Here is a 72,089-nt window from a genome sequence, read left to right on the forward strand (position 1 = left end):
GAGCTGAGCACTGAACAGTTTAGCAATCGAAGTTTATATAAAGTTTATATAACAGTTTCTTATCACTCCGACCTCGTTCAATTAGCTCATTTGCTGTTTTCCTCTGACTCCCTTCTACTCCTGTCCGGCCAATTTCTCATCTCCCTACAGCTGGGCCCCTGGTATTTCACTATCAATTGTTCATTTCTAGTTTCTGTTTTTGCTTATTTCTTTCACTGGCCAAGGCCAGTACAGACATTCATCTTCCTTATATGGGCTTTCTTCTCATCACTTCCTCTTTCTCGGACTTGAGCCAGGTTGTCTGATGCCCAAAGCTAAGCTTTAATTAAAAAGAAATATGATATGTGCTTTTATTTAATCGTTTGCTTGGTATGCTTGATTTGCCTTAATTTCTATGCTAAAGGTAATTTCTAGTATATTCTTCTATATTTATTGCTAATGCCTGAATTTACTAATGTTTTCTTTCATGCATTACATCATTGTGACCTTGCTTACAGCAAAAGCCTTTTGTTGCCTTTTTGCTGATTCACCAATCCAGCTGGTTTCTTATGTGCCTACTAGAGCCATTTTCTCTCTGTGGTATCATTCTTTAGCTTCCCAGCCTTGAACACAGGTGTTCTCCTCTCCTTATCCTGTTCTCAGCTAGTTTCTGCATGTCATGTTTGTTCTTGTTCTGCTGCTTTCCCACACTAGCAATTCTGCTTCAAGCTTAAAAAAAATGCAATATAACTGATTTTTTTAGTTAGCTATTTACTTGACCTATCTTATTTTATTAATATACTGATTTTTGCTTAATCTAATGTTTTAGAAGATTTAATACTTTTTTTGCTCTTTATGTTAATTTGATATTTTATGCTAATATACTGCAGTGGGCTGGCACCCTGTCTGGGGTTTGTTTCCTGCCTTGTGCCCTGTGTTGGCTGGGATTGGCTCCAGCAGACCCCTGTGACCCTCTCGTTAGGATACAACAGGTTGGATAATGGATGGATGGATATGCTAATATAAAAATTTTTCTTTTCTACAGGGGCAGGAGTGAAGGTGTTCTATTCCCCCATTGGTCTGAAGTATGGCTGTTTGGAACTGTCTTGTATAAGAAGCTTATTTATGTACCATGATGCCCTATTGGCTCTAGGGGTTGGACAGAAAACCTATAAATTTGCTTGCTTTACCTTTTTCTCTCTCTCTTACCAAACTGATGAAAGACCATCTCACACCATGAACTGAAAAGGACAACACAATGAAGAGCACAGCTTAGCTGCCATATTGAGACAGGCTGACCGCAAAATGATGCCTTAACTAGAGACAGTAGTGTGTTAAAGAAGTAATGAAAAAGAAAAGGAAACATTTTAATAATAACGTAACATGATTGACAATGTAATTGTTTTGTCATTGTCATGAGTGTTGCTGGCATATATATATATATATATATATATATATATATATATATATATATACACACATACATATCTACATATATACAGACACACATTTACATACACCTATATCTATCTTTCTATCTATCTATATCTATCTTATATATCTATCTATATATACAGTATATATATATCTATCTATTTATCTATCTATTTATCTATATATATATATACATACATATATACATTTTTCTTCACCATAGAAATTGAAAGACTAAATCCAACTTCCATTCCTACCAAAGATATTTCTGCCGACTAAATAGAACCGACTTCTATCCAAATTCGAGCTATTGAGCTGTCGCCTGCCTGCCTGAGTCACCCTCGCTTCCCAGTTACCTTTTTACCGTTCATTTAATCTTGGCTAGTCGCGGAAATATTATAACATGGAAGGAGGATTACACCGAGTATGGCTTTACCAAAACAATTATTGATGTCGAATAAAGTATCAATGATTCCTAAAGCTTAAATTGGTGATCTGCTTTTCTGCGTTAACCTCATATTTTTTCATACTGCGAGGGTAAAATGAATCGTTAAGCGCTGATATAGGCCTATATATATTGAATATATTGAAATAGTTTTACTATCAAATAATGCAAACAGTACGCGGCACATGCTTCGCCCTAATTCTGGGCTCATCAGGCAGTACACACTCACTGCACCCACTCTCTAATCAACCTCAGACGTCAGCGCTAAAGGCAAAGCCTCTCATGTTGCGCTATGGTGTGTGGGTCGTTTATTTGACAGTATGTAGATCGGTGTATATATATATAACTTTTGAGAATGCAACATATAGTTTTGTCCAGGAGGAAAGCAATGTTGCCTCAAATCAATGGTAACCTTTTGTAGGGTGTGTCCCAGAGACTTATTGTCATCGCGAAGCAGAGCCTTACTGGAAATTTGAGGCATTTCAATTGAAATGGGATATCAGAGGGTATAACGGTGATGCCAGCAATACATTCAGAGTGTGGCGCTCTGCTTTTTTTGTGTAGCTGCCTTCACACAGCCTCTTCGCTGCTTTATAAACAAACGCCATATAAAGCCATCACCTTGTCAATTGTGTAATGCATTTTTTGAACAGGTTTGATGTATGGAAGTGATCACTCATACTGCATTCAGTAAGTTCTCTTGAGCTGCTATCTTGTGTGATGTTGCGATGTCTACGGCTTAATTTAATGTTATCTAAGACCCGGCACTTAAAAGTTTCTGGCTGCATTCCGGTTGTAATATGACGAAGCTGTGTGAGCTCACTTTTAAGAATGCAAGTATAGTTGTCCAGGAGAAAAGCAATCTTGCCTGAAATCAATGGCATCGTTTTGTAGGGTCTGTTCCTGAGACTTATTACTTGTCATCGCGCAGCTGAGCCTTACTGGAAATTGGAGGCATCTGAATTGAAATGGGAGATCAGAGGGTATAAAGGGGACGCGAGGAATACATTGAGTGTGGAGAAACTCTAGAGACAGCGTGTGTATTAACTTGTGGATTTTTCTGTGAGTATTTGGTGGCAGTGTGACGAAGTTGCTTCGGAAGACGGCGTTAGCCGCGGAGCTCAGCTCAGAGCGAAATGAGGTAAATGGGAGGGGATATGATGACGTGACTCCCCCACCCGCCTTAACTGTCAATCCCCCACAAACACAGTCTCTCGGAATTTGCATAAGCACACCCTTCACCTGCAATTTTAACTTAGTTTCAAAGTGATCAAAACTCTCGTTTATATCCTGTGTCCTCTCATCAAACTTGTATCCCGCATTACCCGTGAGCATGAGAAACATCAGCGGCAGCCTGTCTATTAACTTAATTTAAAGTTTACGTTTACACCTTGCTTTCTTTACGAAGTAGCAGCACTCATGAATATGGTAGTATATGTCACTCGCTCGCTTCTTATTGTTTCGCTGCCTTCTCAATTATATAATGCATGTTTTCTTCAGCACGTTTTTGAGCTCTTCCTGGTTTTCTACGTAGTGCGTTGACAGTCAGTTCACGTGATTACGTGGGAGGTGTGATGATGTCACACGAAACGCCGCCCCCCACGGCTTTCCAGCTCAACTCCATTACAGTTTATGCAGAAAAATAGCTTCCAGTTCTGACCATTACGCGTAGAATTTCGAAATGAAACCTGCCCAGCTTTTGTAAGGAAGCTGTAAGGAATGAGCCTGTCAAATTTCAGCCTTCTAGCAATATGGGAAGTTGGAGAATTAGTGATGAGTGAGTGAGTGAGTGAGGGCTTTGCCTTTTATTAGTATAGATGTACTGAAGGATAACTAAGAGATGACTAAGAAATCAGCACATGTCATATAAACTAAAATGGACAATTGTTATATGCACAGAAATTTCAAGGGTGGTGGCTCATCTTAAAAGGTATAAGAAGAACCAGAATATAATATAGTAGACTTTTAATTTATTTAAATCATTTGGGTGTAAACCAACGAACCAACCAGAGTAAAATGTATGCATTGATTGACACAGTATGTAAATTCAACAGTTTATAAAATGAACCTCTATCTTTTGTATTTTGGACCATTCTGATCATTTTGGCCATGCTGTAACAGACTGCTTTTAGAGAATGCTCCCTCCAAGGCATTTTGCCAAGGAGTAATTAAAAGATACAATGAACAGCTTTTCTCCTGTCTGATTACTGAATTGTCCTGTTAGAGGATGTTTCTTTCTTTAATATGAAGTTAAATGTCAACCACAGTTTTTTGTGTCCAACGTTAAGACATTATGTACCCCGGAGGGAACTCCCTGCAGAATCTCGAAAGATGCGAAGCGGACGATGCGAAATTGGAACGGACTTGTTCCCATCTGCGCGGGATTCCCTTCCGGTGGACGCAATCGCCAGACCTGAAATGATAGGAGGAGGCATGTTCATTCATTCTTTTGGGGATAAGGGGCTGGGTTAGATGTCATGCTGTTAGGTTAGGAGTGGTTTTTCTTAGAGTTAAGGTAGTTAGTGTAGTTGGGTTAAGAGCCTTTTGACGACTAGAAAGAGCATTAAAGAATATTGCCGAGATCGGTCCTTGTCGCATGGCAGATTATTTTGGGTTGCTGTCCAGAAGAAGTGACTCACTGTTGTCTAGGGCAGTTGCCCAGATCTCTCTCTGGGTTTTGCAAAAGGTCTCAGTAGACAGTAAGGCTGTTAAATGGATAGAGAAGTCCTGGGTTTGAGTCCCAGGCACACAGAAGTCCTGGGTACAAGTCCCAGGCACATAGTAAGGGGGATAGGGTCCCCCACCTCAGTAAAAGGTTAAAGTCCTCCCTGAGGTAATAAGGTTGCAACCAGTGGGAGGTAGTGTCCCACAGGAAGATAGGGCTAAAGATAGAATAAGGTATTTGTATAATAATTGAAGAGTAATCAATTTACGCTACACAGTATATGGAAAATTTTAACTAGTAAGAACTAGGAATATGGAAGGTTTAAGTAGAGTTTGTATGTTCTGTGAAAATAAATGAGTACATATTTTTGTTTTGTTTTGTATAAGTAAATAAGACGTCTGGATGCGCAGCTAATTTATAGAAATGTGTTAATGAGATGATGTGTTAAAAAAAATTGTTTTGTGTATCTGAAAATGTTGTTCTCTGCCAAAGAAATGTGTGAATGGGACATCTTTGTCTGAAATGTACAATGTATTAAATTAAATGTTTAAAGTAAAATATATTGTGCACCCAAATTTAGAAATATCTAATATGTTTAAAGTAAAATATATTGTGCACACAAATTTAGAAATATCTGATAAAGTTCCAGAACTCTGAGTTAATTTGAGTTAAAATGTGAATTTTGAAAATGTGTAATATTTGATAACATGAAAATATAAAACATCTTTCCTTCAGACCATGATCAAGTCTTAGGGAAACATGTTCTTGGATAATTTTAAAATATGGAATAAAATGTTGCTGGTGTATGTGTGTGTGTGTGCGTGTGCATGTGCATGAAGGTGCATATTTGTTATGGACATTGTTTTAAATGCTTTCCATGAGGTGCTAGGTGATTGAAGTAGGGGTGATACAGTGGCGCAGTGATTGGCATTGTTGTCACAGTAAAATAAATTTAAGTAACGAGAAAAGTATGTGTAAATGCTTTAAATAGTAGATGCTAAATAATAATAAAACTTGAGTAAGTATAATGTGTTAAAGACAGTTTAAGGTTGAGTGTGTTAGGTGCATTGGCGATCCTAAAAATTGTCCCTAGTGTGTGCTTGGTATGTGGGTGTGTGTGCCCTGCGGTGGGCTGGCGCCCTGCCCAGGGTTTTGTTCCTGCCTTGCACCCTGTGTTGGCTGGGATTGGCTCCAGCAGACCCCGTGACCCTGTGTTAGGATATAGCGGGTTGGACAATGGATGGATGGATTGATGTTGTGCAGTGTGAAAGATCTGTGGTACTGAAGTGCATTTCAAGGAATTTAAGTGATTTTGGGAATACGGTATGTTTGGTTAAAGACATTGTGTGAAAATATGTGGTGGTGTTTTAAATGATGAGGAAATGGACAAAGGTGTACATAAGTATGTTTTAAATTTAAACTTATAAAGCAACTATGATTAGGTCCAATGAAACGTTTCCAGATTTAGTATAAATGTGTGTGCCTTTTTCTTTTGAGTACTGGCCATACTCGAATGGAAGAAAGTTCTTTTAGTAAAAATAAATAAATAAATAAATAAACCTCTGTTCTCTAGGATAGCAAGAAAGCTGGTGATGAGCACTGGCTTCCAGTCAAGGTAGTGTTCTATATTAAGATATGCTGTACAAAAGGGGGGTCAACTAACAAAAAGTGTAGACTGTGCTTTTTCTACAGATCAAACCTCTAGAGAAGCTGCAAGAAATTTTTCAGGATAATATCAATGAAAACTGTCCATAAACAACTAGCCTTAACAGGAGGTTATGGGTAAAAGAAATCAGTATTATTAAGCATAGCTGAATTTCTATATCAAAATATATTCTTTAAAGTATTGTATGTAATGATGTGATGCACTAACTACATTTCTATTAAAAAAAATATTTTATATTATTTTATTATAAGTTATTTGATACAGTATGAGATGTTCATTTCTTTTCCCATCACTCCTTGTTCACAAGTAATTTGAATATCTCAAATGTGAATTAGAATGTTAATGTTTGAATGACTACATAGCTGATAATAGGATTTAGCTTTATTTTCTATAATTTGAAGGTCTAATGAAACATTCTGGACACTTGTTACTTTCTGAAGCTCTAGGTAGAAATGTGTGTGTCAATTTTAATTAGTTTAATTTATGGGAATGGGAATTTATGGAAATACTACACAATTATTATTTAAATTGTTTAACCTGTATAGCAATTGGGGTAGTATAACTGAACAAGTTTAGAAAATGTGATTAGCATAACATGGTCAGCACTTAGAGTAAAGAGTAAATATTTTAAATAGATGTTTCTAGTACTTCTGAGTCTATTGATACTTTAAAAAGTTTAAAGGAACAATGTTTGTATGTAATTTGGACTGTTAATCAAATTTAACACATGATTATTAGCATTTGCAGCATTACCAGTTAAGTCAGTCCAACTTAAACTTTCTTGGTTATTGGTTTTAATAATTAAACTAATAATAAGAGTTTAACATAAAGAGAAAGTTGTTAACTATGAGGGATGGTATTAAACTTGAGGAATAATGAAGTGTTTGGGAATAGAGACACTCAGAACAAAATTTCTAAGTCTATTGATATAAGGTGAAGATAAAGTTTAAGCTAAAAGTCTCTTGATACATGCAAAACAAACCATTTCCAACTGTTTTTTATGAAGGATGTGAATTTTATTGTATAGTAATTGATACAGAAAGATTTAACAAATATGAATATTCATGTATTAGGAATTTTGCATTAGATTAGATGCAACATTAGGACAGATTGTTATATTGGGTTTTAAGGTTTAAATGTGCTAAATTAGATGCAGGGTATAGTCCAAACCTTTAAAGTTTGTAGAACATGGTATAAGTGAAAAGAAGTTTGTGGGATAGTGCTAGGTTTTTTTAGGAACTGGGGTAATTAGGGCTATATGGACAGAAATAGTTGGTGGCAATACAGGGCACTTAATTATTGGCTTTTTGGGCCTAAGTAATATAAAGGTTAGCAAAATAAAGTACTAATTCAGTACAACAGAAATGGAGTGTCTTATGCATGAAATGGTGAATAAACAGTTTGTGAAATTGGAAAGCCCAGATACAAACCAAGGATCCCAGCTGGTGGCAGAATACTTTAACTAATCGATAAGAAGCTTGAGTACAACCCTTGCAATTTTAATGTGACCTTGACATGAGTCAAGCCGCATTAATGAGAGTAGTGCTGACATCTTCTGAAGGGAGGATTGACACCTACTTTTAGCAAGATGGCTGTTTTTTTGCAGCAATGTGATCATCTCATTTAAGGCCACAGCAGGATTTAAATAGGGGCAACTTTTGTGAATGAGAGCATGAGGATGTGAGCATGGTTGTTTGTATAAGAATTCTCTCTGGTTATTGTTGTACACATCATTGTCACCATAAACTAGGGACTCTGGGCATTTTTCAAGTAAATACTTGGGTTGTCTGTATCACCACCAACAACATTAATGAAAAATATAGGACTAGGTACACTTCCAAGTTAGCTAATGTTTGTTGGATAAGAAGGAAATCAGACAGTTGTTGACAATGTTATCACTCTACATGGAAGTTATGAGGTTATGGGACACAAATCTGAGACTTATAGGGGAAAACATGTAATGTCAGTATACTCTAAAGAAAAAATAACTGATACATGTTGTTATTTGACTTGATTTTCTATGTTCACTATTACTGATTTTATTAGCTTTTATTGATTTATGTGATTTATCTTTAGGTATTAAAAATTTGCACTGATTTCTGTTGTTCCCCAAATGCAGCTAGCCAGGAATCTTTTACTTACTTTTAGCCTCTAAGGGGGGACATATTCAGTATACACACATTTTTACAGATTAGGAATAGAGTTACAATAGGAAATTATTCCTTACAGTTTTAGTGAGACTTTATGAAGTCTCAAAGGGGGGAATGTGGAAGAATAATTTTAGGGTAGCATAACATTCATCTTAAAGAAATAGTATAAAGTATTAAAAAATGTCAAAAATGAGGTAAAGATCAAGTGAACAACAAAATGTACACTGAAATATAAGAATTGGTTTAGGAAAACTACTGAGATGGTAAAGTAAATAAAGAATGTACCAGAGGAAAGGTTAATGTAATATACAAAATGTACTGAAGGATGACTAAGAAATCAACAGATGTCCTATAAACTAGAATGCACAGAAATTTAAAGGGTGGTGGCTCATCTCAAAAGGTATAAGAAGAACCAGAATATAATAGACTTTTATTTTATTTAAATCATTTGGGTGTTAACCAACGAACCAACCAGAGTAAAATGTGTGCATTGATTGACACTGTATATAAATTCAACAGTTTATTAAATGAACCTCAATCCTTTATTTCTCAGACCATTCTGATCATTTTGACCATGCTGTTACAGACTGCTATTGAAGAATGCTCCCTCCAAGGCATTTTGCCGAGGAGTAATTAAAAGATACAATGAACAGCTTTTCTCCCTTCTAATTACTGAATTGTCCTGTTAGAGGATGTTTCTTTCTTTAATAAGATGTTAAATTTTGATCACATTAACAAGTCTGTGTGCCGCCTGAAACTACACATTGCCATTTATCAGGTTGTACGGTTGCCAATATTAAAATGTGCTTTGCATATTGTCATTATTTAAATACATTATTTACAGTGTAACTTAACTCATGCTTGCCTTTTACTACACCTAATTGCCTGAGGTTATAGATGTAGAAGGGAAGGTCGGGAGAAGTTATATGGTACAATACCTTATAAACAGTGGTAAGTCTGTGAGATTTGAGGCATTCTGACAAAGGCTACATATTAATAACACAAAAGGGGAAAGTAGATTAAAATATTACTCTACCTAGACAAAACAGTATCCAACTGTAATTTATTAAAAGCCTTGCCACTTTGATTTCCTGTATAATTCTTGATGTCCAAGAAATGACCCTAGTAACTTTACCTAAGTGCCTTCTGGGCTTTCAGATAGCTGCTAATGAATTTGTGCAAAGTATTTGAAATGCTGACAAATTCTGTTTTTATAAAGTAGTTTCCCATGATGAGCTTCATCAGATATCTTCTGAAAATTAAATTAAGTTTATCATTGGCCATTCTGCAATTATCATTGGCCATTCTGCAATATGTCATTTAGCAGAAGTGACCTTTGCAGTGCATTAATTAATCAGTTTCTGACTTTTCAATAACGCACCTTGGAAAGAAATTGTTTTCAATGTCAACCCCACAAAAGAAAGCAAGAAAAAAAACCTTTACTAAATATTTAGAATTGGCGACACTTAACATTTAAAACTGACAGAAAAGTGCACTGTAAAGGAGAAATATGTTTTGGTCAATGAAAACCTGGTATAAAGAGAAAAAGTAGAAATGAAATCCTAATACAGTGAAACCTCGGCTTGTAAGCCTAATTCGTTCCGGAAACATGCTCGCAGTCCAAAGCACTTGTATATTAAAGTGAATTTCCCCATAAGAAATAATGGAAACTCAGATGATTCGTACCACAACCCAAAACTATTCATATAAAAATGATTAATACAAAATATAAAGTAAAAATACATAAAACAAATTAACCTACACTTTACCTTTGAAAAGAATCATGGCTGGTGTGAGTGAGTTTCTAAATTCTTGTGAGATTTCACCCAACGGAACGACATGCGGAAAAACGTCCCAAAGCAATCCCAGTCTCCGAGCGCTGTAGCAGTTCTTTGTATAAAGCAAATCCAGAAAGATCGCAGACATGCTATAAGCACCTGCCATCAGTGGGAAATGCAAGGAAAAAGGAACATTATAAATGTGCAGGGCACAGTAGTACTTGGCCACGACCCTGCCCGACTGCTTTGTCTGTGTATAGGAGAGTGGCAGATCCTGCTAAAATAAATAACCACGCTGTTGCTATTTCAAGCTGAATAAAGCAGGTGGTGCAAGACGAGGACTTGCACGTCACAGCACACATGCGCATGCGCGCACACACACACACATACACACACAGTCACAATGCTGTAGTAAACAGTATACGCTCATACGGATGTTGACTATATGAGTGAGGCACGCTGACTCAGAGAATAGGAGACGATTGCCCACAATCCCGCAGCGAGAGAGAGAAAGAGAAGAACCATCAGCTCAGCTGTGATTACATAACGCTCAGCAGACAAAGCGTATACATACTACTCGTATTGCAAGACGTCACTCGTTTATCAAATCTAAATTTATTAAAAGTTTTAGCTTGTCTTGCAAAACACTCGTAAACCAAGTTACTTGCAAACCAAGGTTCCACTGTACATGTTTTATGGAAGGAAAGTTGGAACATTAGAACAACTGTGATGAGAAAAGGCTATTCAGCCCAAAAAATCATCCTATTCACCTAGATCGTCCAAAATAACATGAAGTCAACATATGAAAGTCTCTAAAGTCCTACTCTGCACTACACTATGTCTATGACTCATAGCATTAAGAAAAATCTTCTAACATTTGTGCCAAATCTGATCTTAAGTTTCCAACTGTGCACCTTTGTTATTCTTGCAGAATTCATTTTACAGTAACAACTTGGATCCACTGTTTTAATTCCTTTCATAATTTTAAACACTTCAATCATGTTAAATCTTAATCTGCATTTGCTTAAACTCTCACTCTTTCCTTATAGCTCGTACCTCTTATTCATATAATTGGGTTTTCTCTAGCACTGCTTTGTCTTTTTTGTAATATGGAGACCAAAACAGTACACAGTACTCCAGGTGACACCTCACTTTTGCTTTTAATAATTTAGGCAAAAATCCTCTTGACTTGTATGTGATATATGACATAATGTCCTATTAGACTTCTTGATCATTTCTCAACACTGTCTTGATATAGACAGTAATGAGACCACCTCTTATAAGGTGTATTTACAAGTTTAAGACATTCCATTGCCTACCTAGATTTATAGCGTGTGACAGATAGAGGTCGCTATCGCTCCCTTGAACCCCTGTCCACGACTCCAGACACCAGGTAAAAGTCCAAATGCTATTAAATCGCCACAGTGCACAATCAATCAATCAATCAACATTTATTTATATAGCACATATTCATACCAAAAAATGTAGCTCAAAGTGCTTTACAAAATGAATAGAAAAATAGAAGACACAATAAAAAATAAACATAAGTCAACATTAATTAACATAGAATAAGAGTAAGGTCCGATGGCCAGGGTGGACAGAAAAAACAAAAAAATACCTCCAAATGCTGGAGAGAAAAATAAAATCTGTAGGGGTTCCAGACCAAAAGACCGCCCAGTCCCCTCTGGGCAATCTACCTAACATAAGTCAAACAGTCCTCTTTGTATTTAGGGTTTTCATGGAAGGACCTGATGATGATGGTCACGTAGACTTCTGGCTTTCAGTCCATCAATGTTGGTGCATCATGATGCTTTGAGTAGGTGGTGGTGGCGCAGGCCGCCACCACAAAGAAACCGGAAAAAGAAACAGAAGAGAGAGTAGGGGTCAGTATGGATTTTGGAGCCACTGTGAATAGTTATTATGAAGAATTGAACATACATATATATATATATATATATATATATATATATATATATATATATATATATATATATATATATATATATATAATCAGGATTAAGTTAAAGTGAAGTTATAAAAAGGCCATGTTAAAGTAATGTGTTTTAAAGTGCTCTACTGTATTTGCCTGGCGAATTCCTATTGGCAGGCTATTCCAGATTTTAGGTGCATAACAGCAGAAACAAAGCACCCTCTCCTCCACTATACTCATACAATAACCAATCACAATACAATAATACAATCCTCCAACTCCCAGACGCGTTGCCACCCTTCCACCCAGCTCAGCTTGCCGTCTGGGAGCTCCCACAGTCCTTTTAAATACCCTGACCTGGAAGTGTTCCCAATCCCCAGTCCATGTGATCTTGTATCACTTCCGGGTCAGGTAAAAAGTCCTTTTCTTCACCCCGGAAGCACGTCATTCCCCTTGTCCATGTGTGCTTTCGGGGCATAGGGAAAATACCCGTTGTTCCTCCCTGCAGCATCTCCTAGTGGCCCCCACGGTATCCAGCAGGGCTGCGTATAAAAACTACAATATCCATGATGCCCAGCTGGTCTTCAGGGAACCTCCATAGTGCAGGGAGGCCTCCACCTGGCGGCTTGGGGGTATTGGCCATACACCACAAGCTGTAGATTTGTATTTAGGATTTGTACTTACTATGTTTAATACCTTATATTTACTTTACTATATCAAATTTAATACACCACAAATCTGTCTAAGCCTGTATGCTGCACACATCCTTCTGTAACAATCTTTCATTTTATATTATCTGCCCTTCCATCCAGTTTGATATCACTTGCAAGCTTAACCCTCTTATTGATTATATTCTTATCCAGATCATTTATATAACTGAAAAAGAGCAACAACCAGCACTGTTCCCTGAAAGACACCCCTTTTAACATCACCTAATTCTAAAAAAGGTTCCCCTCCACATAACCCTTGGCTTCCTATACCTGTGCCAATTTTATATCAACTTAAAAACACAGTGCCTTGAATTTCCATTTGTTTTTACCTTTCATTTGGTTCCTTTTCAGGGGTTTTTAATAAGATAAATACTCAAAGTATGCACACCTCTCAGAGTGTATGCTTTTTGTTGCTTCCTTATAGAATTACAGCATATTGGTGAAACTCAACCTTTCACATCTAACCCCATGTTGACTATTTGCTAACATTCTTGTTCTAGACATGTGCTGCATGATGAATAGTTGATGACTTAATAATTACTTCATTTACCTATAATGCATGTTAAGTTTACTAGCCTGTAGTTACATGGATCAGCTCAATCACCCTTTTTATACAAAAGGATATTTGCCCGTCTCCAGTCTTTAGAAATTTCTTCAGTGTGCAAAGAGTTTATAAATGTACTCACTAACATTTAAAACACTTAAGGATAAATCTTATCTAGTCCTGAGGCCTTATTTGTAAAACTTGCATATGCACAAAATGAGGCTGGAAATGTGCATACACAGCCTCCCACATAAACATTGGGATTAAATAAAAAAGACTTAACAGGGGTTCATGTGCATATTTACAGCAATTCTGACCCATGTATACACAACATTTCAAAAAAACTGGGAAATAACACTATCTGATCAAGTAGGGAAATGCAGCCAAATCAGATAAATCATGACCTGCACACATAATTCAAATCACTGGGCTGTTATTATAATTTGCATTGACGAGACAAACATATTACAACTCTAAAATGATGAATACGATGCACAAGCTTGCTTTCCTTTTAAGAAGGCCAATCTATATATATATAATTCACTAAGGCAAGACAACCATGAAAAGCACGCCGGAAGGGGCGTGGATTCACTAAGCCGCCGACAAGTGAGACACCTATGGCGCACGAAGGAAGGAGCCACGCCCACCAACTCCATTGGATACGGCGACAACTCGCAGGGCCACGCCCACCAAGTCGGACGCGAGGACACAGAAAAAGTGGCGTCATTTATATTCGTCTGTCGAGGAGGCCACATGCGGTGCAGGGCAGGTTAATGTCATGCACCTCCGAGCTACGTTGACTACGTTGAGGTGAATCGCCATATGCAGCAGGTGAGGGGTATCTCATGGGATCTTTAAAACAATCCTTTACAACTGAGGTTAAAACACAATGAAGTAAGCAGTCTTTAAAAACCGATTTTTCGGTTACAACGCATGACCGCTTGCACCATAGCAAACTGTTTTACACACTACATACAGATTCGCATCCGCGACAAACATGCGTCTTCTTAGATGCTCCTGCAGGAACACGGAAGACGTTTTCTACCCACCAACACTCCTTTTTCACCGGCCCGCGTCCCCTCGCTCTCTAGGCATTCACACTGCCTGCCCATGTGCCCGGACGCAAAAACTCACCGACCACCCAGTTAGCCTCTTTCGTCTTTGCTAGAAGTCCACATGCACGTCTAAACCACGTTGACTTTTCATTATTCTTTTTGGTTTCGACATCATGAAAAACCATGCGAAAGGAACAACGAAGCCCCGCCCAGAAATTCTACCCCTCCTCCCACGTGCTCAGGAACGCACCTCAGACCACTGCCCGCCAAATCAAACAGCTCATCAAACACATACTCACTCGCTTTGGTCTGTGCTCAGGTCCAAACTCAGCTGTGAGCCACGTTGACTATTCTTTTGCCCTCCATGGCTGCCGCTTCAAATGTATTTCATGGAAACAACAATTCTTTCAATGTTATGGAAATTCCTGCTTCAGGTAATTGTTTGTTTCTGTCAGTCGGGTTTTTTTTGAAGAAATGTCATTGACGAAACTGTTGCTCTCAAACTTCGTGACATGGCTCTTAGCTTTGTTTGCCAACATTGGGATAACTTCGGTGACGTGGTGTCCGTTGTTCTTAGTCACAGAGGCATTATTATACAGTCTGCTCAACAATACGCTGATTACATGAATACGTCCGGACTCTATGGTGCAGCGTGTCAAACGGTTTTGAGGGTATCCCATGGGATCCTTAAAACAATCCTTTACAACTGAGGTTAAAACACAATGAAGTGAGCAGTCTTTAAAAACTTAAGTTGTCGGTTACGACGCTCCACCACGTGCTCCATGGCAAACTGTTTTACACGCTACATACAGCAATTCGCATCGCGACAAACATGCGTCTTCTTAGATGCTCCTGCACTTTGTTCACACCCTCCCACCTCGCTACTACCGTGGTCAGGTGTCTTGGTGGATTATATATAGAAAGGCAGCCGAAACCGCACAAAGCAATGAAAAGTCTACAGTTCCATCTTTTCATTCACTTTCTGTTGTATCCTCAAACCCTCCCTTTTTAGACAACGGTGTCTTTCCAGAAGTGTTTAGCATTCAATAAATAATTATGCATGACATTGACCGTGTGTCTACCCGGCGTGGGTAAGCCGTTGAGCCCCATTCGGGCTGCAAACCGTGGAATTCCCACTAAGTGCAACTCATACGCTCCCCAGGGCCGATCCTGGCGACGGGCAAAAACGTGCCGCGCGTGGCGCCAAACTCAAAGGCGGCTGTTGAGGAGACGTGCAGCAGCCGGCGGCGCTGCGACCGGCGGCTGTCCGCCTTTGAATTTTAAAGTCTGAGCGCCGACGACTATAGCAGCGGCGGCGTTTGCAGTGAGCAAAGTTTGACAAAGTGGCGTGTATTGTAGTCGATGCGTTGATGCCTATTAGGGACTCCACATACATAGCGATTTGCTCGCAGCGGCGAAAAGCCTTTGATGGTCGCCGCTCATCGCACGCTCTGTCTGAACGGTTCCATTGCTTACCATGTGTTTACGCACGCTCTCTAAATGTGTGTAGTCCTTAGTCAACGTTCAACTTGCATATTTCATAGTTGCGTCGCGGCGATAGATTTCATGTGAGACGCGACGTTCCTCAACGGGATTGCGAGTCAAGAGAAGCGGCAAAGACAGCGGAGCTGCGGCGATCTCTGAATTGACTGTCACTGTGTGCAGAGCTGCCTGTCGCTTAGAACGATTAAATAAACCGCTTTCTAATCTAGGCTGGTTTGATTTGAAATTAATCGTTTGAAATTAAATTTTATTTATACATCCCGACTCTAATCCAAACACCGTCATAATCCTGTTTGAAGTAGTACATGTAATAGTAATATCATAATAGAAAATAGGTACGTAGGGCGGCGAAACCACATTCGCACAAAGGTGGCCGTCTACCCCGGATCGGTCCTGACGCTCCCACTGGTTGCGTCGCGACAAACGTGCGTCTTCTTAGATGCTCCTGCACTTTCTACGCACCCCCCTCCCACCTCGCTACTACCGTGGTCAGGTGTCTTGGTGGATTATATATAGAAAAGCGGCCAAAACCGCACAGAGCAATGAAAAAGTCCACGTCAGTCACATGTGCATCTGGACTGTGTAAAGACGACGACACAAGTGACAAGTTGGAGGTGGGTACGTGACCGGGCAGTACATACTGAACGAGAAATCAGCAGACTAGCATGACGGACGGAGCTGAATGGACGTCCTTCTCTCCTCCCGTTCCACTCTCCGTGCCGTGAACCCCCATCCCTCCGTCTGGCAGCAGAAGGCGCGAGAACGATCCGCCGGTTTTCAGTCACGGACGATTGTGTGTTGGTTCGTTCCGTGCATTGTTACAATGTTGCTTTTCTTGCTGATTTATTACATTACCGGTGTTTCAAATGTTAATTTTCTCCCTGTGCTTAAAATTCAATAAAAAACCGGCCTGATTATGCGGCGTATGGTACGCCGCGGGTTGGCTAGTGTTACATATTTGTACAGGAGAATGGTGCTGTACATTGAGGCTGGCTTTTTAGTAAGGTAACTGGTTGAACCCTCAGTTTTTCATATTGCATATACTATTCATTGTAACTGCAATTACGTCATTATATGTGCCAGGAGATAGTGGCTACCCATTTAGACATAGTGCCGTACACCATTTCCATGTCTTGAGCACAGAGGAGAGGTACTATAATGCCGCGAATGATCTTACACTCTCAATTAAGGGGCACAGCCAGATACTCTTGAATGCAAGTGGTGGGGTTTCAACATGTCAGAAGAGAGCTGCTCTACCAGCCAAAGTTCTGCAGCATCGTGACTGCAAACATATGCGGCTTATTAGTACCCTCCATAAACAGACATTTCAGGGCGGCATTCGAGGCAAGTTCACATACACTTATTTACAAGAAGATTGTGATTTATAAATGGTAAATTGCATAGAAATGTGTGTACACCATCATTTATAGATCTGATTTTATTCTCATTCAAATTCACATCAACTTTTATAACTGAGGCCCCTGGTGAGTTTTTTTAAATTTCAGCCAATTCAGGCAGTACTTCACCCACTACAGTTTCCAGTCACTAATTCCAGTCACTACCTCCATAGTAAACTTTCACTGTTTTACAGCCTAAATAATCGAACTCACCTTTACCATTCTTAATACTCTTAACCACCTCATGGACCATTCTTTCACTGAAAAAACTGAACACCAATTACTTCATAGAGGTTTTAGTATATTATCACCACAATTATCCTTCTAAAAATACCTTAGTTATTGGGATGACTCTATGCCATCCTTACTGTTAATACTCTCATTAGTTTTGAACTAGGTTTTACTTACAATTATGACTTAAATCAAACTTAGTCTCATGGACCTTGTATGGCTGAAGCTTTTCGTTCCATGTTCAGTCTTTAAATGGACTCCTAAACTAATTAAATAGGCTATTATTTTCAGTTGAAAAGACTTATACAAATACAGAGGGGGCGTAAATATCCAGATAAAGCAGTTAAAGTAGGTCATTTAGAATCTGAAGGACATGGCCCTTCAGTTGGCTTAAAATAGCCTGGTGAAGGGGAAGCATATGGCTTCAGATGACTGTAACAAATAGTTTTTGGTGTGGGGTTCACTTGAGAGAAATCCTGAATTTCAAATTTCGCTGGAGGGTATCCCTCTGAAAAAGGGATGGTACATATCAGTTTACAGGGGCTTATCCATCAGGTAGCAAATTTATTTTGCTTTTGTGCTGGGTCATCAATTAGAACCAAATGTGCTGCTGTATATGGAGTATTTTGCATGTCTATCAGACTTGACTCTTTCACTAAATCTGGAAACTTCCTGGAAAGCATCCTGTAACCTCAGTTTTAAAAAGGCAACCGGAATACCAGGGGTTGGATACCTACAGTGGTAATGTCCTGTGATAGGATAGAAGGTGGTATCCTTGCTTCTCAGCCATGGGTTAAATAACATGGGATAAAACCAGTACTGGTATGCACTCTGATATTATGGTTAATTTCAAAGAGATAGAGGCAACCTTCCCATGAAGTAATTTTAATGAATAAAATATTTGCAACTTCACCTTTTAACATCCAAATAAAACACTCTACCGCTTCATCATGTTGCACATGATATAGAGATGTGTGCAATTTATGGATTGATAAGACCTTGCAAAGGTCCTTGATCAAGTCCAATTCAAATTGGTGTCCCTGGTCTGAATGTACAAGGACAGGGACACCATGCTGTGGAATGTATCATTCAAAGATACACAATGCCAAAGTTAGATCTTTAAGTGAATATACTGTAGGTTAACAAAATGATGTGTAAAGGTCCATTACCACTAAAAAATAGTGATTACCCTTCAAAGATGTGTGTACTGACCATACAATAGCAAATAATTCTTTTTTAGAAGTTGACCACTTTTTTTCAGAACAGGACATGTGTTACATACAGTGCATCTGGAAAGTATTCACAGCGCATCACTTTTTCCACATTTTGTTATGTTACAGCCTTATTCCAAAATGGATTAAATTCGTTTTTTTCCTCAGAATTCTACACACAACACCCCATAATGACAATGTGAAAAAAGTTTACTTGAGGTTTTTGCAAATTTATTAAAAAATAAAAACTGAGAAATCACATATACATAAGTATTCACAGCCTTTGCTCAATACTTTGTCGATACACCTTTGGCAGCAATTACAGCCTCAAGTCTTTTTGAATAAGATGCCACAAGCTTGGCACACCTACCCATGGCCAGTTTCGCCCATTCCACTTTGCAGCACCCCTCAAGCTCCATCGGGTTGGATGGGAAGCATTGGTTCACAGCCATTTTAAGATCTCTTCAGAGATGTTCAATTGGACTCAAGTCTGGGCTCTGGCTGGGCCACTCAAGGGCATTCACAGAGTTGTCCTGAAGCCACTCCTTTGATATCTTGGCTGTGTGCTTAGGGTCGTTGTCCTGCTGAAAGATGAACCGTCGCCCCAGTCTGAGGTCAAGGGCGCTCTGGAGCAGGTTTTCATCCAGGATGTCTCTGTACATTGCTGCAGTCATCTTTCCCTTTATCCTGAATAGTCTCCCAGTTCCAGCCACTGAAAAACATCCCCACAGCATGATGCTGCCACCAACATGCTTCACTGTAGGGATGGTATTGGCCTGGTGATGAGCGGTGCCTGGTTTCTTCCAAACATGACTCCTGGCATTCGCACCAAAGAGTTCAATCTTTGTCTCATCAGACGAGACAATTTTGTTTCTAATGGTCTGAAATCCTTCAGGTGCCTTTTGGCAAACTACACGCAGGCTGCCATTTGCCTTTTACTAAGGAGTGGCTTCCATCTGGCCACTCTACCATACAAGCCTAATTGGTTGATTGCTGCAGAGATGGTTGTCCTTCTGGAAGGTTCTCCTCTCTCCACAGATGACCTCTGGAGCTCTGACAGAGTGACCATCGGTTTCTTGGTCACCTCCCTGACTAAGGCCTTTCTCCTCTGATCGCTCAGTTTAGATGGCCGGCCAGCTCTAAGAAGAGTCCTGGTGGTTTTGAACTTCTTCCACTTACGGATGATGGAGGCCACTGTGCTCATTGGGACCTTCAAAGCAGCAGAAATGCTTCTCTAACCTTCCCCAGATTTGTGCCTCGAGACAATTCCTTTGACTTCATGCTTGGTTTGTGCTCTGACATGAACTGTCAACTGTGGGACCTTATATAGACAGGTGTGTGCCTTTCCAAATCATGTCCAATCAACTGAATTTACCACAGGTGGACTCCAATTAAGCTGCAGAAACATCTCAATGGTGATCAGGGGAAACAGAATGCACCTGAGCTCAATTTTGAGCTTCATGGCAAAGGCTGTGAATACTTCTGTACATGTGCTTTCGCAATTTTTTTATTTTTAATTTGCAAAAATCTCAAGTAAACTTTTTTCACGTTGTCATTATGGGGTGTTGTGTGTAGAATTCTGAGGAAAAAAATGAATTTAATCAATTTTGGAATAAGGCTGTAACATAGCAAAATGTGGAAAAAGTGATGGGCTGTGAATACTTTCCGGATGCACTGTAAGAGGTCACATGTTTCTTGGAGTCCACTTTCTGTGCAAGAACAGACACAAATGCATGCTGTGAGTTGTAGAGTGTATAATAAGAAAGGACTATTTAAATTAGGATATGCCATGATATTGAGTGCAGATAAAATGTGTTTAAACATACAGAATGCCTGTTCATATTCTTCGGACCAAATAAACAGCACATTTTTATGAGTTAGGAGATGAAGGGGTTGTGCAATTTGTGCAAAATCTTTTATGAAACATCTGTAGTAAGAGCAGAGTTCTAAGATGGCTTGAACTTGTGTTGGGGACTGAGGTGTTGTCCATGTTCTTCCCTTCTCAGTGTTAGCTGGGTTAGGCTGTGTTCTTTCCTTAGAAATTATGTGACCTAGGAAAGTCACTGTAAACTGAGCCCAGTGGCACTTAGATGGTTTAAGCTTTAATTCTGCAGAACAAGTGTTTAAAAACTCCCCTCAGGTGTTGCAGATGTTGTGCAAAATCAGCACTGTAAAAGATAGATAGATAGATAGATACTTTATTAATCCCAAGGGGAAATTCACATAATCCAGCAGAAAATACTGATACAAAAAAAAAAAAAATTAAATTAAATAGTAATAAAAAATAAAAATGAAAAAAATAAATAAATAAAAAAGCAGACAATAACTTTCAGTAATATTAGCATTTACTCCCCCGGGTGGAATTGAAGAGTCGCATAGTGTGGGGGAGGAACGATCTCCTCAGTCTGTCAGTGGAACAGGACAGTGACAAAAGTGTGTCACTGAAGCTACTCCTCTGCCTGGAAATGACACTGTTCAGTGGATGCATTGGATTCTTCATGATTGACAGGAGTTTGCTTAGTGCCCGTCGCTCTGCCACAGATGTTAAACTGTTCAACTTTACTCCTACAATAGAGCCTGCCTTCTTAACAAGTTTGTCCAGGTGTGAGCCGTCTTTTTTCTTTATGCTGCCTCCCCAGCACACCACCGCGTAGAAGAGGGCACTCGCCACGACCATCTGGTAGAACATCTGTAGCATCTTATTGCAGATGTTGAAGGATGCCAACCTTCTCAAAGTATAGTCGGCTCTGATCTTTCTTACAACTAACAAAAATTTTTCTCCCTGTCAGGTAGGATTCAAACCAATTTAAGACTGTGCCAGAGAGGCCCACCCATTGACTAAGGCGATTTCTAAGAATGTTGTGATCAATGGTGTCAAATGCAGCACTCAGATCTAAGAGGATGAGAACAGATAAATGGCCTCTGTCTGCATTTACCCACAAGTCATTTACTACTTTAACGAGTGCAGTTTCTGTGCTGTGATTTGTTCTAAAACCCGACTGAAATTTATCAAGAATAGCATGTTTATTTAGGTGGTCATTTAACTGCATAATGACTGCCTTCTCCAGAACTTTACTTAAGAAAGGCAGGTTAGAGATGGGTCGAAAATTTTCAAGAGCTGAGGGGTCAAGATTATGTTTCTTAAGTAGGGGTTTAACTACAGCAGTCTTAAGACAGTCTGGGAAGACCCCAGTATCTAGTGACGAATTTACTATGTCAAGAACATTATCAATTAGCACGCCTGATACTTCTTTGAAAAACCTTGTTGGTATCGGGTCAAGGACGCAGGTGGAGGGTTTTAATTGAGAGATTATTTTCTTTAAATCAGGTAAATCTATCCTAGTGAAAGAGTTTAATTTGTTTATAACAGGATGCTGGGGTTTAGGAGGATCCTTAGTGTTGGAGGGATATACTATGTTATTTCTAATATCATTAATTTTTGATTGAAAAATACAGCGACAGCCTCACAGGTTTCACTGGAAGCACTTAGGAGGCATTCCTTTGAGCTACCTGGGTTTAGTAGGCGATCAATTGTTGAAAATAAGACTCTGGGATTACTAGCATTGTTATTTATAATCTTGAGAAATAGCAGCGTCTCTCAAGACGGACAGTGTTATTGTATTCTGTTATTTTGACTTTTAATATTTCGTGGTGGATAGTAAGTTTAGTCTTCCTCCATTGACGCTCAGCTCTACGGCATGTTCTCTTTAAATCAGACACTCTTTGGGTCTTCCATGGTATAACAATGCTAGAAGATTTTTTCACTGTCTTTTCAGGTGCAACTATGTCAACAGCAGCTCTCACTTTAGTATTAAATCTTTCCACCTTACTATTTACATTATCCTCGCTATTATAGCTGGCACTATAAACGGACTGATTGCTTAAAATGTTTGTAAGTTTTAAAGCTGCTGCCGAGTCAAAGAAGCGTTTTTTAACAATATGCTTCTCATGAGTGTTTTTTATCATTATTTCTATATTAAAAAGTAGAAGAAAATGGTCTGATAGACCAATATCAATGATCTGTTTTATATCAACTTTCAGTCCTTTAGTAATCACTAAGTCTAACGTATGACCTGCTTTATGTGTAGGCTGATTTATGAGTTGTCTCAAATCAAAAGAATCCAGGAGGTTCATAAATTCTTTTACTTTTAGATCACACTGATTATCTATATGAAAATTAAAGTCGCCAACTATTAGGAGTGTGTCATAGTTAGTAATTAAAATTGACATTAAGTCAGAGAATTCCTCAAAAAACGACGCGTTATATTTAGGAGGTCTATACACGGATAGTACTAGAACTTGAGAATCTCCATGATGAACAACGGCGAGATACTCAAAGGACTTGAACTTACCAAAACTGACATCTTTACATTTTAATCGCTCGAGTAAATGTTAGCCAATCCGCCCCCTTTTCCTGGCGGTCTGCACGAGTAAAACTGTAATCCGGAGGCAGATTCGATTAAAACTGCCGCTGTCTGAATTAAGCCATGTTTCATTTAGTGCAATAAGATCTATTTTTATCACTAATAAGATCGTTGATAAAAAACGTTTTGTTAGTTAAAGCTCTAACATTCAATAGTGCCATATTTAATGTTTCGGAGGTGCAGAGATGAGTACTATGTGCGTTATTGATATTTGGAATAGGAACTAAATTATTATTATTAGCGCCGCTCTGTGTGTATTTTTGTTTAATCTGTGATCTGTTTTATAGTTTTAATACATTGTTCCTCTAAAATAGTGATTTTAATTAGACTATTGGAGTTTATGCCGTTTCCTAGGTTTTCTACGTGCATTGAGATTGCTTATTACAGTATTAATGTGTGCACTTTAACGGAAGACTCTATTAAACATTCATCATGTCCTGGCACAACAGTATTATTTCGAAGGGGTTAAGAGCAGAGATAGATAGTCAAGAAAACGAATTACCTTCGATATGTTTTGAGAGGACCCGGCGCGAAACTGTTCGGATGCAGGCCATCACGCTTGAAGAGACGCGCCTTTCCAAAAAGAGATTCCAATTGTTGATGAAACCGACATCCTTCTTCTTGCAGAAACCCTGTAGCCAGTTGTTCAATCCTAGCAGACGACTGTAGTACTCGTTGGATCGTCTGACGAGAGGTAGTGGACCCGAAACGAAGATCTTTGCCGATGGGGTCCTCTCCTTCATGTCTTTAATCAAAGCTGCAAAGTCAGCCTTCAGGATTTCTGATTGTCGGTGCCTTATATCGTTTATGCCGGCATGCAGAACGATTGCTCCAACTGCCCTCTCCTTGTGTTTCGTAGATGCTGGCACGCTCATTATATCTCGGAAACAAGCACCGGGAAAACAAGAAACAAACGATTTTGCATTAGGGCATGCGACATTAAGGTTTCTAACGATAGAATCACCTACCACTAATACATCACCAGGTGCTGAAGGCGAAATGGGGACGCGGAGAGGGTCAAACCGGTTCTGAGATAGGATGCTCGCCTGTGCCGATGGAGGTGCTCTGGCCTTGAACCCCCGCCTGCATAGCTGAAATCCACCGAGGTCAGCAGCGGCGTCGATCCTACGAGACGCGGGGGTGAGGTCACTGTCGGCCATTTTCTGCTTCGTGCAATAGGAGAAATGAGAGAGAGAGAGAGAGGTTAGACCGTCCTCTAATAGTTTGTTCACTTCCACTTGTAAAACAGCTTTAGCTGCTGAGGAATAATATGGGCGTAACTTGACTGGGGGAGCACAGCCTATTGGAAGTGATGTCTGTCCTACCATAATCAGAATCATTTTACTTAAAAATAACAAAAAACTCTTCAAGGAAGACCTTTGAAGAATTTAGACAAAAATTGTCAACATTTATTGTTGGTGTAGCACTTTAGCGATATTCACTCAGTGAAATTGATGAGACAAGAAAATTGGATTGTAATGGAGTGAAAATACCCCAAACAATGTCTTTTAGTAGCATGTGTAGCAGATGAAGAAGGATTGATAATTTGGAAAGACAGTAAATTGTTGTAGACTGTTGACAGTGTTTTAGCCATAGCTGTTCCTGTAGCCTCACCCAGATATGCTTCAATAAGTGTAATCTCTGAGAAAGCTAGTACTGTAACAGATGACAAAAGATCTGCATTACGCTGCAGTGGAGTCAAATGAAACATTGGCAGAAGAGGATGCTTATTTCTATAAAACATTAGTTGTCCTGCAATTAATTTGCAAAATTAATATTTGATGTTCCAGAAGAAAATCACAACATGGAACATATGGTGGATAATGTGATTGGCCATATGTAGTTACACTTTCAGGATGTGAAGCATGTCAAGATGGTGTCCACTCGCTGAAGATGCAAGGACAAATAATTTTTCTAAGAATCATGACTTATGAGAGGAAATAGACTTCCAACACTTCGCCCATAAGTGAAATGCCTGGCTCTGTATCAATAAGGGCATTCACTTCCTGTGCCTCCAGTGTTATTTGGATTAAAGATGTAAGTGCAGAATCTAGTTCTGGGTCAGAGATTTTTTTAATAAAGTGACCTGGCATTTGGTCCTCAAAGCAAATTACTTGCAGTTTCCCTGCTTTTCTTTTCTATTATAAACAGTCTTGTCCCTTTTTGGGGAAGAGAAATGTACCCTGTGAGGTGGTGAGTCACATTGATTGTGTGTCTGTAAAAAATATACTCCATGTGTGTTTGAAGGGTCCAACAATACTGCCTAGAAGGTTAGTATTAAGATGGAATTTACCTTTTTTGTCCATATTAATCCCTATGTGGGCATATGTTAACTTCTTGAGCATCATGTGCCCAATGCTCATGTTATGGTAAACAATATGATGAATGAGTCTCTCAGTTTGATGTCTCCTGTAACATACAGGACTCCATCCTCTGTTGCAATATTAAAACTTGTTTTGAAATGGCATTAACATCATACTGAAAGTAACTGAATTTTTGTGTAAGATGATTCACTTTATCTTCAGTATTTTCTGCCTTTTTTATAACCACTGGTTCAGACTTAATATCCTAGACTGTAGCTGCAAGCTCAGATATTTGAGCTGATGCAGTTGCAGGACTGTGGGTCTGCAGGTTTAAAGGTGCAGACAATTGCATTACTGAGGTGGGAGTGTAGCACTAGGGTGTTGTACTGTGTTCGCCATTATGAATGTAGTGAAAAGTCAAGCAAAATTACACCTTTTATTGGCTAACTAAAAAGATTACAATGAGGTGGGAGTGGTAATTGTCATTGCTAACTGCGCTTTTTTACATTGGCCAGCAATTCTCGAAGCAGCCTAGATAGTTGTAGATCCATGTTCATTGACTTTCATTTGTATTGAAGGATTTAAGTCAGCCACAAATCTCCTGAAAACGACGACTGCTTTGCCTCTGTGCCATAAGCAGGAATGGCTTCATCAACCAGAGAATTAATTTCAGTCACATAAACCTCCTGGTTCGCTAAATTTTTGAGGTGGAGGCCGGCCGGGATGCCCTAACAGTGGTAGGACCGGGGGAGACAACATTTCTAGGCTATTTCCTCTCCTGGACCAGCATAGGGCAGCCCCCTTGGCTTCCAATGGGGCCATGGGTCATGAGCATGGAAGCTCAAACCTGCTGGGGCATGTGGCCACCACCAGGGGGCACCTGGACACTTGCAGGGCCCTATTTGGCAGCACTTCCACTGGAAATACTGCTGGAAGAAGCTCATTGGGCACCTGTACTTCTTCCAGCCAATCACCGCCACACAGCAGCCTGAGTCGGGAGAAGGAAGACTAAGCTCTGGAGGAGGAGTGGAGATGGAAGGACTGGCAGCAAAAGGACTGTGGCCTGGGCTGGTGCTGGACTGTGTTGTGAGTAAATAAACAGTGTGCTGTGTGGCAAAGTCATGTCCTGCCTGTCAGTGTCAGGAATGGGGCGCGGCTGTATGTGCCCTGAGCTTCATGCTTCTCATTTTAACAATTTCTCAATCAGGGGCATCAAAATAGTGCTACCATTATGATTTTTGCAATTATTTCTCAGGACAAAAATGACAAGATAAAATTATGGTGTCCTCACTATTAAAATACACTGACGTATACATTTTGGTAACCTTGCTTACCACTCTGTTTGGCCATCCATTAGGCCTGGCATTCCTCATTCTATTTTTTCTTTGCCCAGAGCACATGTGTTCTGTATACATTCTGTTCATTCATTCAAAAGAAAAGGTATATGCATGCTGATACTGTATGAGATCAAGTAGTTTGTTATACCCCGTGACCCTCTAGTTAGGATATAGCGGGTTGGATAATGGCTGGCTGGCTAGTTTATTATAGGACTGAACTAAATGTATGGTCCCACTGACAGGACAGCCTCTTAATAACATGCAGGTATGTGCAGTGCCTATTTTCAGGGACCATTTTCATGATTTGGAAATCAGTCAGTTCTGTGAGGCCCACTGATCTACTATGTCTTTTTTCTAACAAACTACATATTAGTATTTAATGAATAGTCTGATTATGTAGTAAATTAGACAATTGCCTGCCCAGTAATGCATTATAGTGGTACACATTTTGTTTTTCAGGTTTAAGTCATGCATTATGGACCCAATCACCAAGATCAGCCATTTACCTGGAAGGTAATTCTATACTGACACATGCAAGCACCTATGGATATTAACACTTTCATGTGCTATGACAAAATATTTTTGAAATTTTATTTATATAATTGCATAACAAAGACCACAATAGAAAACCACTACTAACTTGACATTTTGATAATTTCTCATTCAGGGCCAGAATCACTCCAGCTACCACAAACACCATGTAAGTAGCTTTTGACTGATGTAGCCATTCTCAAGACAAAGATAAAATAATGGTGTCATCACTATGGAAATACACTGTTTTATGCATGTGGTAAATTTTCTTTCACCTTGCTATAACTGTTAATTAAAGTTTGTTATATTAATTGCTACATTATGTAATGTGACTTTTAACAAGCTGCAGCAGCTCTGGACCATGGAGAATCCCAGCGCAATATGCCTGATCAGAATGGGCTTGACAGTAGGTATTGTGTACACATAACACATAGTAGATTGAGTAGCAATCTGCTTGTACTTTTATCATTTTTATATATCCATTTTTAAACTTCTGATTTCTAAGATGCAGAAGGAGCTTACCAACAAACCCTCCAACATCACACATAGACTGTGCAAAATAAAAATGTGCATAAATTTTTATAAAATATTAATAATTGCTACTTTTATTGTTGGTGAAGTACACCATATATATATTGTATACTGTAATGAGAAACACAGAGCCATAAAATGGTTTGGAGATCATGTACATATATACATTTTACTTTATTAAGCTATTTCTGCAAATATCTTATGATGTTAAAATGTCTATTTTAGGTAGGCCTCGTTTCCATATTGTTTTCTTAGACTATTATATTATTTTTTTATTTATAGGGTACATCATTTTGCGCTGTGTCTTGCCTTTATTTTTTATTTTTTTGTATAATAGGCATATTTGTGTTGCATGAAGGCTGCATTTCTACATTGTATAATTTTTGCTGTTCGAATCTAACAAAAAATATAGAAAATTGTAATAATTCTGGTGGTCAAATAATGGACTGCCAACAACAATATTTAATATAAGATAAAATAAATATTAATCTTACACATTACATCAGCTACAATGTGCTATTGTTGATGTGATGAATATAACTTACTACCTAACTACTGCATGTTACGGTAAATCATTTATACTCTGTATTATTCAGGGTGACTAAATATTCCAGGTCCTCAGTTTTCCAAAAAAAAAAAAAAAATCAGTAAATACAGTATGTGCTTATTTATCACAATCAGTTTGGCCAAAAGGCAAAAACGTAGTGCTGTCAGTGATAAGTAGGTGTTTATTCTGCCTTTTTTGTTATTATATTTTGAATTTTCTGCATGCATGCTGAAGTCTGACAGAATGGATCAATAACATTTACGTAAAGTGTTCATTTAAACTACAGCAAATAATGTGACACGTGCAGTACTTACCAAATCTGCAAAAAAATTAAACAAAGACAACTTTGTATACTTCATCCAAGTTTCCTTTCAAATGTTTATTGCTTATCAAAACATAGAAGAACTGTCGCTACTAACCCAGTCATTGATGACTGCACTGTTTGCTCAGTGTTTCATTGCGAAGTGCAACTTGCGAAGTGCACTGGCACCAGATGTGTTAGTTACACTGCTTTCATTTGTCAATGCTACAATCAGAATGGTCAACTGGCCATTCTCTTAAGTTCAGAGGTAAGCATGTATATTCTTTTGTAAATATACAAAAATTCTTAGATGCTAAAATGCTCTGAAAAAAACTATTCTCAGGATTTACATAACATGATTAACTGCAGACTGGTTTTGTTATGCTGAAAGAATTTCATAGTTGTTGTTTATATTTCATCACAGTGGAATTCAGACTCTAATGTCATATAAAATGTGTGCATATCCAGGATCCTCCAATCTGTTTTAGAGGATTATAAACCCTGTTAAAATAATAAAAGTTTTACCCTATTCAAAATTAGGTACCCTAATCAGTACTGGAAACAAAAAAGAAACTAGATACTTCTTACTATATTATCTTTCAAAATAATCAGGTTTACATCCAGAACAAAACATTTCATTAACTATCCCCAAATATAAACTGAAACACAAGCATGTTTTTAACAGCTAGAATGGCTTTATGATAGAAATTGAAGAAAGATTCAAAATAATGTTTACACCCAAGATTGAAATACAGTATTTTTAATAACTGCCTACTTTGATCTGAATGGGCAGATAAGGATAGTAACATCTAATGTTCAGTTTTTAAGAGCATGTGTACCTCTGACAAATGAGATTCTAAGTATAGCAACAAGTGGTCTAACAAGAAACAGGGTGTGAGAAAACAAAAACCAGAGCTTTTATTGGAGAACATAGGGCTAATTTCCAAAACAGTAAATATGACTTCACGGACACAGGGAACATGGTAAAATTTATCTCTTTCTCTATTGGAACAAGAATGATGCTTTTCAGGATTACACAGAATGCATGTCCTTAGGTAGATCAGGAATATGTCCTCATTCTACAGACCTTGGTACATTGGGGAAAAGAGGTTCCAGTTAGGTGTTTCTTCCATGAATGTGTGGTTTCTTAGACCTCATCTTTCATTACATTCATTGCCTCCCTGATCAGAGAATGAGTCTGTCTCAGTTTGGGTCATGATAAATTTCTGTTCCTACATGTAATATGATAATTGGATTATCTAGCCTAGAATTACAACAAAACATCTACATCAATTTAGAATAACAATAACATTAGCATTTTAAAATGGCTCTCACGGAGTGTGTACTGTACTGCTCCAAAGTGAAAAAGACCACAGGCTTAAACATGCCTGACACAAGTAATCCGGGCATATAGTTGCCTCTTTTATAGTATACTTCTGGTGATTCCAATTACTGAACATTCTTTATCAGTTTCAGAGTTACTGTAAGCCATTGGTACAATAGAATTTTGACCAGGGTGGAACTTTTCCTTTTAAACAATTACGTTTTGGAAGAATAGATATGGATGAAAAAGCAGTAGCATACATGAATGACTTTGCCTCTTTTACCAGTAAATGTTGATTTTCAAGTGGAATTCAATCAAAGCAGTTCCTAATATATTCTGGTCAAATAGCACAGTAAGCAGTTTATCTAGTCAAGCTAAATTAATTGTTATGCTGTGCAAGGCTAGCACATGCAGTCACATTACAATTGCCCAGCCCCCTCTTTCAGCCTTCGCTGTCCCTATGTAGTGACTGATGTACCAGCTTTGGTTATCTGAAGTAAAATGTTAATTGACTGGATCATATTGTTTTCAAAAACAAAAAGGGAAAAAGATTTACTACGATGTATGTAATCCTGCACAAATTTCATAAATGTTCTCTTTAAAAATAACAAAAATATAAAGGATTGTTCTAAAAATAAGACAATGTTTTATATTAATTTTTTCACATCTGAAATCTTAATATAAAATCATGCATCCACATACCGTATTTAACATAACATTAGCATGCTTGTATGTTTAAAGCGACTGTTTATCTTGTCCTTTCATGCTGAAGCAGTTGCTGGCCAGTTCAAATAAACATTCCTGCTGTTCCTTACCATTTTCACTCCTCCAGCTTCTGATTGTAATTAGGGCTATAAGAGCAGGGATCAGCACTTGGTTGTCTCATCAAGTGTAAGTTAAAATTCTCAATAATAATGATCATCCAGACTAGGGGTCCACAAATTCTATCCTAGATGGCTCCAGCAGTTCGAGTTATTTTGTTTTTTTTATGCAATTTAGCTTTTTGATTCATAACCAATGATTGCTGCTTAAGGCTATTATTCTTCTTCTTTGAGCTACTCCCATTTGGGGTTGCCACAACAGATAATCTTCTTCCATATCTTTCTGTCCTCTGCACCTTGTTCTGTTACACCCAACACCTGCATGTCCTCTCTCACTATATCCATAAACCTTCTCTTAGGCCTTCCTCTTTTCCTCTTCCCTGGCAGCTCTATCCTTAGCATCCTTCTCCAAAATAATTTCGCATCTCTCCTCTGCACATGACCAAACCAAAGCAATCTTGCCCATCTCCCAACTGTCCATTTTGAGCTGAAACTCTAATGTACTCATTTCTAATCCTATCCATCCTCGTCACGCCCAGTGCAAATCTTAGCATCTTTAACTCTGCTACCTCGAGCTCTGTCTCCTGCTTTCTGGTCAGTGCCACCATCTCCAACCCATATAACATAGCTGGTCTCACTACTGTTCTGTAGACCTTCCCATTCACTCTTGCTGATACCCGTCTGTCACAAATTACTCCTGACACTCTTCTCCACCCATTCCATCCTGTGTGCACTCTCTTTTTCACCTCTCTTCCACAATCTCCATTACTCTGTACTGTTGATCCCAAGTATTTAAATCATCCACCTTCTCCAACTCTACTCCTTGCATCCTCACCATTCCACTGATGTCCCTTTCATTTACACACATGTATTCTGCCTTGTTCCTTTTGACCTTCATTCCTCTCCTCTCTAGAACAGATCTCCACCTCTGCAGGATCTCCTTAACCTGACCCCTACTCTCGCTACAGATCACAATGTCATCAGCAAACATCATAGTCCATGGGGACTCCTTTCTAATCTCGTCTGTCAACCTGTCCATCACCATTGCAAATAAGAAAAGGCTCAGAGCCGATCCCTGATGTAATCCCACCTCCACCTTAAATGCATTGTTACTCCTACCGCAGACCTTACCACTGTCACAGTTCCCTCATACATATCCTGTACAACTCTTATGTACTTTTCTGCCACTCCCGACTTCTTCATACAATACCACAGCTCCTCTTGAGGCACCCTGTCATATGCTTTCTCCAGATCCACAAAGACGCAATGCAACTCCTTCTGGCCTTCTCTATACTTCTCCATCATCAACCTCAGAGCAAACATTGCATCTGTGGTGCTCTTTCTTGGCATGAAACCAAGAAAGCTGCTGCTCACTGATCATCACCTCACATCATAACCTAGTTTCTACAACTCTTTCCCATAACTTCATGCTGTGGCTCATCATTTTTATCCCCCTGTAGTTATTACAGTCCTGCACATCCTCCTTATTCTCAAATATTGGCACCAGTACGCTTCTTCTCCACTACTTAGGTATCCTCTCACTTTCCAAAATTCCATTAAATAATCTGGTTGATAATTCCACTGCCATCTCTCCTAAACACCTCCATGCTTCCATAGGTACGTCATCTGGACCAACAGCCTTTCCATTTTTCATCCTCTTCGTAGCTGTCCTTGCTTCCTTCCTGCTAATCTGTTGCACTTCCTGATTCACTAGCTCCACATCATCCAACCTCTTCCCTCTCTTGTTCTCTTCATTCATCAACCTCTCAAAGTACTCTTTCCATCTGCTCAACACACCCTCCTTGCTTGTGAGTAAGTTTCCATCTTTATCCTTTATCACCCTAACCTGCTGCACATCTTTCCCAGCTTGGTCCCTCTGTCTAGCCAATCGGTATTTGGTACAGGTCCTTCCCTCCCTTCTTAGTGTCCAACCTCTCATACAGCTCATCATACGCATTTTCTTTAGCCTTCGCCACCTCTCTCTTCACCTTGTGCCTTATCTCCTTGTACTCTTGCCTACTTTCTGAATCTCTCTGACTATCCCACTTCTTTTTTGCCATCCTCTTCCTCTGTATACTCTCCTCTACTTCCGCATTCCACCACCAGGTTTCCCTTTCCTCCTTCCACTGCCCAGATGTCACGTCAAGCACTCTTCTTGCTGTCACCCTTACTACATCTGCTGTAGTTTCCCAACTGCCTGGTAACTCTTCACTACCACCCAGTATCTGTCTCACCTTCTCCCAAAACTCAACAATGCAGTCTTCCTTTTACAACTTTCACCATTTGATCCTTGGCTCTGCCCTCATTCTCTTCCTCTTCTTGATCTCCAACATCATCCTACAGACCACCATCCTATGCTGCTTAACTACACTTTCCCCTGCCACCACTTTGCAGTCTTCTCCTTCAGATTGACTCTACTGCCTAGGATGTAATCCACCTGTGTGCATCTTCCTCCACTCTTGTATGTAACACTATGTTCCTCCCTCATCTTAAAATACGTATTCACCATAGCCATGCCATGTCTATCCTTTTGGCATATCCACTAACATCTGACCTTCTTCATTCATCTCCTTAACACCATACCTAACCATCACCTCCTCATCTTCTCTGTTCCCTTCACCAACATGTACATTGAAATCCGCTCCGATCACCACTTTCTGTCCCTTGGGTACACTGTTTATCACTTCATCCAACTCACTCCAAAAATCTTCTTTCTCCCCCATCGCACACCTAACTTGTGGGGCATTTGCACTAACAACATTCATCATCACACCTGCAGTTTCCAGCTTCATAATCATTACTCTGTTTAACATTATTAGGCTATTATTATTGTTTTTATTAGGCTATTATTATTATTATTAGGCTATTATTATTGCTTATTTGTGCCTGTTTTTTAAAAGCATAAATTATTGCATAGGTTTAGTTCTCGGCCAGTTAACTGTTTTGGTGGGCCTGCCCATTCTTTCCAGTTTTCACCAATATTCTCTAGTTATTAAACCTGCAAGAAATAAGAAAGAACAAGCATTTTCTAAATTTTTATTTTTCATGTGTATAGGTGTTAAAAAAGGAGTTTAAAATATTTTAGATCTACTACAAAGTGACACAAACACTTTCTGAATTCTGTCATACTGCAAATCATCCATCCATCCATTATCCAACCCACTATATCCTAACTACAGGGTCACGGGGGTCTGCTGGAGCCAATTCCAGCCCACACAGGGCACGAGGCAGGAAACAAACTCCGGGCAGGGCACACACACACACACACACACACAATTTAGAATCGGCAATGCACCTAACCTGCATGTCTTTGGACTGTGGGAGGAATCCAGAGAACCTGGAGGAAACCCACACAAACATGGGGAGAACATGCAAACTCCAAACAGGGAGGACCCAGGAAGCGAACCCAGGTCTCCTAACTGCGAGGCAGCAACACTACCACTGCGCGACCATGCTGCCCCTACTGCAAATCATTAAGCAAAATTATGAAAACTGAAATTGAAAAGGGCACTGTTTAGTGCTGCAACGTGGATCCAAAGTTGTGGGTTCAAGTTTTGTCGTGGCGAAAAATTCATCATCAGAAGGCTTTTTACCTAAAAATAAAGGCTATTAGGACTCGAGATAGACAGACAGAGTTTTAAGGCTTTATTGAAATAAATCAACCACACGGACTCAACCCAATTCGGCCGAATGAGATTGAGCCCTGATTATTACAGCCATTGAAGTTTTTATAACAATTTCTTATCATTTTGGCCCATTCAATTAGCTTATTCTGCACCTGGTTTTACTGTCCATTGTTCCTCTTGGAGTCTGTTTGGCTTATTTTGATTGGTCTAAGACTGGGTGGAAGGCTTTCTCTTCACCATTTTTGGGCTTTACTATGTAATTTCCTATCTTTTCTGACCTTGCTCTAATGAGCTTGTTTGCCTACCTCCTCTGACTCCATTTTACTCCTGTCTAACCAGACTTTGAGTTTCCATGGGAACCCTTATTATCTCCTTACTTTTCCTATTACTGGCCCCCTTATGGAATGTGTTATCATTCTATTCTGTTCCCATTTTTCTCTAACTGGCCAAGGCTTCAATTCCATATATGGGTTTTCCTCTCATCGTTTCCTCTCTTAAGCCTTCCAAACTTTTTACAATAGTGACCTGAAGCTTAAGCTTTAATTAAAAAGTATAGTATGTGCTTTCATTTGATCATTGCTTGGCATGCTTGATTTGTCTTAATTTCTACACTAAAGTTAATTGCTAATATATTCTTATAATATTTTTGCTAATGCCTGCATTTACTAAGATTTTCTCTTCATGCATTAGGTCAGGGTGACCCTGCTTATAGCAAAAGCCTTTCTGCTGATTCAGCAACCCAGCTGGTTTCAGAGGCCTCTTCTCTATGTTATCGTTTCCTAGCCTTGAATCACAGGTGTTCTCAAACTCTTATCCTGTCCAAAACTGGTCTTGGTGTATCAATTAGCTTTTCCTTTCTTACTTTGGAAATTTTAATGTAAGCCTATAAAATAATGCAATATAACTGATCTTTAGTTAAATATTTGCTAGACCTATCGTATTTGCTTTAATATTCTAATTTATGCTTAATCTAATGTTTTAAAAGCTTTTAATTACTTTTTATGGCTCTATATGTTAATTTGCTATTCTCTTATGCTAATAAAAAATTTTCCTTCTACATTCCTCCCTTTTGAGGTTTAATCAAACCTCAACATCTAACCTGATTCCAAAAGAAAGGTAGGGGATGTTGATTCAATTCTTCTTCGGCACCCAATACGGACCTTTCACAGTTCTTCTCAATATTCAACACCCATACCCCTCCTCTGGTGGCACAGGAGACAAACATCTCCCCCATCAATCGACTAAGAGGAGTAAAAGACTTCCTGGCCCTACCCTAACAGTCAAAAATATGCATAATCAATCACAGGTGCAGATGAATTTAAACATCATAGGAATATCATATAATCCATGGAAGTCACAAAATAGTGTTATTATAAAGCAGAAAATAATAATAGTAATAAAACAATTGTCCATAATAAGTGTGTTTTCTTCGCTTGGAGAAATATATTTCCAGTGAAATTACATTTTTTCTTCAACCCAGGTACTTTGTGCACCGTGGAGGGTCACCTCCCTGGGGAGCGGTTACTAGCACTTCACCCAAGGAGTTTCTTCTGATTTGGTATTTCATCATCCACATTGTCATCAAGAAAAGAATAAAAATCTGTAACTGAAGATGTCCATGGTTCAAGAAATTGGATGCACACTTGTTTGACAGCAACTCCAGTAGTAACTAATTAGAGAACTGGTAATAAGCAACAAAATACCATTCAAATATATAACAATACCATTAAGAGAGTAATTTCTGCTTCACTAACATGAACCCCCATGATTCCCAGGTTCAAATAAAGCTAATACTAATTATATTGGTTTTACCTTTCCTTTCTAAGATGGATTTACACTAAACACATAATGTATGTCCCAATTCCTAAATATGGTGAAATAACTATTTAATGTACCTAGTTCTTTGTGTTCATCTACAATCAGAACTATAAATAATATTGTTGGTGGTGATACAGATAGCATAAATATTTATCTTAAATAACTCAAAAGTTCTCAGTTTTAGGTTGCCACCGCTGTGCACAATGATAATCAGAGATAAAGTCCTTACACACCTCACCATGCTCACATCTTAACACACTCATTCATAAAATTGCCCAAATATACACCCAGCTGTGGTCTCAACCTTGAGCCACCTTTATCACATTAATGCAGCCATTTTGTGGACAGTAGGTGTCAATCCTCCCTTTGGAAGACGTCAGCACTACTTTCCAAAATGCAAATCACTGGGCTATCTCCAAGGTCACATTCATTTCAATTTCAATTTCAAGGGTTATACCCAAGCTTCTTATTAAGGATTCATATCTTCAGAGATCTTCAGACTTCATCTGGGCTTTTTAATTCACAGACCACACATTAACCACTGTATATATAAGATACTCCCTATCCTATGGGCCAAATTATTACTTCATTTCACTGATTTCCATAACATATACACTCATCAAGCCATGATGTTAATCATTTGACCTGTATCACCATCAACATGCTAGCCTAAACTGTTTTATCCTATTCTAAAAGTTATGGATGTTCTGACCTATAGTATATGTCCCTTATCCCCAAAATACTAGTTATGTGTTTAATCCCATATTCTTACTATTATTCATTTCAATTAATTAAATAAATGTACCTAAATGTTAAACTCTACATTATTTGTTATAATACTACAATCAATAACCTAGAATATCTAAGCTGGACTGACCCTAACTAGTAATAGTGCATTGTCTCTTCAATGACAGTCACATAACAATCTCTAATAGATCCTTTATGTTATATTAGACTTGATTCTGATTAACTTTACAAATAACAAAATCATTGGTCCTTAAAGGTAACTTATTATCTCATACTAAATATCAGAAGGCATATCAAAACATTTATCTAAAAATATCTATTCTTAACCACTATGAATTCATAATAATTATGTAGTATTCCCATTATTGCAAACATTCATTAAATACATATTATTTAGGAGTCCCTATATTCTGCGTTGCTTACAAATAATTAGCTTTCCCTTCTATACCTTTCATACTTTACAGTTCAAATACTTTTAAAAGATGTTGCTAGTTGTCAAATAAGTGGATAGTCAAAGTAGGCTCCAGCAAGAACATTGAGCCCTGCAGAGTAAAAGTATGACAAATTTTCTTCTCTGATAGGGATTAAAGCAGGTGTTGGGGTCAAATATCCCAGGTAAAAAGGACCCAAGTAGGCAGATGTCATCTATAATTCGGAATCCACGATGATCTTTTGGGCTCAAACATCACCAGCATAGTTGAGCTGTTGACAGCAGGTATCCATGATGCCTGGAACTGGAATCAAGGTGCATTGTCCAGTAGTCAGCTGATCGATGGCCTGATTCATGACTTGATTCTCTCTCTGGTATGGCTGGGTTCTCCTTGGAGTCAGATGATTAGTTTATCTGCAGACCTTTATCACAGCCCAACCTCTGGTTCAACTTCAAATGTTGTCATCTACAAAGCACTAGGAAAAAACAGCTTTCACCTGCAGATGTAAAGACTTAAAAATGCTCATTTAAATAGTCAGCATATTAATTCTTCATTGGTAGCTACTTATGGATCCAAAAAATAATGTCATAAGATGTCAGATCTATTTCGTTGAGGGTACACCTATTAAAAATATTGCTAACAGTGAAACAAATGGTCATTTCAATCCAGTCTGTGCTTGTCTAAGTCAATTTGTCTTTAAACATCCATCCATCCATTTCCTAACCCGCTGAATCCGAATACAGGGTCACGGGGGTCTGCTGGAGCCAATCCCAGCCAACACAGGGCACAAGGCAGGAACCAATCCTGGGCAGGGTGCCAACCCACCGCAGGACACACACAAACACACCCACACACCAAGTACACACTAGGGCCAATTTAGAATCGGCAATCCACCTAACCTGCATGTCTTTGGATTGTGGGAGGAAACCGGAGCGTCCGGAGGAAACCCACGCAGACACTGGAACAGTCAGAGTAAAAATTTAAATTAATAAGCACAATGTTCAAGTCCTCTTTTATAGCTGTTTCCAGTTTAGCTGCGGTTTCAATTTCCATTCAATTAAAAACATGTCCCAAGTCATTATAAAAATTAATTCAATCAATGTATTACAAAGAGAAATGTACTCAATAATAAATCATTACAAAAATTGGTCCCAATAATATTGACATAATATTCAAATTATCTGCGTTTGTTCCATAATAATTAAAATAATAGTTCCAAAATTTAAACTGGTTCTAAAATTTAAAATTTAAACAAAATTAAACGTACTTATACCAATACTTATTATACCAACCCTTCCCCCCTTATTGACACTTGTGTCAATATTGCTGTTTTTATTTTTACAAGTAGAGGAGATGTGGAGCAAGAGGGTAACTAAAACTGATCCCATTAATATAATAATAAAAGCCAAATTTTATAGCTCTCTTACAGGGAAGACAAATACATCCATTTATAGAGAACAAACAAAACCAAAGAAAAGGTTGAGTATTTATTAGTTAAAGAGCCATGCTCCGTGGAGGTTGGTGTAAAAAATGCAAGAAGACTTAAGTCAATTATAATAAATTTGTCATACTGTTCATTGTACCCCTCCCTTATATGATCGTCAAGTATACCAGCATCCTCCAGAGAACATCTCATAATTAGCATAACAAGCAAAGTCAAGAAGGAAATCCACAATCTGGACGGGTAAATTCTTAATTACTTTTCCTTTTTGACATTAAATATAAAAAAAAAAAAAACAGTTAAGCTCCACATTTTGTCTCCCATGTATCTAATCAAAAAACATTGTTCAATTGTGCAAAGTCCTAAAAACATTTTTCTTTTTACACAAGGTGTTCATTTTTGAGTATATTTGGACCATATCTAAGATTAACGAGGTCAGTGAATTACAATATTTTATCCCTTCCCACTCAAAGCACCTTAAATTATCTCAAAGGTTATTTAGCAGCAAAAAATAATCTTGGACTTCATCTCTAACCCCTTATAAAAAGCTTAAGGTTTCTATACATGTATCCCAAGTAATATTTCTTTCTTTTCTTTTTATTACTAATTATTTTAATTAAAATACCACATACATTTGGATCTTAGTTTTTTAGAATCTTAATAAAATTAATATTATTATTAAAATGTCCCATTCAATTTTTCATTAATGCATCAAAAATATTAAAGTGAACCTTCCATTAGTTTTTTTGTGATACCAGTATTCCACTATATTTCACACAAACATATCAATATTACACACAAAGGAAATGAGGAAAGAAATCAATATATTAGAATGCCCTATAATGCAAAATGTGCCTTTATTTATTTACTATAACGTCCTCTTAAGAAATTTATACATTCCTACCCATATTTAGAATGAAGAACCCACTTCTTTATCAAGTAAATTTTTCCCAGAATCTCAAACTAAGAAAATACTTTAAATCTACTTCAGTTACATACACTGATTTCGTTTCCTCATAACCTACTGCTAAAGTCACTTGATCTTGCACAGTCTTTCATTATTATCTTTCAGATGTTTATTACATGTTTTTCAGAATGTTAACTCTCAAAGAGCACAGCCTGTTTTTCTCTTAGATAACACCCCTTATTCCCTCTTTTTTTTAGCATATTTTAGCATGGAACACTACCTGGACTGGAAGCCACTGTTTTTCTTCAGCTTCATTTTACTATTTTAAAGAATGTCTCCTTCAATTGAATTTTTATTCCTTTTAATTCAAATCATCCCTTTTATCAGAGTCTGGCCAGTACTCAAATGAAAGGGGATGCTCATATAATATTCCTAATCTGGATACTTTTTACATCATCTGTTCATATCTTTTTTTAATTTAGAATTAAGAGCTCTTTTAATTTCAACAAACATTTACATTGTTACACATAATAATATCAATTATTTCATCCTTGCAAACAACATCACATATTTTCTCAAACACACTGAAACTTATTTAACATGCACACATAGGGATCCCTTTAATACACTATATAACATGCACAAAATCACCCAAACCATTGTTTTAACACATTCAACCTTACCCCAGTTTTGTCACTTATTATTTATTGTTACACACTATATTTGGAAACAATGCAGCAAAGGAATCAGAAAGAGAAAATGAATTTTGAAGAAGAGAAAGTTCCATTCTCACTTAACATTACCAATCAGGACAAAAGAATATAAAACAGCCTCTCATGACGTTAGCTGATGTTAACCTTAGGAAACATAACACGATCCTACTCAGCTCGAAACGGCGCTGGTTTCTAGATCAAGGAAATTCTATTGGCGGAATGACTCAGCGACAACGAGGAATTGCTTCCGTGGCGATCCTATTCCTGCGACAATAAGGGCAAATCCAACTATCGAGAAATCACGCAGTTCGCCAGCAAGACGGCACTCCCAGCAAAAAGACTAAACTGTCATTGAGAATATTTAACTCAAAACAAATAACATGTAAGCTTCAACACAAATCTATACTAATAAAAGGCAAAGCCCTCACTCACTCACTCACTCACTCATCACTAATTCTCCAACTTCCCGTGTAGGTAGAAGGCTGAAATTTGGCAGGCTCATTCCTTACAGCTTACTTACAAAAGTTGGGCAGGTGTCATTTCGAAATTCTACGCCTAATGGTCATAACTGGAAGGTATTTTTCTCCATTAACTGTAATGGAGTTGAGCTGGAAGGGCGGAGTTTCGTGTGACATCATCACGCCTCCCACGTAATCACGTGAACTGATTGTCAAAGCAGTGCGTAGAAAACCAGGAAGACCTCCAAAAAGCGCTTAAGAAAACATGCATTATATAATTGAGAAGGCAGCGAAAAACAATAAGAAGCGAGCGAGTGACATATACTACCATATTCATGAGTGTTGCTGCCTCGGAAAGAAAGCAAGGTGTAAACCTAAACTTTAAATTAAGTTCATAGACAGGCTACCGCTGGCGTTTCACATGCCCACAGGTAATGCGGGATACAAGTTTAATGAGAGGACGCAGGATATAAAGAGAGTTTTGATCACTTTGTAACTAAGTTAAAATTGTAGGTGAAGGGGTGTGCTTATGCAAATTCCGAGAGACTGTGTTTGTGGGGGATTGACAGTTAAGGCGGGTGGGGGAGTCACGTCATCATCTCCCCTCCCATTCATCTAATTTCGGTCTGAGCTGAGCTCCGCGGCTAATGCCGTCTTCCGAAGCAACTTTGTCAGACTGCCACCAAATACTCACAGAAAAATCCACAAGTTAATACACACGCTGTCTCTATAGAGTTTCTCCACACTGAATCCTCCAGGCACTACTTACAAAAGGTCACATTGACAATCGTGTTACGTTATTTTTAAAATCTTTCCTTTTCTTAGCACAAGCACAGCTGAGAAGCTTCGATGCATGTGCTCCATAACGCGTTAAAAATAATGCATTTAATCACACTTTGCATTACAAGCAAAGGGAGCTTTTGTCAATGCATGATTTCCTGGTACACACGATTACATTGATCAGCGCATCCCGATTCATTTTACCCTCGCACCACCTTAGTTTGAGAAGAAGTCTGAAAAAATATGAGGTTAACACAGAAAAACATCACCAATTCAAGCTTTATGAATAATCGATTCGCCATCAATAATTGTTTTGGTAAAGCCATCCTCCTTCCATTTTATAATTTTTCCCGCCAATAGCCATGATTAAATGAACGGTAAATAAAGTAAGAGCAAAGCGAGGGTGACTTATTTAGGCAGGCATATATATGACAGCAACACTCATGACAATGTCAATCATGTTACGTTATTATTAAAATGTTTCCTTTTCTTTTTCATTACTTCTTTAACACACTACTTCTCCGCTGCGAGGCGCGGGGATTTTGCTATATATATAATATATGAATGACCTCCAAAGAGCGCTGAGACTTTTGATATCATGAACGTGTCTGCAACAACTGTGGTCTCCTACCCAGCAAAAGTCGAGCAGCCAGCGCGCGCATAGCTGTGCCGGCCTTTGAGAGCTGACTGCGCTTCTGCCTTAAGTCAAAGTGAGCACTTTTAATTTTTTTCATCCTCCCCCTGCGCTATAGCCCAGACAAGTGCAAACACGGGACCCCTTTTCTACACCACGGCAAAATAATATTAAGGCGATTCACACTTTCTTTTGCACGTATACGATTATGAGGTCCTCACCTCGGATTATGAAACACGCACACGAGTGGAGGACTGACAGTGCCATCACAGCCGATTAATGGCGGGGACGTCTCACCAGTCTACACAAGGCGATCATAACGTCAGCGAACACATCTCTCTATACTATATAAAAGGAAAGGCAAATTTCCTTTCTTTACACCTTTTTCCTTTTATCCCAAACCAAAGCCTTTCTCTCTTAACACTGCAGAGGACACAAAACTAATTTTCTTTAAATGCCGGTAAGGCACATTACCAGAGGCACAAATTTGAACGTTCACATAGAAAATGTAATTTCTATACCACAGCCGTCGTGTAGCGCCTTTCAAAAGGGATCTACTACGAGAGATGATCCATATACATTTTAGCTGCTGTTAGTTACTTACCTGTTGTGTTACACAGTCTTTAAAATGTAGTTTACCTGAAACCACTCCAGTAGTGCTCAATGTACCTGTACTTCTTAAAACGTTAATGTTTTACTGTTTAATAACTTATAGACTATATTTTATTATTTTTCCCTTGCACTCAGTGACCAAAGCTATACACACTAGATATATATATATATATATATATATATATATATATATATATATATATATATATATATATATATATATATATATATATATATGTATATATATATATATATATATATATATATATATATATATATATATATATATATATATATATATATATATATATATATATATATATATATGTATATATATATATATGTAGATATATATATATATATATATATATATATATATATATATATATATATATATATATATATATATATATATATATATATATATATATATATGTAGATATATATATATATATATATATATGTATATATATATATGTGTATATATATATATATATATATATATATATGTGTATATATATATATATATATATATATGAAGATATATATGTGTATATATATGTATGTATGTGTGTGTGTGTGTGTGTTTGTCTGTATGTGTGTGTATATACAGTGGTGTGAAAAACTATTTGCCCCCTTCCTGATTTCTTATTCTTTTGCATGTTTGTCACACAAAATGTTTCTGATCATCAAACACATTTAACCATTAGTCAAATATAACACAACTAAACACAAAATGCAGTTTTAAATGATGGTTTTATTATTTAGGGAGAAAAAATCCAAACCTACATGGCCCTGTGTGAAAAAGTAATTGCCCCTGAACCTAATAACTGGTTGGGCCACCCTTAGCAGCAATGACTGCAATCAAGCGTTTGATAACTTGCAATGAGTCTTTTACAGCTCTGGAGGAATTTTGGCCCACTCATCTTTGCAGAATTGTTGTAATTCAGCTTTATTTGAGGGTTTTCTAGCATGAACCGCCTTTTTAAGGTCATGCCATAGCATCTCAATTGGATTCAGGTCAGGACTTTGACTAGGCCACTCCAAAGTCTTCATTTTGTTTTTCTTCAGCCATTCAGAGGTGGATTTGCTGGTGTGTTTTGGGTCATTGTCCTGTTGCAGCACCAAGATCGCTTCAGCTTGAGTTGACGAACAGATGGCCGGACATTCTCCTTCAGGATTTTTTGGTAGACAGTAGAATTCATGGTTCCATCTATCACAGCAAGCCTTCCAGGTCCTGAAGCAGCAAACAACCCCAGACCATCACACTACCACCACCATATTTTACTGTTGGTATGATGTTCTTTTTCTGAAATGCTGTGTTCCTTTTACGCCAGAAGTAACGGGACATTTGCCTTCCAAAAAGTTCAACTTTTGTCTCATCAGTCCACAAGGTATTTTCTCAAAAGCCTTGGCAATCATTGAGATGTTTCTTAGCAAAATTGAGACGAGCCCTAATGTTCTTTTTGCTTAACAGTGGTTTGTGTCTTGGAAATCTGCCATGCAGGCCATTTTGCCCAGTCTCTTTCTTATGGTGGAGTCGTGAACACTGACCTTAATTGAGGCAAGTGAGGCCTGCAGTTCTTTAGACGTTGTCCTGGGGTCTTTTGTGACCTCTTGGATGAGTCGTCTCTGTGCTCTTGGGGTAATTTTGGTCGACCGGCCACTCCTGGGAAGGTTCACCACTGTTCCATGTTTTTGCCATTTGTGGATAATGGCTCTCACTGTGGTTTGCTGGGGTCCCAAAGCTTTAGAAATGGCTTTATAACCTTTACCAGACTGATAGATCTCAATTACTTCTCATTTATTCCTGAATTTCTTTGGATCTTGGCATGATGTCTAGCTTTTGAGGTGCTTTTGGTCTACTTCTCTGTGCCAGGCAGCTCCTATTTAAGTGATTTCTTGATTGAAACAGGTGTGGCAGTAATCAGGCCTGGGGGTGGCTACAGAAATTGAACTCAGGTGTGATACACCACAGTTAGGTGATTTTTAACAAGGGGCAATTACTTTTCACACAGGGCCATGTAGGTTTGGATTTTTTTCTCCCTAAATAATAAAACCATCATTTAAAAACTGCATTTTGTGTTTACTTGTATTATATTTGACTAATGGTTAAATGTGTTTGATGATCAGAAACATTTTGTGTGACAAACATGCAAAAGAATAAGAAATCAGGAAGGGGGCAAATTGTTTTTCACACCACTGTATATATGACAGCAGCAATCCAAGCTGTGAGAAAACACTAAAAAGGAGGCATGTCAGACGTTGTGGTACATTTTCTGATGCAGCTAGACGAAAAAAACTTTGTGACGCTGCCGCCAAATACACAAAACAATTACTTTGACAATCATGTTACATTATTTTTAAAATGTTTCCTTTTCTTTTCATAACTTCTTTAACACATGACATCTAAGTAAGCTGGTATTTTGCTATATATATATATATATATATATCACAGCGACACTCATAACAGTGACAAAACAATTACATTGACAATCATGTTACGTTATTTTCAAAATGTTTCCTTTTCTTTCTCTTTCCTTCTTTAACACACTACTTCTGCCAAGCGTATATATATATATATATATATATATATATATATATATATATATATATATATATATATATATATATATATATATAGAGAGATATATATATAGAGAGATATATATATATAGAGATATATATATATATATATATAGATATATATAGATATATATATATATATATATATATATATATATATATATATATATATAGATATGAGAACAACACTCATATCAATGACAAAACAATTACATTAACAATCAAGTTACGTTGTTTTTCAAATTTTTCCTTTTCTTTTTCGTACCTTCTTTAACACACTACTTCTCCGCTGCGAAGCGCGGGTATTCTGCTAGTCACAAATAAACTCGAATCTTAGCATAAGTGCTAACCACTGCGCCACCACACACTCCACTGTAAAATTCCCTATAGAGCACAATTTCACATACACGCATCACAAGAAAAAGAAGAGCACAGAAGGAAATTGAAAGACATTGTTTCCCTTGAATGTTATAGTTATCAAAAGTGCACTTTTCCTTAAGACTTGATCAGGGTCCGAAGGAAAGATGCCTCGCATATTTTATAAACATTTATTATTAAAAGTGAATGCATTTTTCATTTTATCAAATGTTACACATACTCAAATTTATTTTAACCCATATTTACTCAGAGCTCTGGAAGTTTAGATGCACAAGGCAGTTTCAGCAAATCATAATTGAACTACATTACCCAGAAGTCTTCATGTTTTCGCTTTCTTACTCCCAAACACACACACACACACAGAACAAACAACACGCACGCTCACACATTTTTAGCATAAACATATTTACACACACACACACATAATATACATGCACACACAGAGACATTAGCGAGCGCCAGGTACCTTTGAAGTTAAATACAGTGCACTTTTCTTTTTCAAGCATGATATTCTTTTCAATGCTTGTTATTCTTTCCCCACAAATATATGTACAGATATATACATATTTACACACAAATCTATATACTCAAACATTTTTCTATCGCTTAATTTTTCTTTTTGGTGCTATCCTCCTACATTTTTCTGAAGGCTGCTTTACTTATCAGAATATAAAAACGGCTCGAATATTTTTTAACAAGGAGTAACATGAAGCACAAGTATTTGAATCAAGTTAACCTTTTTCAAAACTTCACATTTTAATATCCGAATTCTTATTATAGTACTTTTCTTATTTACCAAATGCTTATTTACCAAACGCTTCTAATTGTCTATATTTACGTTAATTATTCTTTCTTGATAATTTTACGAAATCCTACTGCTGCAAGGAAGGAAACCCATGCCAAATAAAAGTACTTAAATCATGGTATTAAATTTATTTTTAAGAAATTATGTCACTTGAACTACGTTAATGCTTTTCTGGATATATTTTTGTAATATACTCTCTCTGATCTTTAATTTATTTCCTCTTAACTCACTAATTTGGCTTTCATATATTTATTTGCTGTACCTCCTAACAGTGATACCATCTTGATGAAAAATCTCTCAATCTATCTTTATGTAAAAAGTGCTTCATTATAAAATCTCACTCACACTCGTTATGTTCTTGATTACTTCATTGTGTCTCCCGGTACCCACTATTTGGGTCCGGAGCTCAATCGCACTCACACTGGTCTCCGATCCTGTGGCTTATCTTACTACCACTAAGAAATAACGGAGCTTACGCAGTCACTCACTCATTCATTCCTTATTCGAGGGTCGATATATATATATATATATATATATATATATATATATATATATATATATATATATATATATATATATATATATATATTGTAATGACCCGGCAGTCAGCGTTAACAGTATGGTGCATTATGGGTATTTCATTAGAGTTTACTTTTTGTTTTAATTAAGCAAGGCAATCGATTTCTTTTGCACTATAAATGTTATATGTGTTTATGTTTCAGTTAGTTGGGTGAGCTTGGGTCATTTTCAGCCCAGGTATATAAAAGTGTAACAGTTACCATTATGGAGAAAGATGACTTGATGAATGACCTTGGCTATGGCCTTGCATGTATTTAGCTTTGTTTTTGACTCTCTGCTCTATTAAAGAGGTAATAAAGGACAGAGCTGTGTCTTGCTAGATATTCCATCTATGCAATTGTTTACAGAGACACTCGGGGTCGTGCGGTGTATGGGACACGAGTGTTCGCCTGCTTAATGAGCTAAGGTACAGCTGTGTGTATGGCGCTGGCATTCCGCTAGCCGATAGCTTGGGGGAAGTGCGCAGCAAAGTTCAGCTCTGAGAACTTCAATACTCAACTACCAGTTGTTACAGTGGTGTCAGAAGTGGGATCTCAGGCTGTTTAGAAGACGCCGTTATGGAGCAGAGTATTGTCGAATTAGAGCGTGCCATCTGAGAGAACAGCGTTATGCTAGAGCGCCTGACAAGTGGAACAATGCGGAGAGAGGTGTCACACTGGCCTGATGGTGCCAGTGTTCCCCGGACAGTGTTACGCTCTTCTAGGCACGGCCAGAATGAACCTTCAGCTGCCGCAACGACACCCCAAGTCACCAGTCGGCCGGGCCTCCTCACACGGTCACCTGCTAAGCTACCGTGATACAGCGGGTTGACGCCTCTGGAGCCATATCTTGCACAGGTGGATCTGGCTGCCCTCCACGATGGATGGAGCTGCGAGGAAGCCGCGACACACTTGGCCCTTGCCTTGGAGGATCCCGCATTTCAGGTACTCATTGATCTGTCACCTGAGGAGCGTCGTGATCTCCAGGCCCTCACCGCTGCTCTCAACCGTCACTTTGGACAGAGAACCTCAGCGGAGCACAGCAGAGAGGAGCTGACTAACCGACGCCGGCGTGAAGGTGAGAGTGTGGGAGCATTCGCAGCTGACATCAGGGTCTATGCACGGAAAGGCTAGCCTACTTTCCCGGCAGCAGCGAGGGAGGAGCTCAGCCTCCATGCTTTCCTGCGGGGCCTTACACCAGAGCGTCTCTGTCAGCATGTCCGCCTGTTGTCACCCCGAGATCTGAGTGAGGCACTGCGGGAGGCTGAGTGGGCTGAGGAGGTGCTACAGGCTGGGTCAGTGACTGGTCGATCGCCACGCCCGCACCGGCTGACAAGAGCAGTTGAGCGAGGGGTGGAAGGGGACCAGCCAACATCAACCCCCGACGGAGGCCAAGACTAGACCACTGTTTCCGATGCGGAGAACCAGGGCACTTTGCCAGGGACTGCCCTGCTCCAAGTCCCCTACCTCGTACAACATCATCCCTGGGAAACGACCTCGGAGTGAGGCTGTGAGGGGACCCTCGCTCCGTTTTTCAACACCCCTCCACAGTGACTGCCCTACAGTGGGGCGCTGTGGATTTTCCAGTGGACTGTACTTAGACTGCATTATTGACGGGCAGCCATGCAGTGCCCTAGTGGATACGGGGTCCACTATTTGCTACAAAGAGGAGTGTTGCCCGAAACAGCTGGTCCTCTTCCAGAGGACTGGACCCCCACCAATACTGAACTGCGCACTGTTACAGGTGAAAGGACAGTAATGCCCGGAAAGAAACTGTTGTCTGTGGTGGTGGGGATGAGCCAGATCAGCCACGAGTTCTGGCTGGCTGACATCAGAGATGAGTGCATTATTGGGTTGGACTTGTTGGCTCACTGGGGAGCACGTGTTGATGTGTCAAGGGCCGTCCTCTGCCTCGGTAATGAGACTGTGCCGCTCCGGTCGGGCTGGAACCATCCTGGAAGGGCTGCTAACCTGAATTCACCTGGACACCTCTGCTCACCGGCTCCTGGCCGCTGCTCGGGAGCTACAGGGACTCAAGAGGACCCCCAGGAGAGTATTGCAGCTCAGACCAGTGCATCCCAACTGCTTTCACCACACGACCCCCCATCATCTGAGACGGTTGCCGCTGTGGAGGAATTGGGCCGTCGAAGTGGTGAGCATCTGAGCGCGCCACAGCAGGAGCAACTACAACGCCTATTGAAAGACTTTGTGGACATTTTTGCGGCCCGAGAGGAGGACTGTACCAGGACAGCTCTAGTGAAACATCACATTGACACTGGCCATGCCGCCCCCATTCGTTTGCACCCCCATAGATTGCCTCTTGCGAAGCGTCAAGCTGCTGAAGAAATGATTCGTGATATGGCAGCTAACGGCATTATTGAGCCTTCGGACAGCCCCTGGGCTGCACCTATGGTCATGGTGCGGAAGAAAACGGGGTGGCGCCTGTGTGGATTTCCGCAGACTGAATGCAGTCACTCGCAAGGATTCATACCCACTGCCACGCATCAATGATGCATTGGATTATGTGGCTGGATCCTGTTGGTTCAGCACCTTGGACTTGCGCAGTGGGTATTGGCAAGTAGAACTGGCATCAGAGGACCGGCCCAAAACTGCATTCACCATCAGACAAGGGCTGTGGCAGTTTAAGGTGATGCCTTTTGGACTTTGTAACGCTCCGGCCACCTTCGAAAGACTGATGGAGCGAGTCCTTAAAGACATTCCCCGAACCCGCTGTGTAGTCTACTTGGATGATCTGTTGGTCCATGCCAGAGACTTTGACCAGGCTGTTCACAATTTATGGGAGGTCCTGACAGCCATCCGTAGCGCCGGGTTGCGGCTGAACCCCGCCATGTGTAACCTACTCACCCGACAGACCCAGTTTCTGGGACACGTGGTTAGCGATAGTGGGGTGGCTACTGACCCAGCGAAGGTGGCTGCCATGAGCAACTGGCCCCCACCAGCCAACATCACTGAGCTGCGGAGCTTTCTTAGCCTCGTACTACAGAAGGTTTGTCAGACACTTTGAAGCCATTGCCAGCCCCTTGCACCAGATGACAAATAAGGGCCAGCGTTTTGGGTGGTCTGAGGACTGCGCAACAGCCTTCCAGCAACTAAAAGCCGCCCTCATCGGCGCACCTGTCCTGGCTTACCCTGACCCCAACCAACCTTTCCTTGTGGACACTAACGCTAGCAATGTGGGTGTTGGGGCCATACTCTCCCAGAGGGGGGAGACCAGAGAGAGAGTGGTGGCCTACTATAGCTGCAGCCTCAGTCGACCAGAAAGAAACTACTGCGTCAGCTGGCGGGAGTTGTTAGCAGTGATCCTGGCAGTACGGCACTTTAGGCCCTACCTCTTGGGTACCAGGTTCACACTTCGGACTGACCATGCTAGCCTTACTTGGATGTTAAATTTCCGGCAACCAGAGGGCCAGGTGGCAAGGTGGATGGAGATCCTCCAAGAATACGATTTTGAGGTACAGCACCGACCAGGGCGGCAGCATGCCAATGCCGATGCCCTCTTCAGGCATCCATGCCTCACCGACGAGTGACGGTATTGCAGTCGTCAGGAAGAAAGAGGTCTGGGGCCATCATCAGCATCAGGTGACACTGATGGGGAAGGGGAGCCATTCACCACTGACCAGCTGAGACAACTGCAGGCAAACGACCAAGTGTTGGTGAAGGTAAAGGGCTGGCTGGAGACCCAAGCACGTCCAGACTGGCAAACCGTGTCCTCCCAGGGGCCTGAGATCAAGTCACTTCACTCCCAGTGGGGCAACCTGGAGTTGCACGATGGCGTGGTCTACAGACGGTGGCAAGCACCAAGGGGGGGAATTGACCGTCTGCAACTTCTGGTTCCCCATGCTCTGCGGTCAGAGGTCCTCCGTTGGGTTCATGGAGCAGCTGGATCCGGCCACTTTGGGAATGCTAAGACAGTGCGACGGCTGCGGCAGCGGTTCTATTGGCCAGGGTGTCGGCAAGATGCAGAGCTGCATGTTCACTGTTGTGATGTCTGTACCGCACAGAAAGTACCTGGCCAACGCTCTCACGCGCCATTGCAGCAGTACCTAGTCGGGGCACCCATGGAGAGGATTGGGGTGGATGTCCTGGGTCCTTTGCCTGTCACCGAAGCCGGAAACCGCTTTGTCTTGGTCGCTATGGATTATTTTACGAAATGGCCAGAGGCATATGCAGTTCCTGACCAGAGTGCCTCCACAGCAGCCCAGCGGCTAGTGGATGAGATGTTCACCCGAGTGCCGGACGAACTTCATAGTGACCAAGGGCGGAATTTTGAGAGTCGGTTGTTCAGGGAGGTGTGCCAGCGGCTGGGGGTGAAGACCAGAACCACTCCCCTTTACCCTCAAAGTGATGGACTGGTCGAGCATTTCAACCACACCCTGGCCACCCAACTTGCAATCGCTGACCAGTCAGCACCAGAGAGACTGTGACCAGCATTTGCCTCTGGTCCTGTGGGCGTATAGAACAGCAGTACAGGAGTCAAGTCAGTGCACACCGGCGGGGCTGATGTTCGGGAGAGCTTCGCACGCCAGTGGATTTGGTGTTTGGCTCGCCCCCCGAGCCTGAGATTGTTGGTGGGCCCGAACTGGACTAATTTAGGCGGTTGAAGGAGCGTCTGGACACCGTCCATCAACTGGCAAGGGAGGCCCTAGAGGAATCTGAAGCACGCTAGAAACGGGCATACGACACCCGGGCCCATGGTCCGACAAAGTGTGGGTGTTTTGCCCCCAAAGGAAGCGGGGATTGTCTCCCAAATTGACCCATCATTGGCAGGGACCTGGGGAGATTTTGGACCAAATTTCGGAGGTGGTCTTCCGGGTCCGAATGCCTGGACGGGGCAGACGGGTGGTGCTTCATAAGGACCGGTTAGCACCATATCACCCATTGACCCCAGTACAAGAAGGACCAGAGAACCAGAGTAGATCTCCATCATCCACCCTCAGTGCCGAGACGGACAATGACGGACTCAGGACTGAGCCTGGCACGGGTGATAGAACGTCAGGAAGGCCGAAGCATGTCCGTCACCGGCCAGGACATTTGTTGGATTTTGTTGTGGGAGATTAGGGTTGTGGGGACACTAACCCTCTTGGGAGGGGGCTATGTAATGACCCGGCAGTCAGCGTTAACAGTATGGTGCATTATGGGTATTTCATTAGAGTTTACTTTTTGTGTTAATTAAGCAAGGCAATCGATTTCTTTTGCACTATAAATGTTATATGTGTTTATGTTTCAGTTAGTTGGGTGAGCTTGGGTCATTTTCAGCCCAGGTATATAAAAGTGTAACAGTTACCATTATGGAGAAAGATGACTTGATGAATGACCTTGGCTATGGCCTTGCATGTATTTAGCTTTGTTTTTGACTCTCTGCTCTATTAAAGAGGTAATAAAGGACAGAGCTGTGTCTTGCTAGATATTCCATCTATGCAATTGTTTACAGAGACACTCGGGGTCGTGCGGTGTATGGGACACGAGTGTTCGCCTGCTTAATGAGCTAAGGTACAGCTACGTGTATGGCGCTGGCATTCCGATAGCTTGGGGGAAGTGCGCAGCAAAGTTCCTATCGCCAATCTTAATTTTGAATTTCTATTTAAATTAGGTTTGATTTTACACAGGACCTTTCTTGTTCCATAGATTTTGCTGCCTAACTTTTCCACCACTTACAACCACAGTAATAAATTTTGTAATATCCTTCTCCTGAATGTCAACCTTCCAGTATTTGCACAGCACTCTTCCTGTAATTCGATCTACAGCTCCTGCTATTTTTCTTGTTTCTCCTCAATAATCTGCAATATTTTTATTTCTCCTCCACTCTTGTGTATATATTTATCTATTTATAGCACTGTTCTTTTATTCTCCTTCGAAAACACATTGTTCAATCCTATTCTGTCTTCTTTATTTCACAACTTTTATCTTCCACAATAATATTTTCTCCATACACGTCTCCGAATGGTATATAAGGTCAAAACTATATAGTATATCTAAACAAAAGACCTCTTTCTCTATTCCTTACCGAGTGTCTTAGCTCTACACTTCCTCCTTTCATTCTGTGATATTCATTTACAGCTACTTTTATACGCTTAGTTTTCTATATTCTCTTAATCAATATAGTTTATTTTACACATAAAAAGTTACACCCTAAAAATCCACATTCATACTCAATCACACTTTTTAGCACCTAGTGTACTAATCCCTAATGCCCTGCTTTGCACTAAAATAGTTTTTGTACCTCTGTACCATTCATTCTTCTCCAATCTGCACCTGTGTGCTTCACTCACCGCGTCGCTTTTATAAAGCGCTCCAAGCATTCTGCGCACCTGTATGTGCTTCAACAATTGCTGCGACACTTTTTTCTAAAAAAGCGCTCCATTCGCACAGCATTTGAGTACATAGCACTTGTGTGCCTCGCTAACCTATCCAAAGGTAAAATAAAAATGAAATTAAAATGATAAAATAATAAACAAAAAATTCTATTCCCTTATCTGTCCCTTAAAACTAGCACACTCACTCCACCTGTTCCATCGAGCAGCCCTTTCCCTTGCTCTCCCTATTGGCAAGCTGGAAGCGGTACCTAAACAGCAATTTTGCCTACCATGTCAGACCCCCGTCTCTACCCCGGGTGGTAATGATAGGCCTCCAATTGCACCTGAACTGACTTTCTTATTGCGGCACAATCAGAAGGAATTGCTGTTAGCTTTCCCCCAAGGATTGGCTCCCTCTCGAGACAAGTGGAAATTTTACGACATCTCGCTCATCTTACTGGAGAACATACAGCCACAGCAAGAGATGCTAGCTCAGGAATTCCACACCTATCTATACTCGGAAAGCCATCGTTACAGCAACTTTAATATATTCTCGGTTCGCCATTACTAGGGCAACCCTCGTATTTGATAGGATTTCAACACCACCCGTTACGATGCAGGCCTCCGTCCCCCGAATCGGAGGGAGCTATATTCTGCACCGTGCAGTCCCCTGTCCCCCGGATCAGGGCGTTTTTTATTAATAACCAAATACCAATAACCAAAAACTCAAATTCTCATTATTTTTCTGCAAAAAACTCATTCCCATTATTATACTGCATAAAACTCAAATTCCCATTATTTTACTGTAAAAAACCCAAAACTTAAATGACCACTATTTTGCTGCACAAAACGTAAACTTCCATTATTTTACTGCACTCTCAATCATACCATTCATACACATGCATTCATATAAGCTAAACATTCTATTTAAGTCTGTCTGCCCATCCTTTATTCCTACCTGTTCGTTTTAGAAAGGCCAAATGCTGCTTGTCTCCGTTGGAGGGGCGGATGCGCTCTGAAACTTCACACAAATTAGTTTAGCGAAAATATCGCTTACCTTATAGGTGGCCACCAACTGTGCCCGTTTCATAGAACCTCGCCCCAGCCTCTGGATTCACGCAGATGCCTTATTAGTCTATCGCGTCGGGAAGTCACCAATATGTCGTGGTGAAATTTTCATCATCAGAAGGCTTTTTACCTAAAAATAAAGGCTATTAGGACTCGAGATAGACAGACAGAGTTTTAAGGCTTTACTGCAATAAATCAACCACACGGACTCAACCCAATTCGGCCGAATGAGATTGAGCCCTGATTATTACAGCCATTGAAGTTTTTATAACAATTTCTTATCATTTTGGCCCATTCAATTAGCTCATTCTGCACCTGGTTTTACTGTCCATTGTTCCTCTTGGTGTCTATTTGGCTTATTTTGATTGGTCTAAGACTGGGTGGAAGGCTTCCTCTTCACCATTTTTGGGCTTTACTATGTAATTTCCTATCTTTTCTGACCTTGCTCTAATGAGCTTGTTTGCCTACCTCCTCTGACTCCCTTTTACTCCTGTCTAACCAGACTTTGAGTTTCCATGGGAACCCTTATTATCTTCTTACTTTTCTTATTACTGGCCCCCTTATGGAATTTGTAATGCTGTTCCCATTTTCTCTAACTGGCCAAGGCTTTAATTCCATATATGGGTTTTCCTCTCATCGTTTCCTCTCTTAAGCCTTCCAAACTTTTTACAATAGTGACCTGAAGCTTAAGCTTTAATTAAAAAGAAGTATAGTATGTGCTTTCATTTGATCATTGCTTGGCATGCTTGATTTGTCTTAATTTCTACACTAAAGTTAATTGCTAATATATTCTTATAATATTTTTGCTAATGCCTGCATTTACTAAGATTTTCTCTTCATGCATTAGGTCAGGGTGACCCTGCTTATAGCAAAAGCCTCTCTGCTGATTCAGCAACCCAGCTGGTTTCAGAGGCCTCTTCTCTATGTTATCGTTTCCTAGCCTTGAATCACAGGTGTTCTCAAACTCTTATCCTGTCCAAAACTGGTCTCTGTGTATCAATTAGCTGTTCCTTTCTTACTTTGGAAATTTTAATGTAAGCCTATAAAATAATGCAATATAACTGATTTTTAGTTAAATATTTGCTAGACCTATCGTATTTGCTTTAATATTCTAATTTATGCTTAATCTATTTTTTTTTAAAAGCTTATAATTACTTTTTATGGCTCTATATGTTAATTTGCTATTCTCTGATGCTAATAAAAAATTTTCCTTCTACAGTATGAATGCAGAAGGTGTCCATGTGGCGCCTGAACATTCACGCTCTGTGTGCATGTAGACTTTTTCAGCATCCAAATGCCCTAGATTGCTTGAGTCTAATAATTAATGCCCAGTCCTTACCAGACATACTTCAAATTATTAGTATGTCTGCCTTTAATTTTATCTGTGTATGTTTCCTTATCTTTACTCAGCTTTTTCTTTATCACTTGCTATGTGTCCTCTTTCTCATTCAGGAGACCTTATAGCTCCTTTGTAATTCATGGGTTGTTTGGAAAACACTACATTCTGGTACCCTCAAAGACATCAAAGAAAGAGTCAACACAAAAGTTAATATAGCCTGTGGTGCAGTGGCCAAGTCCCTCAATAACATCTTCATGTGACTCACACATCATTTCCCAATCTGCCATTTTAAAGCAGTCATTCATAGCCATTTCAGCTTCCAGACTCCACTTCCTCACTATCCTGGTGGTAGTAGGTTGTCATCTTATAACTGGCTTGTAACTGGGAAAAAGATTTGGTTAAGATAAGATCAGGTTGTGGTCAGATCTGCCCAAAGGCAGACGTTTACACTTAAAGGCATCTTTAACATCTGAATAGAGCACATCAAGCTTGACATTTCCTCAATTGGAACAAGAACCAAACTGATGAAAATGTCTCATAGTTCCTTCCAAAGTCACATTGTTAAAGTCACCAAATATTATATCTGCATGGTCACAACTTATTAAAGTTTTGATAACAGAGTGAATCATTTCCATTACCGTGTCCCTATTTGTAGATAGAGGAATATAAACCATTAAGTCAAGTCAAGTTCCGGAGCATGCACTGGTACAGTGTGTTGCCCCACCCACTACATGGCGAAACAACTTGGGATCCCGGTTTGCAACACCCCAGGCAGACACACGGTCCTGTCCCGCCCTCTATCTGCCACAGCCAGGTGTTACGTGGGCGACCCCTTGGCCTGGTCCAGCCACTCGGGTCCCCAACAATGAGGATCTTACGAGCTGGATCTCCCTCGGAGAAACACGCCACATGGCTGTAGTGCTGTAACTGACGCTCCCTCACAATGCAGGTAGTGTGCCTCATTCAGGACTCCATGACCAATCGCTCATTAGACACAAAGTCAAACCAACGGTACCCCGGGATTTTCCAGAGAGACACAGTACCAAGGGAGTCCAGTCTTTGTCTCAGGTCACTGGATAGCGTCCATGTCTTGCAACCATATAGCAAGACAGGAAGCACCAGAACTCTAAAGACTTGGACCTTCGTCCTTTTGCATAGATGTCAGGAGTGCAACACACCCCTTTCCAGTGACCTCATGACCCCCCATGCTATCCCAATCCATCTATTGACTTCACAGGAAGAGTCAACAGAGACATGAATGTCACTGCCAAGGTAAGCAAACCTCTCAACAAGGTCTAAACTCACTCCGCTAACAGATACACTGCTGATGGCTGTGCCCAAGAGGTCATTAAAGGCCTGGATCTTGGTTTTTATCCAGGACACTCGCAAGCCCAGACATTCAGACTCCACACTCAGTGTCTCGAGTGTCCCGATCAGAGCCTCCATTGACTCCACGAAGATCACAGCATCATCAGCAAAGTCAAGATCCGTGAATCTTTCTTCACCAACAGATTCCCCACAGCTGCTGGACCCCACGACCTTACTCAACACCCAGCCCATACAAGCATTAAGCAGAGTAGGAGCAAGAACACATCCCTGGCAAACCCCAGAATCAACTGGGAAAAATGCAGAGGTCCCGCCTCCACTATGCACAGTGCTCACAGTACCAGTGTACAGGCCACCCATGATATCCAGCAACCTCGAGTGAATCCCGCGAACCCTCAGGATGCTCCACAGGGCAGCTTGATCAACTAAGTCGAACACTTTGTGAAAATCGACAAAGGCTGCAAAGAAAGTCTGCCGATATTCGTGTTTGCACTCCATGAGAACCCTCAGTGCCAGGATGCGGTCGATGGTAGACTTCTTAGGCGTAAAACCAGACTGTTCCAGTCACTGGTAGGTGAGCAAGTGATCACGGATCCTATTGAGGACGACCCTAGCAAGGACCTTACCCGGCACCAAGAGCAGTGTTATCCCCCTGCAGTTGCTGCAATCCAGGCGATCACCATTAATCTCTATATATAATCTTCATTTGGATCTTGATCTTTGTCCGCGAATGAATTAGAAGAAGAAGCACTAGATGGCAGTAGAGAGACAGCTAAAACATAGGCATTGCATTAAGAATCTTCTCTAGGCTTATACTACTGAAGACTGTAGTACGCCAGTCTCACCTCAAAACACAGACATTCAAACTAAACAAATTGTTGTGCTTTAAATTAATTAAAGAGATCTTCATTTAGATCTTGTTCTTTGTCCGCTAATTCTCCGCATGCGTAGATCACCTTCCAGTTTGGTACGTTGTTGTTACTCACAGATGTCAACAATGTGCCGGAATAACGAAAGGGGTGGTGGACAGTGTTATGCTGGTTAGCTCCTGAGGCCTTGTTAGAGAATGAGATTGCCGAAGATAAAAGGTACGTGCCTACGTAACATATGATTGAAAGAAAGACAGTGGGTAAAATGAATGACAACGTAACAGCACGTTCCGGAAATTATCATTGTTACGTTGTAGCTGGCAAGTGCTGCGCGTTTCACAGTTGTACCGTGGCTTGCTCACATGTCAGTGAAGTGATCCCAATTTATGCTTTAAAGAGCCTGGATACCGGTTCACTGACAAAAGCGCGATAAGACATATGCGCCCTGACAAAACTGCAACGGACAAATGAGCACCGACAAACCTGCTAACTGGTTTTAGACAAATGTGCGCCGACAAAATTGCCACGATAAAATCGTGAGAGAGGCCAAGAGAGTGGGATGCGTACATGCGCATTATGAACACAATATGTGCTAGGTTATAACTGTTATAACTGCTGATGGCATGCCGCGAACAAATAACTCAGTCGAGGGTTGGCATAACGCGTCGTATACAAAGCAGAATTACCAGCAGTCAGGCAGGCAGCAAGTCTAAATACGCTCAACTATCAAGATGTCTTGCTGCAATTCTTCCTACATATGCAGGGCGTGATCTTAAGGGCTATCTGCATGACGTGCTGATGGCATGCCGCGTCTCATAATATTGACTTCTAAAATAAACATTATTATATATGCTTTAAACTAGTAATTCATATTTAATGAAACTTTCGCGATTTTGTCAGGGTGATTTTGTCTGCGCGATTTTGACGCCGAGTTTTAATCGGCGCTATTTTGTCGGCACTCATATGTCTCTCGCGCAAATGTTGGGTCACACTGGATACATATGTGTCCCCCTTTTATAACCATTGCTCCGTGTATATTGCCTTACTCTTTAGATTGCCACAAAGCAACCTGCGAGATTGGAGAAAAGTTGAGAAGAGATCGTGAGAGGAAACGACAGCGGCATGAAAACGAGACGGACTATGAACGGACAGAAGCAGAAATGCTCCTACACCACAACATAATTACGATTCGGACAGTGATTCTGAGTAGGCTGTTCCTATCGAAACAATATCCAAGGGTTTTCTTTTGTAATTTTGTTTCCCTTATAAAAAATCATAATTGCTGTGCGACGAAGGGCCCAGTTCACGAGTGGCAGCCACGTTTAAACAGAGAGCCCTTAACAGACAACTTTAACATGCGCAACGTAGTTGGGTGCACATGGCTAGTAAGAATAATAATTTACCTCCTTGAGCAAATAATGGGATGAATTCTGACAGCCCAAATTCATCACATAGATCACCAGTTCTCTCCTGTCTTTTTTCCACACCAGACTGGGTCTAAAATGAATAAGATGAAATTCATCTAGCATTAAAACAGTGTCAGGTATAAGTTTAATTATTATAAGTTATATATAATAGAATATAAGTTATATGTAATATAACTATAAGTTTTTATAAATCAGGCTTAAGCCAGCTCTGCATAAGACACAAAATGCCATGTTCTATGACCCTCTACAAAGGGAGACAGTTCATCTATCTTGACAGCGATTGAACATGGTCCATTACAATGCATAGTAGACCAGTCGTAAAATACTTTTCCCTTGATTTTATACTCATGTTGGCACTTTCTCATCTCCAAGCCCCTGCTCCTGCAGTATAGTGAAACTGATGCATCCTTCTTTTATCTTCTCAATGTCTCGTATGTTTCCAGGCATTGCAGACATAAGGCAGCCTTTGAACCCACTTTGTGAATCCATTCTGGGTCTGCATCTATTACAAGCACTGAGCTACATTGTACAAAAATGTGCTATATGAATAAATGTTGTTGTTGTATTGCAGTTCGTGGGTACATGTAAAATCCATTTATCTGATTTCTAGTGGCTGCTATCAGTGGAAATGATCACCAAGATCTGCAAGTTCAAACATACTTTAAGCCACATAAAAATCAAACAATCTGATGTTGGTGTCTGGTCATGATTGGTACAAAATAATACAATCTTTGCAATTTCCATTGTCATTATGACAAGATACAGCAATTGTGATTCAACCATTAGGCAAAATGGAAGTCTTAGAACTTGCTGCACAAGAAAATAAAGTGGTTCTTAACTGTAACTGAAACAGTGACTCCTCTAGTTTAGAATCAAACAATTGTAAGGTAAACAAGACAACTTACACTAACACAGGACAAACACAAACACTGCATGACCTGAATACAATCAAAATTTCCGGTAGCAGCACTACCATTCCTCTATCATGGTATATTCTGAAGCTTCTTCAATGGATTTTTTCAAACTTAGCTTCCTTTAGCTCTGCTGGTGGCACTTCTGAATACTGGCAGTAATTGAAGATCAAGAGATGCTGTTCAGTCCTCATTCTGAACAGGGTAATATCTTTTGCTGAAAACATTCCAGATGTTTTTCTTTTTTGCCATATTAACTGACTAAATATCTTTAACAAAGCAAATAGTACATTTACTTTTAATAGATCTTTAGTAGCTTGGCAGGAAACAGCTGTGAACAAGTAATTAAAAAAAAAAAAGAGGATGACACTTATTTTAATTAAGAGAATAAGAAACAAGCTTACAACACTTCACGTCTACAGTATCACAGAAACACTTGTCCCAGCTGGAAACAGGTTTGTAGCACTACATGTAAAAGACAATTTCACCTTACTATACAAAACAATAGTGAGAATAGGAGAACACAAAGTTGAGTGTTATAAAAATGTTAATAAATTACTTAAAATAATTATATTACTTATGTAAGAGCCAAATCTTTTAAGTTAAGGTTAATGGTAAATTTACCTTAGTTTTTGCTTGGTTGAATATAATGTAGTTTTTCAATAGATAATACATATTCAGTTCCACATCCTGTAAGTTAAAGGTAATGGAATGTTCTTAATGTTAGCTTTGTGTGGCAATAGAATAGCCCTTAGACTGAAGTTAGAAAGCTAGAAAGAAACATGATCTGTTAGACAGAAAGGCATTAAGAACACATATTTTTCCAACTCTTATGCACATAGGTCCTAGTGTATATGATAACAGATAGAGACCTTAAGAAATGTAACCAAGATACTTAAGCCTCAAGTGCAATACCACAGTCAAGAAGTTACCCTTTTTTGTGTGTATTATTACATTTTTTTTTATTTTGTGCAAATTGTTTGCTTTGAATTTCACTAAAATCATTTAAACGAAGAGAAGTTTGGTTTTATTTTGGTACAATGAGTCATATTACTGCTGGAATGCCTTTCTGGTAGCTGCATTTGAACCATTTGAAAACCAACAGCAAATTTCCAGCATACGCTTGATCTCCAGTTCCACCTCTGCTCTTTTTGGCTCAGGGAGTCGATATGGTGGTTCTCGTGCGACTTCCACAGGTTTTGGTCATAATATCATGCTCTATCAGTGAAGTTTGACCTGGTTTCTCACTCACCACCTTGGTAACAGACAGGATAACTGTTTCCAGCTCCCATTGCTGTTTTGCGGTCAAATTGGGTCCAAAGCTAAGATCTGATTTGTGAATAAAGAGGGAACGGGGCTGGCTGGAGGAAGGGTCAGGCTCCCAATCCTTTCACGACTTCAGCAGGTTCACATGATATACCTGTTCACTCAGTCGATTATATGGTTGTTTCACCAAATAGTTGACAAGTCCCTTTCTCTCCTTAACTTTGTTGGGGCTTTGCCAATGGGCCAAAAGTTTAGAGTGGCAGTGGGAACAAAGACAATGATATGATCTCTGGGTCAGACCTCCTGTAGAGATGTGCCATGATCATAATGATGGACCTGCACTGCTTGAGCCTTTTCCATGTGTGTTTTAAATTTTTTTAAATTTATTGCATAACTGCGTGATATACTCCAGAATATTTTTGGAGAGGAGTGCCTCTTCTTCCCAACCTTCATTTAAAATATCCAAAATACCCCAGGGTTGTCACCCATATAATAACTGAAAGGTGAGAACCCAATGGAGGCTTGTGGGACTCTCCTAGATGGACACCTAGGAGATGGGTGTTTGCTAGTTCACAAACTTGCAGTCGGTAAGTTCATGGGACTAACAGCAGCGACCATACCTATCCCTCATGTTCAGCTACCCAATAAAGAAGGTTGTTATTTAGTACAAAGTGAGGCCCTTGTGGCATAGGATGTTGTATACGGCGGCCATTTACCAGAACCACTGCATTTTTTTTTTTACAAATTTAAGGCAATCCTCATTCCATTGTTTGCTTTCAAATGAAACTGGTGTCGGCTTAAATTGGAAGTGCAGCTGAGAAAGAGGGTCTGTAGTGACCTCAAGGGGTGTGGTTTCATTCCGTTCTGCTGCAGCACAATCGTGCGACAGTCCAGGATTTGCCAAGTCACTCTGAGGAGCCATGTCACTGCTCTCAGTCAGCTCTATACAGACAGCTTGGGATGTATTTTCTCAATACATTAATAGGCCCAATCTTTACTTAGGAGTGGGTTGAGTGAAACCACATTTACTATCAGAGCAATCTCGCCTGAGTATCACCGGGAAAGGTGGAGTTGGATGGGCTGCCACTGTTATCTTTATTTTTAGCGATCTTTCATGCCCAATGAAGCAAAAAGTAGACCTGTACGAGCATGTATCTCCATGAACACAGCTCAGATCGGTCTTAACTTTGAGTCACTGTCACTGAGACACAAAATGACGACCAACAATGGATATGTTACTGCTGGCAACTGATTAAGGCTGGTACCTTATGTCCATTTACTATTACCATTCTTGTGTACGGGTTTGATAATAGATAAGCCAGAGCACACCACCCTCTCTCTCTCCACCTGTGCTGACCCCCTTGCCACCAAGCAAAAGATGTGGCCGCATAATTGATGGCTTCGGCACTTGCTCAAATTGGTGATGACGGGGTTAAAGGTTAGGAATACACATTGGTTGGGTTTCATACTGAGATTGTTCAGTTCTCCCAGAGTGTGATGCTGCCCAATTCTTTTTGATAGCCTCTATAAGTTCGATTATGTTTGTAAATGACTGTCCCCAGACTGGCTGGGCGAGATATTCAGGTACAGTAATCCCTCCTCGATCGCGGGGGTTGAGTTCCAGAACCCCCCGCGATAGATGAAAATCCGCGAAGTAGAAACTATATGTTTGTAAGGTTATTTTTATATATTTTAAACCCTTATAAACTCTCCCACACTGTTAACATTATTAGAGCCTTCTAGACATGAAATAACACCCTTTAGTCAAAAGTTTAAACTGTTCTCCTAGACAAAACAGAGATGACAGTTCTTTCTCACAATTAAAAGAATGCAAATATATCTTCTTGTCAAAGGAATGCGTGTCAGGAGCAGAGAATGTCAGAGAGAGAGAGAGAGAGCAAGAGAAAAGCAAACAATCAAAAAACCAATTCGTGCTTTTGGACTTTTAAGTATGCCGAAGCACCGCGATAAAGCAGCATTTTTTAGAGGAGCGTCCGTATCCTCTAGGCCACAGGTGTTGAACTCCAGTTATTTTCAGATATTGTGTGATGTGGTGGCTTGTTTTGTGTCTTGTTATTATTTGGTTGCTAATGAAGGAAAAAGAAACAATTAAAGGGCCTGAGTCAAGTTAATTAAAAGAAGTAATCAGCAGCAAAAACTGGTCACTAATTAAGAAGATGGTTAGAATGAAAACCTGCAGCCACTGCGGCCCTCCATGACTGGAGTTTGACACCCCTGCTCTAGGCAAACAGCCTCTGTGCAAACAGCCCCTCTGCTCACACCCCCTCTGTCAGGCGCAGAGAATGTCAGAGAGAGTGAGAGAGACAGAGACAGAGAAAAGCAAACAATCAAGCACCGCGCGGGAAGCATATCGTACATCATTGAGGAGTTTTAGTTAATATGTAATACATGCTCTGATTGGGTAGCTTCTAAGCCATCCGCCAATAGCGTCCCTTGTATGAAATCAACTGGGCAAACAAACTGAGGAAGCATGTACCATAAATTAAAAGACGCATTGTCCGCAGAAATCCGCGAACCAGCAAAAAATTTGTGATATATATTTAGATATGCTTACATTTAAAATCCACGATGGAGTGAAGCCGCGAAAGTCGAAGCGCGATATAGCGAGGGATCACTGTATTGCGTTCAGGAAGAAAAAACAGGCCAGTTGTTCAACCACCTGACAGGAGTTGTTTTTATCTGGCCTTAGCCAGCACCCGTGTTTATACCAACACCTGAGGGTGGGTCCCAAGCACTGAAAACACACCACAAAACACTCTCTTCTTCCACCACCACTCCTCCAACGCTTTGTCCTCCTTCCACCTGACTGGAGAGTGGTGGTCACTGGCTCCCTTTTATTGGGTACCCGTAAGTGCTCCAGGTGTTTGATTGCTGAAATCCAGCTGCACTTCCAGGTAAGGCGAAACCAGTGTCCAAAAGGGCCAGCCGCTCCTGTTGCAGCACCCCCTGGTGGCGCCTGCAGAACCCCACAGAGCTGCACAGAACTCCAACCCCCCTGAAGCCCTGGGGGAGTCCGAGGCACCGCTGCAACCCAGGGAGGCTGCCATTAGTGTCCAGGGGGTGATACTGGGCTTCCCACCTTTGTCCCCATTAGATGTGGTGAATGGACGTCCCGGCCAGGCATGGGCCCTGGCCATCCATCACAGGGCCCTTCCCTCAGATGAGCCTCGTAGGGCTCAGCGGCATGTCCCACGAGGGCTGGTCTTCTACAGGTTGGGGAGTCAGCGTCCTCCAGTCTGCGGCTCTGCCATGTGGAAATATAAGCAACAGGTCTGGGGGTGTCCTCTCTGGACAACACCGCCAGACGTTACCACAGCATACCATAGCAACGCCACTCCCCTGCAAATCTACCCCTGCAGGATTGGAAACAGGATGGGAAGTCCTGCTCCCTCGTCTGCTCCCCTGAGGGCACCTGATGGTTCCGCCCCTTCACAGCACATCCTCCACCACCTTTATGCTGATGGGCTGATGCTGCACACTGTTAGGAGGATCCTGTTTCTTTCACCGGGATCTCCTCTTGCTTTGGGGTGCACTGACGGTCTGAGTCCACTTATGAGAAGGGAAACCCCTTACCATCTGCGCCCATTTAGATGGCCGTGAGACTGACGCCAGCAGTCGCGGCAAGGTTGCTTGGCAGTCAATGTCAATCAGGTGCCTCCCTGCATGTTCATCTGCTGCACTGTCAGCCATTGCAGTAGCGTCTCTTGTGGAAGGTGGGGCTGCGTGGCAAGCAAAACTGATCACTGCAGCCATTGCGCACCGCACTCCCTACGGCTCATGCTTCAGTTACCTGTACCATCGTATTCTGCAGGCTGGAAGAACTCGCGTTGCAGTGCTTCAGCCCCTCACAGATGACCTCCAATGGCGTGCCGAGCTTCTTCTCCAGCCCCTCCTGGACTTCCTGCAGAGCCTGGAACACCTGCAAGAAGGACTTCAGGGGTAGGAGGACATCCTCCACTTCCCGTGCAGCTCAAAGTAGATTAGTTTCCTCAGTCGGCGGTGGACTCGGTATCTCCTCGTCCTCACCCGCCGATCACGGGCCATCGGAGCTCAACAGGTCACTCGCCAGCCCCCTCGGGTACTCACCAGGAGCAGGGTGGAGATTCGCCGTCCCCGTCTCTATGCTTTTATCGACGGGGCACTGACACCTTTTACCCGCCCCCTTACCTGCATCTGGGAGGTGGCGTCGCTCCTCCACCACCCCCTCCTCACCAGAGAAAGGCGCGTCGGGGAGATCATCCGGGCGCTCATCCTCCGCTCGATGACCTGTGCAGAAAACTTGGACAGGACCCCAGGCCACGGAAGCAGACTCATGGATCTCATCTTCCAGACAACCGCTCGTCCGTGTGGCCTCTTTTCAGGGCGTGCCAACCGTGGCCTCTTCTCTGACGTTGGAGTCCACCTGACTTACTTTTTCCTCATACTGGCACTAGCGGGTTATGAAGCCTCTGGAGTGTTGCGTCTCCTTCTGTGGGTGTACACTTCAGTGCAGTGTCTTTGGTGCACGATTCCTACGCTCCTGTGCCGTGTGCATGCCTCGCACTACTTTGCTGAGTCCTTAGAGAATATTTAGGAACAGGTCCCTGCCCAAAAAGACGGACCGGAATCCTGCCGACTACGCCACTGTAAGAAAGGTGCTATATTGTGCCCTACCCAGCACAGACTTGACATGGGAGGCACGTATAAAATAAAAAGACTTTTATTTTTCTTCAGCTGGAGGGCACGTCTTCCCAGTAATCCCTCCAGCCACAACACAGTCCCAAGCACTAAAATCACACCACAAAACACTCTCTTGTTCCACCACCACTCCTCCACAGCTTTGTCCTCCTTCCACCTGACTCTGGCCACCGAGTAGTGGTCTTTTGCGCCCTTTTATTGGGTACCCGTAAGTGCTCCAGGTGTTTGATTGCCGACATCTGGCTGCACTTCCGGGTAAAGCGAAACCAGTGTTCAAAAGAGGCCAGCCGCTCCTGTTGCAGCACCCCCTGGCGGCGCCTGCAAAACCCCACAGAGCTGCACAGAACTCCAACCTCCATGAAGGGGGAGTCTGAAGCACCGCTGCAACCCAGGGAGTCTGCCATCTAGCGTCCAGAGGGTGATACTGGGCTTCCCACCCTTGTCCCCCTGGCAGATGTGGTGAAGGGGCATCCCAGCCAGGCATGGGCCCCGGCCATCCGTCACAATATATATTTATTGCCGAGCGGTATGACCAAAATTCTATATCACAATATTTTTCAAAATTATACCGGTTTCACGGTATTCGACTGTATTTTTTTCCCATGCATGAGTGGATGTTAACCACATTTTCAACTACAATTACTGCGGTAGACTGGCTAAGAATAACCTATTCCACTGTCATGGGAATTGTACGTTGTACAAATAAACATATTAATGTGCACACAAGTATTAATACAGGTTTGCATGGCCCCATAAAGTGATAGTTTTCAAGAGGGTAGCACTAATGAAGAGAAGGAATCGAATCACATTGCATGACAGTTGCAGTCAAAATATAGAACCTTTTTATTGAAAAATTTTGCAAACAACTTAAACCAGAATTTTGACAGCATATTTTCAGCATATGGACCTTGCTTCAAGCTAGGCCAGCAGGAATGAACGGTGGACTCACAAAAGCGTATCAAAAAGCACTGTAACAACAAGATCACTGATCTCTATCATTCGCTAGCTAGACTGAGGCATCTCACAACGTGGGAGTTTCCGGCAACATACAGTGCATCCGGAAAGTATTCACAGTGCATCACTTTTTCCACATTTTGTTATGTTACAGCCTTATTCCAAAATGGATTAAATTAATTTTTTCCTCAGAATTCTACACACAACACCCCATAATGACAACATGAAAAAAGATTACTTGAGATTTTTGCAAATTTATTATAAATAAAAAAATTTAATATAAATAAAAAATTGCTTTTGTTGCCGTCTCTGACAACAACTTTAGCTCGACAGCATTTGCAGTAAATAGTTGTTTGGTCCACATCCAACCTTCTAATACCAAAGTATCTCCAGACAACAGACATGGCTCTTTTTTTCAGCAAAAGTTCTTCTTTTTCATCATGTTCAACTTTATCGTCTGCTACAGCTTCAGTTTTGGAATGTTCTCCGTCAATTTTCAACACTTAATACCTCCACTAATGCATGTACTCTGTTGCATGTGTGTTTAGCGGTGTAGCAGTGAAAAAGGTCCCCCCTTAAACAGTTCCCTGCTGTGCCACATACCGAATGTTGTTTAGACTATTTAAACCGGTGTTTCGGTATATGAAAAATCCATATCATAACAAAAATTATATATATATATATAATTGAAAAATGTAGTTTTCACCAGTCTTGTTTCATTTTCATTGTCAGGTAATTTTTGTTTGATTTTCATAAAGCATTCATCTCAGTTGATCGATCTGCCTTGTGGGACATCTTGACACTTTGGAGGATCCCCCGTAGTGGCTGAATATCATGGCCGGCAGAGCATCTGCGTTTTTCACAGTTGATTCTGGGGTTCATCAGGGGAATCATTTGGAAATTTTAAACAGTTGGATAAGTATATAAAAAAGAAGTTGCAAAGGAAAAAACACAGCTTAATAAGACATTTTGAATTGTAGAGCAAATGAGAGCATGAGGGCAACCATTAAGGAGGACATTAGTGAGGCTAAAAGGCAGTTAGAGAGTAATATTGCAGATATTACGCAAATGATAACCCAAAGAGATACTTTCCGTATTTTAGTAGAAGCAAAACAGTCAAGGAGGTGGTGAAGTGTATCGAGAATATTAAAGAGGAATTTAAATATACAGATAGTGAAACAGCCTATTCTCTAAACCTACATTTTTCTGATGTCTACCAGTGTTAACAGGGACTACTAAGGAGGTACTGTTTTAGTCGTGAGAGCTATTTAAGCTTCTGCTCATCCTGGTATTCTCAGACCTCATGTTGTTTTTTGATGCCCTTAGAATTGGAGGATATAATTTTTTTCCTCCACGGGCACATCTAGATGTTGAGAGACAAGTGTGACATCTTTGACGACACTGAGCTTTTTATGTTCCAGTTCTTCAGGTTCTTCTCTGATCTTCAAAAGCTTCTACAATCCACCTGCATTGTGTGATTTTATATATACAGGTATATATATATATATATATATATATATATATATATATATATATATATATATATATATATATATATATATATATATATATATATTATTCTCTGATGCATTCACTGTCTGTATATTAATTTCACCATTTTCACCTCACACCTTTTACATGGGGTCAGGGTCAACACCATCTACACTCATTTTCAAAGCCAGGTTTGTCCCTGAGATTTGTGGATGGCCATGTACCCATTCCAATAAATTTTTAAAGGGGCAGGTTTTGTGATGAATGCTCATTATGCACCTGATCACCATTCTTTCTCTTCTTTCTTCTTCTCTTGCACATGGAAACACATGCACACACACACAAACTTTGGGAGGACTCTTTCTATTGTTGGCTTGTCAGGGTGAAGTCACCACTTCTGAGAGTGCATCAATGTCATTGCAGTTTCTTTCTCACAGGTTGGTGTAGCCCAAATGGAGTTTTCATGCCAAAAATCTTACTGCACCTTCCAACAGTGCTCTATTTTTAGTCTTTTCAGAAAACTTTTATAATAAAAGTTTATTGCATATTACATTGACCTAAGCATTTAATACTTTGCAGCCTTTTTCTTTATTATAAAATTATACAAAATCCTACTATAGTGATATTTTGTATCACTTTCATTATTATTTTTTTTGATTGATAGATACACGCAGCAAAGAATATTTTCCATAAAATAACCTTGAGATCTAAATGCAAACGTAATCTCAAAACAATAGCATAGACTAAAATAATTCTATATCTATATAATATCTTTTTCTTTTGGCTGCTCCCATTAGGGGCTGCCACAGCAGATCATCTTCTTCCATAGCTTACTGTCCTCTGCATCTTGTTCTGTTACACCCATCACCTGCATGTCCCCTCTCACCACATCCATAAACCTTCTCTTAGGCCTTCCTCTTTTCCTCTTCCCTGGCAGCTCTATCCTTAGCATCCTTCTCCCAATATACTCCGCATCTCTCCTCTGTACATGTTCAAACAAACGCAATCTCGCCTCTCTGACTTTGACTCCCAACCATCCAACTTGAGCTGACCATCTAATGTACTAATTTCTAATCCTATCCATCCTTGTCACACCCAGTGCAAATCTTAGCATCTTTATCTCTGCTATCTCCAGCTCTGTCTCCTGCTTTCTGGTCAGTGCCACCATCTCCAACCCATATAACATAGCTGGTGTCACTAACGTCCTGTAGACCTTCCCTTTCAGTCTTGCTGTCTGTCCCAAATTACTCCTGACACTCTTCTCCACCCATTCCACCCTGCCTGCACTCTCTTTTTCACCTCTCTTTCACAACCCCCTATGATGGTTATTCTTCTTCAAAAGAATCTTACTCAACACAAAACAAAGTTTTGGGGACCGTCCCCATATATTGTCGTCCAAGAAAAGAACGATTCAAAGTCTTAGAACAAAACAATGAACAGATTTCTTGAGTCAAAATGGCGACTTTATACAGGGAAGGACTATGGGACAGGAAATGGTTGGCAAGAAGTGACATTGAAAACAGGAACCGGAAACAACGTCATCATGATGGGACGGAAGTGAGGTGGATTGATGGAGCCGGAAGTGATGTCATCATGGTGGGCCGGAAGTGACGTCGTCACGGCCATTTTGGAATCCTGGAAGTGGAGGAATTATTTTTCTTCAAGTTTTCTGTTGAGCAAAAGAGATTTAGGTAAGTACCACGTGACAACCCTCTATCTCGCGATGTTTCACTCACCTTTAGGCTCTTTGACTGCCTCCTAATCGCACATGTGTGACACCCCATTACTCTGTACTGTTAATCCCAAGTATTTAAACTTCCCTCTCGTTTACACACATGTATTCTGTCTTGTTCCTACTGACCTTCATTCCTTTCCTCTCTAGAGCATATCTCCACCTCTCTAGGGTCTCCTTAACCTGCTCCCTACTATCGCTACAGATCACAGTGTCATCAGCAAACATCACAGCCCACGGGGATTCCTGTCTAATCTAATCTGTCAACCTGTCCATCACCATTGCAAACAAGAAAGGGCTCAGAGTCGATCCTTGATGTAACCCCACCTCTACCTCTGTCTACCCAATTAGTACAGGTCCTTTTCTCCCTTCTTAGTGTCCAACCTCTAATACAGCTCATCATACGGCTTTTCTTTAGCCTTTGCCACCTTTCTCTTCACCTTTTGCCTTATCTCCTTGTACTCTTGCCTACTTTCTGAATCTCTCTGACTATCCCACTTCTTCTTTGCCATCCTCTTCCTCTGTATACTCTCCTGTACTTCCACATTCCACCACCAGGTTTCCCTTTCCTCCTTCCACTGTCCAGATGTCACGCCAAGCACTCTTCTTGCTGTCACTCTTACTACATCTGCTGTAGTTCCCCAACTGCATGGTAACTCTTCACTACCACCCTGTATCCGTCTCACCTTCTCCCAAAACTCAGCCTTGCAGTCTTCCTTTTACAACTTCCACCATTTGATCCTTGGCTCTGCCTGCATTCTCTTCCTCTTCTTGACCTCCATCATCCTACAGACCACCATCCTATGCTGTCTAACTACACTTTCCCCTGCCACCACTTTGCAGTCTTCAATCTCATTCAGATTGACTCTTCTGCATAGGATGTAATCTACCTGTGTGCATCTTCCTCCACTCTTGTATGTAACCCTATGTTCCTCCCTCTTCTTAAAATACAGATTCACCATAGCCATGCCCATCCTTTTGGCAAAATCCACTATCATCTCTATACCTATATACTATATTCTTTTCAAATGTATTTCAGTCTCTTTAGGTTTCTGTCCAATATTTCATCAGGCATTCTACAATTATGAATTTGAAAAAAAAATGAATGGGGTATGTCAAAGACTCTTCTAAGTAAGTTGTGACGCATGAAAGTTTTATTTCTTTCTTTCTGTCTTAAAAGCAGTTTCAAAGACCGTATTTTGCAAAGGATATTGCCCTAAGGTGGAATGTGGTGCCTGTTGGCCAGTTTACCATGGTGCTCTTTGAAGTCTTTAATATACCTGCATGACTCCAGAAATTGCCTCCAGCACTTTTTTTTTCTTATCAGATTTAATTGATATCAGAGGGATTTCCTGATTGAATCTCCAGATTGTCATACACTGAA

General features: G+C 40.3%; 1 long non-coding RNA gene across 1 annotated transcript; it reads left to right on the forward strand.

Annotated features, from left to right (window-relative positions):
• Window positions 1–14,096: 14,096 nt before the first annotated feature.
• Window positions 14,097–27,458, forward strand: LOC120526846. Its single transcript, XR_005633191.1, has 3 exons — window positions 14,097–14,132; window positions 27,222–27,275; window positions 27,430–27,458. It is a non-coding gene; the product is annotated as an uncharacterized LOC120526846 (long non-coding RNA).
• Window positions 27,459–72,089: the final 44,631 nt, after the last annotated feature.

Source organism: Polypterus senegalus, chromosome 3 (assembly GCF_016835505.1).
Source record: "Polypterus senegalus isolate Bchr_013 chromosome 3, ASM1683550v1, whole genome shotgun sequence".
Taxonomy (NCBI): domain Eukaryota; kingdom Metazoa; phylum Chordata; class Cladistia; order Polypteriformes; family Polypteridae; genus Polypterus; species Polypterus senegalus.